The following is a 72,089-nucleotide window of genomic DNA, read 5'->3' on the forward strand; positions in this document are numbered from 1 at the left end:
GCCTAGCTGGTCCCGGCTTGACCACCTCCCGCGGCAGGAGACGCACTCGCACGCGACGTAGTGCTGGAGGCGCGGTCAGGCTGGCCGGCTATTCCACCAGCCGGCTCGGCGTCTTCACCCTCCTCCTCCTCCTCTTCGCCCTCGTCGCTGGAGTCGATCTCCTCCGCCGAGTCCTTGCCGTGCGCCGGGTCCAGCCCGAACCAATCTTCCGGCTGGGCGACTCCATTGTCATCCACCTCGGGGGAGAAGACGTTGGTGTCGGTGTAGTCGGCGATCGCTGAAGCCCGCCGAATGATGGCCGGCCGCGCCGGCTCCAGCTCCGTGTCGGCTTGCTGCCGCCAGGTCGCCAGCTGGTCCAGGCTCAGGCCGGGATACCAGGCCTTGACGAACTCCAGCGCCCGCCTGGCGTCGGAGCAAGCCGCTGACGCCTTCCAATCCTCGAAGCGGCCGACTGCCACCTCCAGCCAGTCGGTGGTCCGACTGGGGGTGCGAGGGACCACTTGGCCGGGCCAGAGGGCGGCCAAGACCTGCGATCCCGCGCGCTGAAGCTGGCGGAGCAGCCTGTGAGCCGGCTGGATGCGAGCCTGGATCGCCAGGAGCTGTTCCTCCAGCGAGCGGCCGGCGGTTGGCGAGGTCTCGAAGCCGGCTTGCCTCTTCGCCTGGCGACGGGCTTCGATGGCCTGGTTGGCGGCAGTGGAATAGCCGGGGAAGTACTCTGCGCGAAGAAGAAAAGGAAAGAAAAACACCAAAGTCAGAAAAACAAGTCAAAATGGCAGATAGCAAGAAAGGACAAAGGGGTAGACGACTTACCGTCAACCAGATCCTCGATCTGGCCATAGCCGGAGACCAGAGTCTGCCTGGCCTCTGCCCAGCCGGCCGCCTCCGTCTCGAACTCGGCCTGGAGGGTGGCTTCGCGATCCTGCGCAGCCTTCAGCGCCGCCTGGTGACCTTCCTCCTGGTCGGCCAACTTCTTGACCAGGCGGTCGCGCTCCTGCACCAAGGCGGCGAGCTCCGCGTCCTTGGCACGAAGAGCAGTCTGGGACTCCCCCAGCTGTGCCCTCAGACTGGCGTTGGCCGCTGCAGAGATAGAAGAAGAAGAAGAACAATAAGGAATGATCAAAGAAGATCCGAGCCGACTGCTCAGCAGTCGGCCCGAATCTCGGGGACTACACCCAGTGGGTGCGCTGATGCGCCCCCACATGAGATAAAGTTCAAGTCACATACCTCGGCTCTCAGTAAGATCGGCGGTCTTCTGAGTTAGCTCCCGAGCCTGGGAGTTGAAGGCGGCTGCTCGGTCGTTGTGGTAGTCCTGCAAGACGGACAGAAGACCGAAGTGAGAACAAAAGCAGCAAAGACAAAATCTCTAAGAAGTTCCAAGCCGCCTGCTCAGCAGCCGACTCGGAATTCGGGGACTACACCCAGTGGGTGCGCTGACGCGCCCCCACGAGAGAAATCAAGATCAAGAAAGAACAAGACGATAATACTAACCCGGATGGCTGCCCGCATGGCGAGGAATTCGTCGGTGAGCCGGGTCCGGACGTCTTGTGCAGCGACGTTCACCACGGCTGTCCCTTCGCCCGGCGTCCACCCCGAGGTAGCCTTGGCCGCCTCCACGTCTCGGGCCGACGAGCTAGAGCCCACGGCCGGCTGTGGCTCCGACGCAGCCTTCTGCGGTTCAGACGCGGCCTTCCCTGCACGTCGGCTTGGCGGAACCCGGACCGCCACCTCAGGCCCCGCGGCCGGCTCGCCCTCCGCCGACTGTGCGGGCGCAGGTTCAGGCTGGCGGCCTTGGGTCGCCCTAGTCGGAGGAGTCGGCCCCGGCGCCTCCCCCAAGATGACGACGTCGTCGCCGCTTCCTCCCAGCCCCGGCTGGGAACCGCTGGCTCCCCCTGGCGAGGGATCCACGTCCCCGGGCGCCATGGTGCGCAGGGGGGTGACCATCAAAGCCTCCCCTGCCGCCGCTTCGGCCTCGGCCTCTGCCTGGGCCTTGGCTGCGGCCTCGGCGAGCGCCTTCACCGCCTCCTCCTCCCGAGCTGCCTGGGAGGCGGCTGCCCTCCGTGCCTCCGCCTCCAGCGCTTCCTGCTCCTCCCGCACCTCCCGCGCGTTCCTTTCCGTCGCCTCCAGGAGGGCGGCGCGGGGATCTACGCGGCGGGTGGTGCTCCCAGAGCCCCCTGGCGACTCGACGACGGAGCCGGCAGCCGCCCGCTCAAGTGACAGCGGAGCTCTGACCATTGAAAAAGAAGACGAAGATTCAAGAACCACCAAAGGAAAGAAAGAAGGACAGTACATAGAAAGAGAGAACTTACACCGACACAGTCTGCGGCTGCTTCACCACTTTGCGGAAGCGAGCCGCCTTCGCGGCCGCCTCTTCCCGCCTGGTGGCCGCCGCCCCACCCCTGGGCTTCTTCGTCCGGCTACCGAACATGCCCTGGGTGGCGCGACGTTTCTGGCCTCTACCCCGAGCAGGCTGCGCGCCGGAGGAGCTCGCGCCGCGTCCGGATTCCGGCTGGCGATGCGGGACGGCTTCGGCTTCGTCCTCGTCCGGCCAGTCGTCGAAGGTGGCGGTGAACCCGGAGCCGCCTGCTTCGCCGCCGGCTTGGCCGCCGGACGGCTCGGCGGCATCCTCCATATGAACCGCACCCAGGTCGGGGTCCTCCTGGTCGTGTTCGGTCTGGTCGGGGACGAAGCGGCGCTCCACGTCTGCCCCGCCGGCCGGCCGGAGCAGAGGAGTCTGTCAAAGGAGCAAGCCGACTGAGTTAGTGTCGGCCCAGAGGAACTCGGCGACAAAGCTGAGAGAGAGAGAGAGAGAGAGAAAAAGAGACGAGGGGAGCGTATCGTAGGCGGAGGATTGGCACGGCTGTATGGCTCCTTGCCGAATTGCCAGTCTTCGGAAAGTTGGCAGTTGGCGAGGTAATTCACCATGTCGGCGGCGTCGGGCTGCGGCATCTCCTTGGTGCACATCCGGCTCGGATCGAGCTGGCCGCTCATCTGACAGATCAGATGAGGCCGGCTCTGGAGCGGAAGGACCCGGCGCGTGACGAACGCGGCCAGGAGGTCGGCCCCCGTCAGGCCCTCCGACTGGACTATCACCCGCAGGCGGGCGATGGCGGCGTTTCCTCCCTGCGATAGCGTCACCGCCTGGAAGGACCACTGGGGCAGCCTCCCCGCCGGTGGGCCGGCTACGTAAGCCGGCAGGTTGATGTAGTCGCCCCGTGGAGCGATGTTCCGCACGTAGAAGTACGACTTCTGCCACTTCTTCACCGATTGGATCAGCGTGATGACGGGGAAGGGGTTGTCGGCGCCCGATCTCCGCGACGCGATGAAGGCGCCAGTATGAGCCGGCACGCCTTTACTGCGCGTGCCCAGCTTCGACTGGAAGAACTTCCCCCAGAGCTCAAGGGTGGGGAGGACGCCGAGATAGCCCTCGCACAGGGTGACGAAGGCCGACAGCAGCACCACCGCGTTGGGGGTGAGGTGGTGCGGCTGGAGCTGATAGAATTCCAGCCAGGAGCGGAAGAAGGCGCTCACTGGCAGGCCAAAGCCGCGTAGGAAGTGCGAGCGGAAGACCACCCGCTCGCCCTCCCGCGGCGCCGGCCTGACTTCCTTCTCCGGCGCGAGGCGGACCTCCACTTTGTCCGTGCTGGGTAGACGCCGGGTGTCGCGGAGGAAGTCGATGTGGTCGTTATGGACGATGGAGCCATCCCAATCCCCGCCAAGCTACTCTACGTGGGGAGGCATAGCGGGAGCTAGCACGGCGGCGGAGGAGCGTGCGGAGGAAGAGCGCGGCGGCGAGGCGCTGTCGCAAGAACGAGCAAGGCAAGAAGACGGTGGAAGTAGGAGGAGCGTGCGAGGGCCTGCCGCCCTCCACCTCCCCCTACTTATAGCCTCACGCGGCCGAAGAGGCCGGACGTGGGGGGAGACGTGGGATTAACTGCGCCCACTCCCCCCACGTCTCGCGTTTATTACGCATAAGTGCGAGCCGAAACGGCCGCACGGAACGTGCGGGCGGTTTCGGGATACAAAGGATTCGCGCCTGGGCCGGGGCGCGGACGTGGCGGGCCCCCTCCCTGCGGCGACGTCCCATCATGCGTGTTGGCTGGCAGGCTTTCCGGCCACGTGGCACGCCAACGGCCCGAGGCCGGCCCACGGCCCGGTGCATGTACCTGCGGGTTCCCGCTCCCCGACTCCAGAAGAATTCGACTAAGGTGGCGCGCCTGACCAAGGCCGGCTCCCAGCTGCCGGCTTGTCACGATAGGAAGCTGATCGAGCTTCTCGAACCCCACTCCACCTCGAACCCCAATCAGCTTCGGGGACTACTGTCGGAGTAAATGGCCACGGGTAGCCTAACCGACTACCCCTGGCTCTTCAGAAAATTTATCAGGCCTTTGGGCCTTCAAGCACTCCAAGCATATTGGCCGCCTTCCCCGGCCGGCTACCACCTAAAGCCGACTCCCGGGAGGCAACCCAGCCTCACCAACTCCTCCCCAGGACGACTACGGGGTGGCCGACTCCAAGACGCCGACCAGGAAGGATGCCGACTCCTAGGGGCCGGCCAAGATCACAACCACTCCTACATAACGGCGACCTGACGGGGTATGGCCACAGTGCGGCCCACGACCCCCGAAGCCCGAGGCGGGCATGGCTACAGGAGGCCGTACGGGAGGGACGTCTCCCGTGCGGCTCGGCACTGTAGCCATGCTAGCCTCGACGTCGTCCACGACCCACTCCTGTACGGCCCAAGGACTGCGGGCCCCTTCAGTCAGAGAGAGGCGTGAAGGCGTCCCGGCATTTCCTAGTCGGCCAAGAGTATAGCCGGCATCCAGAAGCCGGCTACTCCCTTCCTCGAAGCAGGAGCCCCATTAAGGAGACAAGACGAGGTGAGGCTACAGTGATAGCCCCCGAGGCGGCCCACTGTAGCCACGCTCACCTCGACAAAGCCCTCATCATCAGAGGCGCGGCTACAGTAAGCAGCCACCGACAAAACCCTAGGCGGTGGGACCGGCCTGTCGACCAAGTAGCCGGCAGCCGGCGGGACCCACCAGCCGGCGGAGGAGCCGGCGAGCGTAGACACTGACGGCTGGGACCAGATCCCAGTTGGATTACCATTGTACCCCCGGGGGGTAGGCCTATATAAACCCCCCGGAGCACCCATGCAAAGGGTTCGCTTCTGGGTTGGCCTCTGAGCATAGTGGACTCCTAGGTTAACACCCACGCATAGCACACACACACACCATAGAGAGTGTTATCTCCTCAGAGAGCCCCGAACCTGGGTAAGATTCGCCGGCGTGCATGTCTTCACCTCATCCCGTTTCCAGGCACCGGCGACGTTTTATTGGCTCCCACAATGATAAGCCATCCCTTGGCATATGTCGCACCAACCACCCGACACTTGTGATCTCCATCTCCGAAGCACCGTCATGATCACCATCGTCACCGGTGCGACACCTTGATCTCCATCGTAGCATCGTTGTCGTCTCGCCAACTTATTGCTTTTACGACTATCGCTACCGCTTAGTGATAAAGTAAAACTATTACATGGCGATTGCATCTCATACAATAAAACAACAACCATATGGCTCCTGCCAGTTGCCGATAACTCGGTTACAAAACATGATCATCTCATACAACACATTGTATCACATCATGTCTTGACCATATCACATCACAACATGCCCTGCAAAAACAAGTTAGACGTCCTCTACTTTGTTGTTGCATATTTTACGTGGCTGCTACGGGCTTAGCAAGAACCGTTCTTACCTACGCATCAAAACCACAACGATAGTTTGTCAAGTTCGTGCTGTTTTAACCTTCGCAAGGACCGGACGTAGCCACACTCGGTTCAACTAAAGTGAGAGAGACAGACACCGGCCGGTCACCTTTAAGCAACGAGTGCTCGCAACGGTGAAACCAGTCTCGCGTAAGCGTACGCGTAATGTTGGTCCGGACCGCTTCATCTCACAATACCGCCGAACCAAAGTATGACATGCTGGTAAGCAGTATGACTTATATCGCCCACAATTCACTTGTGTTCTACTCGTGCATAGTATCAACGCATAAAACCAGGCTCTGATACCACTGTTGGGGAACGTAGTAATTTCAAAAAATTTCCTACGCACATGCAAGATCATGGTGATGCATAGCAACGAGAGGGGAGAGTGTTGTCCACGTACCCTCGTAGACCGACAGCGGAAGCGTTATCACAACGCGGTTGATGTAGTCGTACGTCTTCACGATCCGACCGATCAAGTACCGAACGTACGGCACCTCCGAGTTCTACACACATTCAGCTCGATGACGTCCCTCGAACTCCGATCCAGCCGAGTGTTGAGGGAGAGTTTTGTCAGCACGACGGCGTGGTGACGATGATGATGTTCCACCGACGCAGGGCTTCGCCTAAGCTCCGCAACGGTATTATCGAGGTGTAATATGGTGGAGGGGGGCACCGCACATGGCTAAGAGATCTCAAGGATCAATTGTTGTGTCTCTGGGGTGCCCCCCTGCCCCCGTATATAAAGGAGCAAGGGGGAGGCAGCCGGCCAAGGGGAGAGGCGCTCCATAGGGGGGAGTCCTACTCCCACCGGGAGTAGGACTCCTCCTTTCCTTGTGGGAGTAGGAGAAGGGAACGGGTAAGGAGAAAGAACGAAGGGTGCGCCCCCCTTCCCTAGTCCAATTCGGACCAGACCATGGGGAGGGGTGCGGCCACCTTTTGAGGCCTTTCTCTCCTTTCCCGTATGGCCCATTAAGGCCCAATACGAATTCCCGTAACTCTCCGGTACTCCGAAAAATACCCGAATCACTCGGAACCTTTTCGATGTCCGAATATAGTCGTCCAATATATCGATCTTTACGTCTCGACCATTTCGAGACTCCTCATCATATCCCTGATCTCATCTGGGAGTCCGAACTCCTTCGGTACATCAAAACTCAATAAAACTGTCATCGTAATGTTAAGCGTGCGGACCCTACGGGTTCGAGAACTATGTAGACATGACCGAGACACGTCTCCGGTCAATAACCAATAGCGGGACCTGGATGCCCATATTGGCTCCCACATATTCTACGAAGATCTTTATTGGTCAGACCGCATAACAACATACGTTGTTCCCTTTGTCACCGGTATGTTACTTGCCCGAGATTTGATCGTCGGTATCTCGATACCTAGTTCAATCTCGTTACCGGCAAGTCTCTTTACTCGTTCCGTAACACATCATCCCGCAACTAACTCATTAGTCACAATGCTTGCAAGGCTTATAGTGATGTGCATTACCGAGTGGGCCCAGAGATACCTCTCCGACAATTGGAGTGACAAATCCTAATCTCGAAATACGCCAACCCAACAAGTACATTTGGAGACACCTGTAGAGCACCTTTATAATCACCCATTTACGTTGTGACGTTTGGTAGCACACAAAGTGTTCCTCCGGTAAACGGGAGTTGCATAATCTCATAGTCATAGGAACATGTATAAGTCATGAAGAAAGCAATAGCAACATACTAAACGATCGAGTGCTAAGCTAACGGAATGGGTCAAGTCAATCACGTCATTCTCCTAATGAGGTGATCTCGTTAATCAAATGACAACTTATGTCTATGGCTAGGAAACATAACCATCTTTGATTAACGAGCTAGTCAAGTAGAGGCATACTAGTGACACTCTGTTTGTCTATATATTCACACATGTATTATGTTTCCAGTTAATACAATTCTAGCATGAATAATAAACATTTATCATGATACAAGGAAATAAATAATACTTTATTATTGCCTCTAGGGCATATTTCCTTCACTGGATCGGAGTTCGTGGGACGTCATCGAGCTGAACGTGTGCTGAACTGGGATGTGCCGTGCGTTCGGTACTTGGATCGGTCGAATCGTAAAGACGTACGACTACATCAACCGCGTTGTCATAACGCTTCCGCTTACGGTCTACGAGGGTACTGATGACCCACAAGTATAGGGATCTATCGTAGTCCTTTCGATAAGTAAGAGTGTCGAACCCAACAAGGAGCAGAAGGAAATGATAAGCGGTTTTCAGTAAGATACTCTCCGCAAGGACTGAAATTATCGGTAACAGATAGTTTTGTGATCAGATAATTTGTAACGGGTAATAAGTAACAAAAGTAAATAAAGTGCAGCAATATGGCCCAATCCTTTTTTAGCAAAGGACAAGCCTGGATGAACTCTTATATAGATAAAAGCGCTCCCGAGGACACATGGGAATTATCGTCAAGCTAGTTTTCATCACGTTCATATGATTCGCGTTCGGTACTTTGAAAATTTGATATGTGGGTGGACCGGTGCTTGGGTGTTGTCCTTACTTGGACAAGCATCCCACTTAGATTAACTCCTATTGCAAGCATCCGCAACTACAAAAGAAGTATTAAGGTAAACCTAACCATAGCATGAAACATATGGATCCAAATCAGCCCCTTACGAAGCAACCCATAAACTAGGGTTTAAGCTTCTGTCACTCTAGCAACCCATCATCTACTTATTACTTCCCAATGCCTTCCTCTAGGCCCAAACAATGGTGAAGTGTCATCTAGACGACGTTCACATAACACCACTAGAGGACAGACAACATACATCTCATCAAAATATCGAACGAATACCAAATTCACATGACTACTAATAGCAAGACTTCTCCCATGTCCTCAGGAACAAACGCAGCTACTTACAAAGCATATTCATGTTCATAATCAGAGGAGTATTAATATGCATATAGGATCTGAACATATGATCTTCCACCAAATAAACCAACTAGCATCAACTACAAGGAGTAATCAACACTACTAGCAACCTACAGGTACCAATCCCAGGCTATGAGACAAAGATTGGATACAAGAGATGAACTAGGGTTTTAGAGGAGATGGTGCTGGTGAAGATGTTGATGGAGATTGGCCCCCTCCCGATGAGAGGAGCGTTGATGATGACGATGGCGATGATTTCCCCCTCCCGGAGGGAAGTGTCCCCGGCAGAACAGCTCCGCCAGAGCCCTAGATTGGTTCCGCCAAGGTTCCGCCTCGTGGTGGCGGAGTCTCGTCCCGAAAGCTTGCTTATGCTTTTTTCTCGGACGAAATACTTCATATAGCAGATGATGGGCACCGGAGGGCCACCACGGGGCGCGCCCAGGGGGTAGGGCGTGCCCCCCACCCTCGTGGCCAGGGTGTGGGCCCCCTCTGGTATTTTCTTCGCTTGGTATTTTTTTATTATTTCCAAAAATAACTTCCGTGGAGTTTCAGGACTTTTGGAGTTGTGCAGAATAGGTCTCTAATATTTGCTCCTTTTCCAGCCCAAAATTCCAGCTGCCGGCATTCTCCCTCTTTATGTAAACCTTGTAAAATAAGAGAGAATAGGCATAAGTATTGTGACATAAAGTGTAATAACAGCCCATAATAAAATAAATATCGATATAAAAGCATGATGCAAAATGGACGTATCAACTCCCCCAAGCTTAGACCTCGCTTGTCCTCAAGCGGAAGCTGATAACGATAAATATGTCCACATGTTTAGAGATAGAGGTGTCGATAAAATAAAATACGGACATGAGGGCATCATGATCATTCTTATAACAGCAACATATATGGATATTGTCATATGATTTCTTATGATAAAGTAACAATCTATTCACAATGTCAAGTATGAATCAGAAACTTCATTGAGAACTAACAAACTATAATCTCAGTCATTGAAGCAATTGCAATTTATCATAACATCAGGAAGAGTCAATATAAGAGCTTTTCAGCAAGTCCACATACTCAACTATCATTTAGTCTTTCACAATATCTAACACTCACGCAATACTTGTGGTTACGGAGTTTTAATCGGACACAGTGAAAGATAGGGGCTTATAGTTTCGCCTCCCAACCTTTTACCTCAAGGATAATGTCAATAATAATAGTTCATGCTAACTTACATCCAATTGGATATATATATATATATATATATATATATATATATATATATATATATATATATATATATATATATATCAGTATCTTTCAAACACACTGTGCTTGCCAAAGGATAAAATGTAAAAAGGAAAGGTGAAGATCACCATGACTCTTGCATAAGGTAGAATATAAAAGTAAAAGATAGGCCCTTCGCAGGGGGAAGCAGAGGTTGTCATGCGCTTTCAAGGTTGGATGCACAAAATCTTAATGCGGAAGAACGTCACTTTATATTGCCACTTGTGATATGGACCTTTATTATGCAGTCCGTCGCTTTTATTTCGTCCATATCATAAGATCGTATAAAGCTTATTTCCTCCACACTAATCAATCATACATATTTAGAGAGCAATTTTTATTGCTTGCACCAATGACAACTTACTTGAAGGATCTTACTCAATCCATAGGTAGATATGGTGGACTCTCATGGCAAAACTGGGTTTAAGGATACTTGGAAGCACACGTAGTATTTCTACTTGGTGCAAAGAATTTGGCTAGCATGAGGGAGAAAGGCAAACTCAACATGTTGGATGATCCATGACAATATACTTTATTTTAGATGTAAGAAAACATAACCCATTACGTTGTCTTCCTTGTCCAACATCAACTCTTTACCATGTCATATTTTAATGAATGCTCACAATCATAAAAGATGTCCAAGATAGTATATTTATATGTGAAACCTCTCTTTCTTTATTACTCCCTATTAATTGCAACGATGACCAAAGCTATGTTTGTCAACTCTCAACAACTTTTAATCATCATACTCTTTATATGTGAAGTCATTACTCTCCATAAGATCAATATGATCTCTTTTTATTTCTTTTTATTCTTTCTTTTTCTTTTATTCACTCAAGATCATAGCAAGATAATCAAGCCCTTGACTCAACACTAATCTTTATTATATAGCTCACGGACTCGGTTACATAGAGGGATCGTAAAGCAAAACTCAGAACTCAAAGCTAAATCATACTAAAACTTTATTCTACTAGATCAAGATATTACTAAAAAGGATCGAACTAAGAAAAAAGGTAAAGATAGGATGTGATGGTGATACGATACCGGGGCACCTCCCCCAAGCTTGGCAGTTGCCAAGGGGAGTGCCCATACCCATGTGATTATATCTCCTTTGCTGGTGAAGAGGGTGGTGCAGTTGTTGATGATGACAGTTGTGCCTTTAGCTTCTTCATACTGTAGTTGAGAAGAGCAATTTCCTCCTTTAAATCATCGACCTCCGATTCCAGCTTCAAGATCTTGTCACCTAAATCTCCTTTGCTTTTCTGCCGAAAACGAGAAGGAATAGATCGGTTGTTAGATAGTTTAGCCCTCTTAGGGAGACTAGATTTCTTGAACTTCACGTGCATATCCCCAGGTTGAGGTAGAGGGACATCCTCCTCCGCTGAACTTGAATCATTGATCCTCATCAAATGGGCATCCTCCTCCTCATCCGTAGTTCGACCACAAGGAGATAGATCCCCATAGGTCTTTGGGTCAGCAATGAGGTGTGAGACATAGCTCTCTCCGTCGGAATCCTGAGATGACATCTTGCTCCAAATCTGCAGCAGCAACAGCTTGAAACAAAAACAAAGGATATTTACGTGATACGAGAGTCAAAACCTTCGGGAGATTATATAATGAATTTTTACCAACCAAAATACGTATCATGCAAGAAAATGAAGTCCGAAGAGCACACGAGGTGCCCACGAGGCAGGGGGCGTGCCCAGGGGGTAGGGCGCGCCCTCCACCTTGGAGGCCTCGTATCCTTCCCGGACTGCTTCTTATTTTCCTATTTTTCTAAATATTTTAAAACGGAGAAAAATTGCCATTAGAACTGTTTTGGAGTCGGTTTACTTACCGTACCACGTACCTATTCCTTTTCGGAGTCTGAAACGTTCTGGAAAGTGTCTCTTATGTATTCCCCCGGGGTTACGGTTTGAATAACATTAGTTTCAATATTTATAGGGTTACCTGAGATATAATGTTTGATTCTTTGACCGTTCACCACCTTCGGATTTTTGCCCTCGAAGTTGTTGATTTTTATGGCACCGGAACGATAGACCTCCTCAATAATGTAAGGACCTTCCCATCTAGAGAGAAGTTTTTCTGCAAAAAATCTTAAACGAGAGTTTTATAGCAACACATAATCACCTACACAAAACTCATGCTTTTGTATCCTTTTGTCATGCCATCTTTTAACTTTTTCTTTAAACAGTTTAGCATTCTCATAAGCCTGGCTTCTCCATTCATCAAGTGAGCTTATGTCAAATAACCTCTTCTCACCGGCAAGTTTGAAATCATAGTTGAGCTCTTTAATAGCCCAATATGCCTTATGTTCTAGTTCGAGAGGTAAGTGACATGCTTTTCCATAAACCATTTTATACGGAGACATACCCATAGGATTTTTATATGCAGTTCTATAGGCCCATAATGCATCATCGAGTTTCTTGGACCAATTCTTTCTAGATCTATTAACAGTCTTTTGCAAAATTAATTTGAGCTCTCTATTACTCAATTCTACTTGACCACTAGACTGTGGGTGATAAGGAGATGCAATTCTATGATTAACATCATACTTAGCAAGCATTTTACGAAAAGCACCATGAATAAAATGGGAACCGCCATCAGTCATTAAATATCTAGGGAATCCAAACCTCGGAAAAATAACTTCTTTAAGCATCTTAATAGAAGTGTTTTGATCAGCACTACCAGTTGGAATAGCTTCTACCCACTTAGTAACGTAATCAACACCAACTAAAATATGAGTATACCCATTAGAGGCAGGAAACGGTCCCATATAATCAAAGCCCCAAACATCAAATGGTTCAATAACAAGTGAATAATTCATAGGCATTTCTTGACGTCTACTAATATTACCAATTCTTTGACATTCATCACAAGATAAGACAAACTTACGAGCATCCTTGAAGAGAGTAGGCCAATAAAAACCGGATTGCAATACCTTATGTGCAGTTCTATCTCCAGCGTGGTGTCCTCCGTAAGCCTCGGAGTGACACTTGCGTAGGATCTGTTCCTGTTCATGCTCAGGTACACAACGCCTAATAACACCATCTACTCCTTCTTTATAAAGATGTGGGTCATCCTAGAAGTGATGTCTTAAATCATAGAAAAACTTTTTCTTTTGCTGGTATGTGAAACTAGGTGGTATAAATTTAGCAACAATGTAATTAGCAAAATCAGCATACCATGGAGCAGTACGAGAAGCATTTATGACATTTAATTGTTCATCAGGAAAGCTATGATCAATAGGTAGTGGGTCATCAAGAACACTCTCTACCCTAGACAAGTTGCCTGCAATGGGGTTCTCAGCTCCCTTTCTATCAATAATATGCAAATCAAATTCTTGTAGCAAGAGAACCCATCTAATAAGTCTAGGTTTAGCATATTTCTTTTCCATAAGATATTTAATAGCAGCATGATCAGTGTGAATAGTTACTTTAGAATCAACAATATAAGGTGTAAACTTATCACAAGCAAATACAACTGCTAAGAATTCTTTTTCAGTAGTGGCATAATTTCTCTCATCATTGTCTAGAGTTTTACTAGCATATTGAATAACATTTAATTTCTTATCAACTCTTTGCCCTAAAACCCCACCTACTGCATAATCACTAGCATCACACATAATTTCAAAGGGTAAATTCCAATCAGGTGGCTGAACAAAAGGTGCAGAGATTAATGCTTTCTTAAGTATTTCAAATGCTTCTACACAATCATCATCAAAGACAAAAGGAATATATTTTTGTAATAGATTAGTCAGAGGCCGAGAAATTTTTGATAAGTCCTTAATGAACCTCCTATAAAAACCGGCATGACCAAGGAAACTTCTTATACCTTTGATGTCCTTGGGACACGGCATCTTTTTAATAGAATCAACTTCAGCTTTGTCAACTTCAATACCTCTTTCAGAAATTTTATGCCCCAAGACAAGAACTTCATTAACCATAAAGTGGCACTTCTCCCAATTCAAGACAAGGTTAGTTTCTTCACATCTCTGCAAAACTCGATCAAGGTTGCTCAAGAAATCATCAAAAGAGGATCCATAAATGGAGAAATCGTCCATGAAAACCTCACATATCTTTTCACATAAGTCAGAAAATATAGCCATCATGCATCTTTGAAAGGTAGCAGGTGCATTACATAAACCAAAAGGCATACGTCTATAAGAAAAAGTACCGAAAGGGCAAGTAAAAGTGGTCTTTGCTTGATCATCAGCTGACACAGGTATTTGAGAGAAACCAGAGTAACCATCTAGAAAGCAAAAATGTGTATGTTTGGATGATCTTTCTAGCATTTGATCAATAAAAGGTAAGGGGTAATGATCCTTTTTAGTAGCCTTATTTAATTTGCGGAAATCAGTTACCATCCTATAACCTCTAATAATTCTTTACGGGATCAATTCATCTTTGTCATTAGGAACGACAGTAATACCTCCCTTCTTAGGGACACAATGGACAGGACTTACCCACTGACTATCAGCAACGGGATAAACTATACCTTCCTCAAGGAGCTTCAGTATTTCCTTTCTTACCACTTCTTTCATCTTAGGATTCAGCCGTCGTTGATGATCAATAACTGGTTTGGCATCTTTGTCCAAATTTATTTTGTGTTGACATAGAATGGGACTAATGCCCTTAAGATCATCAAGACTATATCCAATAGCAGCACGGTGCTTCTTCAGAGTTTTCAATAATTTTTCTTCTTCCTTCTCTGAAAGGTTAGCACTAATAATAACAGGATATATCTTCTTTTCATCAAGATAAGCATACTTAAGAGTATCAGGCAACGGTTTAAGCTCAAACACAGGATCACCCTTGGGTGGAGGAGGATCCCCTAGGATTTCAACAGGCAAGTTGTGTTTCAGAATAGGTCCCTGTTTAAAGAATACTTCATCTATTTCCCTTCTTTCATTCATAAACATATCATTTTCATGGTCTAGCAAATATTGTTCCAAAGGATCACTAGGAGGCACGGAAATAGAAGCAAGACCAATAATTTCATCCTTGCTAGGCAATTCCTCTTCACAGTGTTGTCTACAAAATTTAGAAAAATTAAAATCATGAGACATATCACCCAAACCAATAGTAACAACATCCTTTTCGCAGTCTATCTTAGCATTAACAGTATTCAAGAAGGGCCTACCAAATATAATAGGACAAAAGCTATCTTGAGGGGAACCAAGAACAAGAAAATCAGCAGGATATTTAGTTTTCCCACACAAGACTTCGACATCTCTAACAATCCCAATCGGTGAAATAGTATCTCTATTGGCAAGTTTAATGGTGACATCAATATCTTCTAACTCAGTGAGTGCAATATCATGCACAATTTCTTTATACAAAGAGATAGGTATTGCACTAGCACTAGCACCCATATCACACAAGCCATGATAACAATGATCTCCAATTTTAACAGGAATAACAGGCATGCCTACCACATGTCTATGTTTATCTTTAGCACCAGGTTTAGCAATTCTAGCAGTTTCATCACAGAAGTAAATAACATGCCCATCGATATTATCAGCCAAGAGATCTTTAACAATAGCAATATTAGGTTCAACTTTAACTTGCTCAGGAGGTGTATAAGTTCTAATATTACTTTTACGAACCACAGTTGAAGCTTTAGCATGATCCTTTATCCTAACAGGAAAGGGTGGTTTCTCAACATAAACAGTAGGAACAATAGGATCATTATAAGTAATAGTCTTTTCATCAACTTTAATAGGTGCAACTACTTTTAGTTCAACGGGAGGATTATATTTAAACCACTTCTCCTTAGGGAGATCAACATGAGCAGCAAAAGATTCATAGAAAGAAGCTACTATCTCGGAATCAAGTCCATGTTTAGTGCTAAATTTACGGAAAACAACGGTATCCATAAAAGATTTAACACAATCAAACTTAGGTGTTATACCTGACTCCTTACCTTCGTCGAGATCCCAATCTTCAGAGTTGCATTTAATTCTTTCCAATAAATCCCATATGAATTCAATAGTCTTCGTCATAAAAGAACCACTACAAGAAGTATCGAGCATGGTGCGATTGTTGTCAGAAAGCCGAGCATAAAATTTTTGAATAATCATTTCTCTTGAGAGCTCATGATTGGGGCATGAATATAACATTGACTTAAGCCTCCCCCAAGCTTGAGCGATGCTTTCTCCTTCGCGAGGCCAAAAATTATATATATAATTACGACCACGATGAACAAAATGCATAGGATAAAATTTCTGATGGAATTCCAATTTCAACCGTTTGTAGTCCCATGATCCCATATCATCACATAGCCTATACCATGTCAATGCATCTCCCTTCAAGGATAAAGGTAATACCTTCTTCTTGATAACATCACCGGGCATACCTGCTGAAAGTGCAACTATCCCTGGGTGGTTTTGGTAATTCCTAACAACATATAGCTCATTGAGCTAATGCTATTCCAAGATAAATATTTCGGGAAATCTCAATGATTGGCATGGCATGGATTAGAAAGTGGACCCTTCAAAATGCTAAGTACAAATGATTGGCTCAAGCTTAAAGCTTAGGACTCTACATTTTCTATTTTAGTGATCCAAGATCACATTGAGTCTATAGGAAAAGCCAATACTATTAAGAAGGGATGAGGTGTTGCTTAATGAGGTTCTTGCTCAAAATGCTTAGTGATATGTTCCAAAACCCTCCACTACTTTCTCACATCCACATATGTCCCAAACCAAAAAGTCCAACTCGGCCCCACCGAAATTTCATATCCGGAGCCACCGAGTTCAATTGACATAGCCACTGCCAAAAACCCTAGTCTTTTCGGTCTCACCGATAGGGATCTCGGTCTCACCGAGATGGGATTGTATTCTCTCTGTTTCCCTTCGTAACGTTTCGGTCAAACCGAGATGAGCGATCGGTCCCACCGAGATTGCAATGCAAACACTCTGTTTCCTTTTCGTAGCGTTTCGGTCCAACCGAGATGAGCGAATCGGTCCCACCGAGTTTGCCTGACCTACTCTCTGTTTGTCTATTACCAAAATCGGTCTCACCGAGTTTGTGTAATCGGTCTCACTGAGATTACATTATCCCCTAACTATAATGAAATCGGTCTCACCGAGTTGACGTGTCGGTCCCACCGAGTTTGCCTGACCAATTCTCTGTTTGTCTATTACCAAAATCGGTCTCACCAAGTTTGTGTAATCGGTCTCACCGAGATTACGTTATCCCCTAACCATAATGAAATCGGTCTCACCTAGTTGACGTGTCGGTCCCACCGAAATGCCTAACGGTCACATTATGAACCAAATCGGTCTGACCGAGTTCTCTGATTCGGTCCCACCGAGTTTGGTGATTTGTGTGTAACGGTTAGATTTTGTGTGGAGGCTATATATACCCCTCCACCCACTCTTCATTTGGGGAGAGAGCCATCAGAACATGCCTACACTTCCAACACATAATTTCTGAGAGAGAACCACCTACACTTGTGTTGAGGTCAAGATATTTCATTCCAACCACATAAATCTTGATCTCTAGCCTTCCCCAAGTTGCTTTCCACTCAAATCTTCTTTCCACCAAATCCAAATCATGTGAGAGAGAGTTGAGTGTTGGGGAGACTATCATTTGAAGCACAAGAGCAAGGAGTTCATCATCAACACACCATTTGTTACTTCTTGGAGAGTGGTGTCTCCTAGATTGGCTAGGTGTCACTTGGGAGCCTCCGTCAAGATTGTGGAGTTGAACCAAGGAGCTTGTAAGGGCAAGGAGATCGCCTACTTCGTGAAGATCTACCCTGGTGACGCAAGTCCTTCATGGGCGACGGCCATGGTGAGATAGACAAGGTTGCTTCTTTGTGGACCCTTCATTGGTGGAGCCCTCTCTGGACTCGCGCAACCATTACCCTTCGTGGGTTGAAGTCTCCAGCAACGTGGATGTACGATAGCACCACCTACCGGAACCACGGATAAAAAATCTCCGTGTCAACATTGCGTTTGCTCACTCAAACTCCTCCCTTTACCTTTATATGCAATTGTTTTACATTCCGCTGCTATACTCTTAGAATTGCATGTCTAGGTTGATTGCTTGACTTGTGCTAAGTTGCTAAAATCTGCCAAGAACTAAAATTGGGAAAAGGCTAGATTTTTATTTGGTCAAGTAGTCTAATCACACCCCTCTAGACATACTTTCGATCCTACAAGTGGTATCAAAGCTTTGGTCTCCATTTGCTTTGATTTCCATAGCTTTTGGTGGTCATAGCCTTGGTTTCACAACCTAGGAGAGTATGGCGTCTAGCGAGGGAAATTACCACCGTAGAGGTCCTTACTTTGATGGTACAAATTTTGCTAGTTGGAAGCATAAGATGAAAATGCATATTCTTGGACATAACCCCGCCGTTTGGGCTATTGTGTGTATTGGCTTGCAAGGTGAATTCTTTGATGGGAGAGGACCAAACCGTGAAGCTACCGACTCCGTCAAGGAATCCAAATTGGACGTGCTTCAAAGTCAACTTGACAAGTTCAAAATGAAGGATGGTGAAGGTGTCGCTGAAATGTACTCTAGGCTTGCTCTCATCACAAATGAGATTGCCGGCTTAGGAAGTGAAGAGATGACCGATAGATTCATCATCAAGAAGATCCTAAGAGCCTTGGATGGAAAATATTATACCGTGTGCACATTGATCCAAATGATGCCCAACTACAAAGATCTCAAGCCAACGGAAGTCATTGGAAGAATTGTTGCTCATGAGATGTCACTCAAGGATAAGGAAGAGCTTCACAACAAGTCAAGTGGTGCTTACAAAGCCTCGTGTGATGCTCCCACATCATCAAGTGAGAAGCAAACCTTCAATGAAGAATTGAGTCTAATGGTGAAGAACTTCAACAAGTTCTACAAGAGTAGAAGCAAGGAAAGAAGTTCCAAGTCAAGGTACTACAATGACAAAAGATCTTCTAGTCGTGAGCGTAATTGCTACAATTGTGGAAGACCCAGACACTACTCCAATGAGTGTACGCCCCCCTACAAAAGAAGAGAAGATTCTCCCAAAAGAAGAAGTAGAAGAGAAGAATCACCACCAAGAGAAAGGAGGAGTAGAAATGATCGTTATGAACGAAGACCCTCTCGGAGAAGCAAGGACTCGGAAAGGAAGAATAAGTCATCAAGGAGCTACACAAAAAAGAAGACATCAAGCTCATATTGGTGAATGGGTATCCGGCTCCGACTCCGACAATCACTCCGAAAGAAGTTATCACGCCGACTCCGAATATACTCAAGATGAAGGTGTTGCCGGTCTAGAACTTGTGTCAACCAACTCCTACGACACATTTGACTCACCAAATGAAGGAATTGGAAGATGCTTCATGGCCAAAGGTCCAAAGGTAACACATCCCGAGTATGTTGATTTCAATAGTGATGAAGATGATTTGCTAGGTGATGATGATTTACTTGTTGACAACTCTAGTGATGAAAACTATGATGAAACATCAACTAATCATGCTAATCAAGATAAAACGAATGACGATGATAAGAAGGAGATTGAGCGTCTAACTAAAGAACTAAACACTCTTAAGTTAGCTCATGAAACTACCTTGGAAGATCATCGAGAACTTTAAAAGACTCATGATAAGCTACGCTTTGAAAAGCTCAACCTTGAGCAAGAACATGAGTTTTTAAAGGCAATCAATGATGATCTTTGCAAGAAAAGTTCTTCTTACATTGCCAAGCGTTTACTCTTGTCTACTTACATGCCACAAGTTAAATCTAGCAACAAGAGCAAGAAAGATTCTTCATCTAGTAGTAACAACGATCATGCTAAATTCAATGTGGTTGCTTCTAGTAATTCTCTTGATTCCACTAATGATTCTCTTAGCCAAGTTACACTTGAGCAAGAAAATAGCTTATTGAAGGGAATTATAGAGAAAGGTGTTTACAAGAGCCTTGCCGGAAGTAAGCAATTTGAGGAAATTCTACGCAAGCAAGGAAGACACCGGAAGTATCAAGGTGTTGGTTTTGAACGAAAGTTCAATGCCAATGGAGTTGAGTGGGAAGAAGATCAATACCCCAAGACAAAGTTTGTTCCTCAACAAGAGAAGTATGATCCTACTTCTTTCAAAGGGACACAAGCTCAAGATGATCTTCCACCACAAGACCACAAGCAAAAAGGCAAAGACAAGCTTCAAGAGGAAATTGATGCATTTGAAGAAGCACCTAAGGCCTTGGTCAAGTGGGTTCCCAAGACTACATCAAGTTCTACCTCATCAAGTACAACTACGACTCCAAGGATTCCCATCAAGATGGTGTGGATCCCGAAGAAGAAGAACTAGAGAGTTCTTGAGGGTGACTCCGCCAACATACTTCACTCTTATCATTTTGGCAAGGACAAGTGCAAACAACTTCCATATCTTGCACTAGTTCGAGGAGTCACAAACCCTCTTGTTGGTAAGACAAGGGAGAAGGTAACCTAATGCCTTCATGGACAACATCTTGTGTATGCATCACTCTATGTCTATGGATATCCTTGTTTGTTCCTTGTTTGTTCCATGTTTGTTCCTTGTTTGTTCTTTGACAGGACTAGCTATCCCCCTCTTATTCTGGCATTCTGCAGTTCAGTCCACTGATGTGGCCCTTTACACATATACCCATGCATATGTAGTGTAGCTCCTTGCTTGCGAGTACTTTGGATGAGTACTCACGGTTGCCTCTCTCCCTCTTTTCCCCCTTTTCCTTTCTACCTGGTTGTCGCAACCAGATGCTGGAGTCCAGGAGCCAGACGCCACCGTCGATGATGACTCCTACGACACTGGAGGTGCCTACTACTACGTGCAGCCCGCTGACGACAACCAGGAGTAGTTAGGAGGATCCCAGGCAGGAGGCCTGCGCCTCGTTCGATCTGTATCCCAGTTTGTGCTAGCCTTCTTAAGGCAAACTTGTTTAACTTATGTCTGTACTCAGATATTGTTGCTTCCGCTGACTCGTCTATGATCGAGCACTTGTATTCGAGCCCTCGAGGCCCCTGGCTTGTATTATGATGCTTGTATGACTTATTTATGTTGTAGAGTTGTGTTGTGATATCTTCCCGTGAGTCCCTGATCTTGATCGTACACATTTGCGTGCATGATTAGTGTACGGTCAAATCGGGGGCGTCACAAGTTGGTATCAGAGCCAGGTTTCGATCCTGGGACCTGTGGGTTATGGGCCCTTATGTAAACACCTCGGTGTACAATTCTGTCAGTAAGACCCTGTTACTATTGTCGATGACATTCCGATAACCACCGATGGATGAGAACTTTGCCTATTGGTCCGCCTCGTTCAACGAGCAGGAAAATGGTTCTCTTCGTCCCTCGCCCTTGGTATCGACGTTGCTGCCGACATAATCGACATGCTACCCTCTGACATGCCTTGCTATCATGATCGTGCAAGATGTCACTGCCCTTCCTACTTTAACCACATGGTGGGCCCATAACCCACAGTTCCACAGGATCAAAACCTGACTCTCTTGTACACCCTGTTGTCAAAGTTATTCCTCGCGTTTGACTTCGTATGTGATTCACGGGCCACCTGCAGACCTGCCTAGTGATCTATTCTGGTATCAGACGCAATACTTATTCTCGTTGCTCTGGACCCCTTTCACATTTGGTTTCAGGCATCGAACGATTTCCTGCCCGCTCGAAACTTCCCATGATACCTCCTTACTTTGCTCTCGATATTTTCGTAAGTTTCAATTCGAGAGTTACTTTCGCCACCTTCCTCGATGTTATCGACCAGAGAGTTGACCTTGCAGAGGTCTGTTCTCCCTGTATGCCCACCCTTTATTCTTTCGTAAGTACGATGGAGTTCCGGAAGAAAGGACGCCGATTTCATCATGATGACCTGAAGCAGAGAAATGAAGGCATCAATGTATTGGACCGGCCTCTTCGAGAAGAGCAAGCCCTGATAAGAAGACCCACTAGATTCGTTACCAAACCTTTCCCCCTTTCACTACCTCTTAAATCTCGGGACGAGATTTCTTGTAGTGGAGGAGAATTGTGACGCCCGGGTAATTAAGCTACACTGAACCTCTATTAATGATGCCACGTGACCTTGGTTATTGTGGCTAATCTCACGTTAGTTCGAAACCGATTTAAATTCAAAGTCAAAATCAAGCAAACAATAAAAGTTTTCAAATATTAAAACTAAAATGTTCTTCATGTGCCAAATAATCCATACCTAATATTGGTAGTGAACCAACATTTTTACAAATGTCTAAGTGCCCTAAACCACTTTAAAACAGTGGCTAAAACTATAGTTTAAATGCCTTTTTAAATTATGAAGGTTGCAAACTATTTCAAAAGCCTCACAATCTTTTTGTGGCAGTGCCCAATAATTCTTTGAAATTGTTTTGGCCAGTGGCATAATTTGGCAAGTCATTATTGGCTAAACAGAAAATGCAAAAGCTGCTGAAAATAAAAAGAAAAACAAAGAAAAGGAAAAAAGGAAAAGCAGAGAGAGAAAGCCCCTGCCCCACTTGGGCTTCGGCCCACCCGAGCCAGCTGGCCCAGCAGGCCGGCCCACTCCCCCCTCACCGGTCGCTCCCTCCCCTTCCTGTTCCTTTGCTCCGTGTCGCTACAGGGGCGAGGTCGACCCCGACCTCCTCACCGGCCTCGCCGGAAGAGGATAAGGGCAAAGCCACGGGCTCCCCTCGTCTCCCACCCCCACATGCCCCCTCGCCCTCCCCCGAAACCCTAGCGCGCCCACAATCCCCCTCTCGTCCCCTTCCTCGCCTCTGTTCGAGATGCCCGAGCGCCCCCGTCACTGTCGATCGCCGTAGCCGTGGCCACCGTCGTCCGTTCGTTGCGCCGGCAAGTCCTACAGCTCCGCCGTGGTCCTCTACTTCCACTAGACCGCTGGATCGAGCCCCGGAGCCCCTCGCGTTGCCGCACTCTTCTTCTTCTCCGGCTCGACCACCGCATCGTCCTCGTCCTTGATCTACGCCACCGGTCCTCCTCGAGCCCTCTGCCCGGTCCCCACGCTCCCCCGGTGAGCTCCTGCGCCGAACGCACCGTCCCCTGCCCTCTCTAGCCGCCCGTAGCCACTACCCCGATGAAGCCCGAACCACCGCCGCCTCGTTTGGTCGCCGGCGCGTCTCCGGTGACCTTTTGGTCACGGGCTAGTGCCCAACGTGCTCGCCGCGCTGCTTAGAGAACGCCCAGCCCTTCCATTCAAGCTGCTACATGTCTTAGCGCCGTCTCCGTCGAGCACTCATACGCGCCGCCGCCTCTGCTCGTCGCCGGCGCCGATTCCGGCCAAGTCCGGCTGCGCTACCGCCACCACTCAATGCGCGACACCGTCAGCGTTCGAACGCAAGCAAAACCGCGCAAAATGGTGCCCCGTAGCGAATTTCCGAGCGTCTCCGGCGAACTCGCCGCCGCGGAGAGCTCGCCGGCGCAACTCCGGCGCCGGCCGCCGACGTGGCTGGCCTGGGGCCACCCCAGAGCCACTGCCAGTGGGCCCCGTGGGTCCCAGTTGACTGGGTTGACCCAGTCAACTGCTGACCAGGCAGCCCAGTGCCACTGTCACGTGGGCCCCACCATCTATATTAATTAATTAAAATGTTTTAATAATTAAAACCTAATTAGTTACTAATTAGAGACTCACATGTGGGGCCCAGTAACTATTTAACCTCAGATTAGTTTAATTTAAACTCTGTTAATTAACAGTGGCTGACATGTGGGCGCCACCTGTCTGGTTTGACTGGTCAGCCGACCTGTTGACCTGCTGACGTCAGCATTGCACCATGCTGATGTCATAATTCCCTTTTCTGTTAATTTAAATAATTCCAGAAAATGGTTTAATCTTTGAAAATTCATATAAAATAAACCGTAGCTCGGATGAAAATACTTTGTACATGAAAGTTGCTCAGAACGACGAGACGAATCCAGATACGCAGCCCGTTCGTCCGCCACGCGTCCCTAGCATAGTGAACCTGTAACATTTCACCTCCGGTTCATCTGTCCGAAAACGCGAAACACCGGGAATACCTTCCCGGATGTTTCCCCCTTCGTCGATATCACCTACTACCGCGTTAGGGCACACCTAGCACCGCGTATTGTCATGGTACGCTTTGTGTTGCTTTGATTGCTCTGTTATTTATTGTGTTCCCCCTTCGTTACTTCTTTCCGGTAGACCCCGAGACTACCGGTGACCCCCAGTTCGACTACGGAGTTGACGACCCCTCCTACTTGCCAGAGCAACCAGGCAAGCCCCCCCTTGATCACCAGATATCGCCTATTCTTCTCTATACTGCTTGCATTAGAGTAGTGTAGCATGTTACCGATTTTGGTTAATCCTATTCTGTTGCATAGCCTGTCCTTGTTGCTACAGTTGTTACCCTTACCTGCCATCCTACTGCTTAGTATAGGATGCTAGTTTTCCATCAGTGGCCCTACACTCTTATCCGTCTTCCATGCTATACTACTGGGCCGTGATCACTTCGGGAAGTGATCACGGGTATATACTATATACATTATATACATGACACATGTGGTGACTAAAGTCGGGTCGGCTCGTTGAGTACCCGCAAGTGATTCTGATGAGGGGGCTGAAAGGACAGGTGGCTCCATCCCGGTAGAGGTGGGCCTGGGTTCCTGACGGCCCCCGACTGTTACTTTATGGCGGAGCGACAGGGCAGGTTGAGACCACCTAGGAGAGAGGTGGGCCTGGCCCTGGTCGGCGTCCGTGGTTACTTCAACATAACACACTTAACGAGTTCTTGGTATTTGATCTAAGTCTGGCCATTTGGTCTATACGCACTAACCAGCTACACGGGAACAGTTATGGGAACTCGACGTCGTGGTATCAGCCGAAGCTCTTCTTGACGTCAGCGACGGAGCGGCGCGCGCCGGATTGGACTGGAACGCCTGCTAGGCTAGGTCTGCTTCCGGCCGCCCTCGCAACGTGCAGGTGTGCAATGGGTGATGGACGCAGACCCCTGCGCGCATAGGATTTAGACCGGCGTGCTGACCTCTCGGTTGAGCCAAGGTGGGGCTGCGACTTGTTGATCTTCCGAGGCCGGGCATGACCCAGAAAAGTGTGTCCGGCCAAATGGGATCGAGTGTGTTGGGTTATGTGGTGCACCCCTGCAGGGAAGTTTATCTATTCGAATAGCCGTGTCCCTCGATAAAAGGACGACCCGGAGTTGTACCTTGACCTTATGATAACTAGAACCGGATACTTAATAAAATACACCCTTCCAAGTGCCAGATACAACCCGGTGATCGCTCTCTAACAGGGCGACGAGGAGGGGATCGCCGGGTAGGATTAAGCTATGCGATGCTACTTGGAGGACTTCAATCTACTCTCTTCTACATGCTGCAAGATGGAGATGGCCAGAAGCATAGTCTTCGACAGGACTAGCTATCCCCCTCTTATTCTGGCATTCTGCAGTTCAGTCCACTTATATGGCCCTTTACACATATACCCATGCATATGTAGTGTAGCTCCTTGCTTGCGAGTACTTTGGATGAGTACTCACGGTTGCCTCTCTCCCTCTTTTCCCCCTTTTCCTTTCTACCTGGTTCTCACAACCAGATGCTGGAGTCCAGGATCCAGACGCCACCGTCGACGACGACTCCTACGACACTAGAGGTGCCTACTACTACGTGCAGCCTGCTGACAACGACCAGGAGTAGTTAGGAGGATCCCAGGCAGGAGGCCTGCGCCTCGTTCGATCTGTATCCCAGTTTGTGCTAGCCTTCTTAAGGCAAACTTTTTTAACTTATGTCTGTACTCAGATATTGTTGCTTCCGCTGACTCATCTATGATCGAGCACTTGTATTCGAGCCCTCGAGGCCCCTAGCTTGTATTATGATGCTTGTATGACTTATTTATGTTATAGAGTTGTGTTGTGATATCTTCCCGTGAGTCCCTGATCTTGATCGTACACATTTGCGTGCATGATTAGTGTACGGTCAAATCAGGGGCCTCACACTCATCAACTCAAAGATGGGCACATGCAAATATATTTTGGATAAGGAGCACCTGCCCATCTACCCTGAATTTGAAGACAACACAGTGGTGATGAATGAGAATGAACCATCTTCAGCTCAAGCACATGAGAAGAGAGAGAGAGAGAGAGAGAGAAGGCTAAAGCAGAGAAAGCTGCAAAGATGCCAACTGTAGAGGAGGCATCTCAGATATTCTTGAAGAGCAAGCAAGACCAGCTTGGATACCTGATCCAATCCACCCTGAGTATTGAGAAGGGCTTGGCCACCCTGACCAAGAACCAGGAGAGTTTGGAGAGGATCATTGAGCAGAAATTCTATGACCTGGATGTCAAAGTTACAGAGATCCAAACTGCAGTTGAGCAACTTCAGGAGGAACAAGAGGAGAAGAAGGGCAAGTCTACCACAGATGCTTTTGCTAGAGTGCCTAGAGGATAGAGGTCTACTGCAATGCCCGTGACAGACACTAGAGCTACAGCATCAGCACCAGCAGCCACAGCTCCAGTTCCACCTCCAGCAGCTACTCCACCAGCTCCAGCTACTTCATCTGAAGCCTTCGTCCTTGGAGTTCTCTCAACACCTCCTACCGAAGACCAAGCCTGAGAGTCGTTTAGCACTATGCATTTTTGAACTTTTTGGTAACTTGTTGCCAATGGGGGAGAAAAATGTATAGATCATAGGCTTCGAGAGAGAGTGTTGCTTTTTTATCTCTCTTGCTATTTTGGTTGAAAACCTTTTATTGTGTGCTTGTGTGAGATACTACTTTATGTCCTTGTGAGATACTTGTTGATAATGTGTTTGATCATATGCTACCCTTAATGCTTGTTGGATGATATTATCTATCATATCCTCTTATGATCATTCACTTTGCCTGGTGAGTGCATGTTTTTAATTTCTATCATTTTGAGCGCTCCACCAAGATGTATGTGACATGGAAGAGTAACCCATGATCCTAATCGATTGTGCATTTGCATTCAAAAGCAAATTTTAAATAATGCACAAATTTAGGGGGAGCTCTTTCTTATCACATACTTCTCAAAGCGACGATGTTTTTTTCTCAATATTATTTATCATTTGTCGAAGCTTTGATCTATATGTTGTCATCAATTACCAAAAAGGGGGAGATTGAAAGTGCAACTATCCCTGGGAGGTTTTGGTAATTCCTAACAACATATAGCTCATTGAGCTAATGTTATTCCAAGATAAATATTTCAGGAAAGCTCAATGATTGGCATGGCATGGATTAGAAAGTGGACCCTTCAAAATTCTAAGGACAAAGATTGGCTCAAGCTCAAAGCTCAGGACTCTACATTTTCTATATTAGTGATCCAAGATCACATTGAGTCTATAGGAAAAGCCAATACTATTAAGAAGGGATGATGTGTTGCTTAATGAGGTTCTTGCTCAAAATGCTTAGTGATATGCTCCAAAACCCTCCACTAATTTCTCACATCCACATATGTCCCAAACCAAAAAGTCCAACTCGGCCCCACCGAAATTTCATATCCGGAGCCACCGAGTTCAATTGACATAGCCACTACCAAAAACCCTAGTCTTTTCGGTCTCACCGATAGGGATCTCGGTCTCACCGAGATGGGATTGTAATCTCTCTGTTTCCCTTCGTAACGTTTCGGTCAAACCGAGATGAGCGATCGGCCCCACTGAGATTGCAATGCAAACACTCTGTTTCCTTTTCGTAACGTTTCAGTCCAACCGAGATGAGCGAATCGGTCCCACCGAGTTTGCCTGAGCAACTCTCTGTTTGTCTATTACCAAAATCGGTCTCACCGAGTTTGTGTAATCGGTCTCATCGAGATTATGTTATGCCCTAACCCTAATGAAATCGGTCTCACCGAGTTGACGTGTCGGTCCCACCGAAATGCCTAACGGTCACATTATGAACCAAATCGGTCTGACCGAGTTCTCTGATTCGGTCCCACCGAGTTTGGTGATTTGTGTGTAATGGTTAGATTTTGTGTGGAGGATATATATATCCCTCCACCCACTCTTCATTCGGGGAGAGAGCCATCAGAACATGCCTACACTTCCAACACATATTTTCTGAGAGAGAACCACCTACACTTGTGCTGAGGTCAAGATATTCCATTCCAACCACATAAATCTTGATCTCTAGCCTTTCCCAAGTTGCTTTCCACTCAAATCTTCTTTCCACCAAATCCAAATCTTGTGAGAGAGAGAGTTCAGTGTTGGGGAGTGTAACGCCCCGAGACCGACGCTCCAGACGCCTGCCATGTTTTGCGTGACCGTCGTGTGTTTATTTTTATTTGTTGCATTCATCATTGCATCATCCACATTGCATCCGCATGTTTTCTTAAACTCGTGGTCCGTTCATAGTTCCCGCTTCTCCCTGTTGCCTTGTTGTCCCTTCGAGACCAACCGTTCTTTTGTTGTCCGACCGTCTGAGCCTCTCTGCACAATGCACAAACCCCTTCTTGCGCGCATCCGAAACCTGTCCCGAACCCGACCCGCTCAGTCATCACCGTTGGGTCCGGATCATCCCCAAACATCTATAAAACATCTCTGTTTTCTTTATTGGACTCCATAGCCTATTTTTCTCGACCGTTCAATTTTGATCGGAGGGTCCGTTTTGCCTTAAGCTAGTCCACCTAGCTATTTAAACAGTCCAAACCCTATTTTCTAGGGATCCATTCCATCCATCCCATCCACCGCCACTAGCTCCACCTGGTCTCCCCCTTTCCTCGGGATCTTGCCCGATCCACCCAATCGATCCTGCCTTCTCCTCTTTTTCCCCATCCCACCAACCAGCAAGCCACCACCTTCTCCTTCTCGTCTCTGCAGCGAACCCAACCAGCATCCCCCTCGATCGACCTCCGCCGCGGCCTCCCCTGCCACCATGGACGCGTCCAGCACCTGCAGAGCAGCACGTCCCCTCCAAGCGCTGCCTGTTTCGCGCCCGAGGAGATGCTCGCCGAGCTCCACCGGCGACCACTTCCAGCAAGACCCTCGCGTCCCTCTCCTCTGCTTCCTCCCGTTTCATGCTCTCTCTCTCCCAGGTACGCCCGTGCAGGAGCCGCAAGGAGGAAGCCGCCATCGCCAAGCTCCTGCCGTGTGTGCCTGGATCCGCCATCCCCGGCTCCTCCGCGCTCGATTCCCGTCGCTGCGCCAAGTCCCTCGCCCCGCCTCTGCGTCTCTGCTCCTTCCTCGACGCCGAGCTCGCCAAGCTCCGCCGCCTCGACCTTCTTCTCGCCGGAGTCCCGCACAAACCGCCGCTGCGAGTCGTCCTCAACGCCTTGCCCGCCTCCGGTCGCTCAGCCGGCGAGCCCAGTCGCCGGTGAAGCCCCGCAGGTCGCCGTGTGCCCCTGCTCCTCCTTCGCTTTTCCCCTCTTCCTCCCTGACCCCTTTCTCGCGCCCGTGTCCTGTAGGAGCGTGTCGCAGCCGCCGCCTGAATGCACCGCCTCCTGCCGCCCTTCACCTCCTGCCGTCGCCCGGATCCAGCGCCCCTTCGCCAGTCCCTCCCCGGCGCCGTCTTCTGCGTCGCCGTGTTCTGCTGCTGCTTCTGTTGGAAACGAGCAGAGAACGAGCGCACGCTGCCGCCCCCGCGTTGACCCGTCGCAGAGCCAAGCCTCGCGGCTTGCTTCCTCACGGGCCACAAGCCACAGCCGGCCCAGCTCCCTTGCCGCGGCCTGCCTGGCGTCCTCCTCTCCAGCCGGGCCTTGGCCCAGGGTGAGCAGCCCCCAGCCTCTCCAGTGCACGATCAGGCTAGCCAGTTTCGGCCCGTGTAGTTTTTTCCCAGAGCTGCGATTTACTCCATTATCCAGAGTAGTTGTTGTTTTACAAAAAAATCCAAAACTTCATGCATTTAATAACTCCACAACCGTGCATCGGATTAAAATAATTTATATTTGTAAAATGCTTAGAATTTTGTGTAGATTAATAATTTGCCACTTTCATCCCATGTTAAAATGTTTAAAATGTTGTTTGTTTAATTTCCTCAAATGCCATGTTAAAATGATTTATTCCATAACTAAATAACCGTAGCTCGGATTTAAATAAACTTTATATGTAAATGGGGTAGAAAAATGCCTAGTTTAACATGGTGCACTTCATTTTGCTGTTTAACAACATTAAAATTCTGTTTAGGGCAGAACAGTACCAAATTCAAAATATGCATATGAGGATTTTCCGGAATTGTTGTTTGTTGTTCCGGCCTCATTTAAATTGCCTAAAATGTGTAGTTTACTTATGTCTCACCTCTTGCCATGTTAATCAACATTTAATATTGTTGGGTACATAAATGAGAGAGAACTAAATAATTGATGTGGTGTTTCGTCAATATGCAACTCGTTGCATATTGAGCTCCACTTAATTTGTAGTGTTGTTTGTTGCACTTTGCCATGCCATGCCTCATTAAACCGGACATGCATCATATTTGTTTTTGCATCATGCCATGTGTATGTGGTGGTTGTTTACTATGTTGTTTGTTTCTTTCCGGGTTGCTTCTCTCGTTACCTTCGGTTTCGTTCCGGAGTTGTGAGGATTCGTTCGACTACGTTCGCTTGTCTTCTTCGTGGACTCATTCTTCTTCCTTGCGGGATTTCAGGCAAGATGACCATACCCTTGAAATCACTTCTATCTTTGCTTGCTAGTTGTTTCACTCTATTGCTATGTCGCGCTACCTACCACTTGCTTATCAAGCCTCCCAAATTGCCATGAACCTCTAACCTTTGTCACCCTTCCTAACAAACTGTTGTTTGGCTATGTTACCGCTTTTGCTCAGCCCCTCTTATAGCGTTGCTAGGTGCAAGTGAAGATGAAGATTGCTCCATGTTGGATTATGTTTATGTTGGGATATCACAATATCTCTTATTTAATTAATGCATCTATATACTTGGTAAAGGGTGGAAGGCTCGGCCTTATGCCTGGTGTTTTGTTCCACTCTTGCCGCCCTAGTTTCCGTCATACCGGTGTTATGTTCCTTGATTTTTGCATTCCTTACGCGGTTGGCTGATTTATGGGACCCCCTTGAGAATTCGCTTTGAATGAAACTCCTCCAGCAAGGCCCAACCTTGGTTTTACCATTTGCTACCACCTATCCCTTTTTCCCTTGGGTTCTGCAGACTCAAGGGTCATCTTTATTTTAGACCTCCCCCCCCCCCCGGGGCCAGTGCTCCTTCGAGTGTTGGTCCGAACCGAGCAGACTGCGGGCCACCTTGGGGAAACTTGAGGGCTGGTTTTACTCGTAGGATGTCTCATCCGGTGTTGCCCTGAGAACGAGATATGTGCAGCTCCTATCGGGATTTGTCGGCACATCGGGCGGCTTTGCTGGTCTTGTTTTACCATTGTCGAAATATCTTGTAAACCGGGATTCCGAGACTGATCGGGTCTTCCCGGGAGAAGGTTTATCCTTCGTTGACCGTGAGAGCTTATAATGGGCTAAGTTGGGACACCCCTGCAGGGTATTAACTTTCAAGAGCCGTGCCAGCGGTTATGTGGCAGATGGGAATTTGTTAATGTCCGGTTGTAGAGAACTTGTCACTTGACTTAATTAAAACGCATCAACTGCGTGTTTAGCCGTGATGGTCTCTTTTCGGCGGAGTCCGGGAAGTGAACATGGCTTTTGTGTTATGGTTGACGTAAGTAGAAGTTCAGGATCACTTCTTGATCATTACTAGTTGACGACCGTTCCGTTGCTTCTCTTCTCGCTCTCACTTGCGTATGTTAGCCACCATATATGCTTAGTGCTTGCTGCAGCTCCACCTCATTACCCCATCTTTTCCTTTAAGCTTAAATAGTCTTGATCTCGCGGGTGTGAGATTGTTGAGTCCTCGTGACTCACAGATACTTCCAAAACAGTTGCAGGTGCCGACGATGCCAGTGCAGGTGACGCAACCGAGCTCAAGTGGAGCTCGAGGAAGATCTTGTTCGTTGTGTTGTTTCTTTCCATATTGATCAGTAGTGGTGCCCAGTTGGGACGATCAGGGATCTAGCAGTTGGGTTGTCTTCTTTTCTTTTGGTTCCGTAGTCGGACCTATGTGTGTACTCTGAATGATGTATGATTTATTTATGTATTGTGTGAAGTGGCGATTGTAAGCCAACTGTTTATCCCATTCTTGTTCATTACATGGGATTGTGTGAAGATGACCCTTCTTGCGACAAAACCACAATGCGGTTATGCCTCTAAGTCGTGCCTCGACACGTGGGAGATATAGCCGCATCGTGGGTGTTACAGGGAGACTATCATTTGAAGCACAAGAGCAAGGAGTTCATCATCAACACACCATTTGTTACTTCTTGGAGAGTGGTGTCTCCTAGATTGGCTAGGTGTCACTTGGGAGCCTCCGTCAAGATTGTGGAGTTGAACCAAGGAGTTTGTAAGGGCAAGGAGATCGCCTACTTCGTGAAGATCTACCCTAGTGAGGCAAGTCCTTCGTGGGTGATGGCCATGGTGGGATAGACAAGGATGCTTCTTCGTGGACCCTTCGTGGGTGGAGCCCTCCGTGGACTCGCGCAACCGTTACCCTTCGTGGGTTGAAGTCTCCATCAACGTGGATGTACGATAGCACCACCTATCGGAACCACGGATAAAAATCTCCGTGTCAACATTGCGTTTGCTCCCTCAAACTCCTCCTTTACCTTCATATGCAATTGTTTTACATTCCACTGCTATACTCTTAGAATTTCATGTGTAGGTTGATTGCTTGACTTGTGCTAAGTTGCTAAAATCTGCCAAGAACTAAAATTGGGAAAAGGCTAGATTTTTATTTGGTCAAGTAGTCTAATCACCCCCCCCCTCTAGACATACTTTCGATCCTACACATGCAAGCTTAAATAATCCACAAACTTCATCCACATAGATTAGGTGTAAATCGGGATGCAATGTTCCATCTCCTGCAAAAGGATTAGCTAGCAGTTTCTCTATCATACCCGAAGGAATTTCAAAGTAGACATTTTCATTTTCAGTAGGTTCAGTAGGTTGAGGAGCAACTCTTTGCTCTACTGGTCGAGGTGAAGATACCTCGAACAAGCCCCTCAAAGGATTACTTTCCATAGTAACAAGTGACAGTAAATTTCAGCACACTATATAAATTTTTCCTTACCAAATTCCACCTACCAAAGGCGCTTCACTCCCCGGCAACGGCGCCAGAAAAGAGTCTTGATGACCCACAAGTATAGGGGATCTATCGTAGTCCTTTCGATAAGTAAGAGTGTCGAACCCAACGAGGAGCAGAAGGAAATGATAAGCGGTTTTTAGTAAGGTACTCTCTGCAAGCACTGAAATTATCGGTAACAGATAGTTTTATGATAAGATAATTTGTAACGGGTAACAAGTAACAAAAGTAAATAAAGTGCAGTAAGATGGCCCAATCCTTTTTGTAGCAAAGGACAAGCCTGGACAAACTCTTATATAGAGAAAAGCGCTCCCGAGGACACATGTGAATTATCGTCAAGCTAGTTTTCATCACGTTCATATGATTCGCGTTCGGTACTTTGATAATTTGATATGTGGGTGGATCGGTGCTTGGGTGCTGTCCTTACTTGGACAAGCATCCCACTTATGATTGACTCCTATTGCAAGCATCCGCAACTACAAAAGAAGTATTAAGGTAAACCTAACCATAGCATGAAACATATGGATCCAAATCAGCCCCTTACGAAGCAACGCATAAACTAGGGTTTAAGCTTCTGTCACTCTAGCAACCCATCATCTACGTATTACTTCCCAATGCCTTCCTCTAGGCCCAAACAATGGTGAAGTGTCATGTAGTCGACGTTCACATAACACCACTAGAGGAGAGACAACATACATCTCATCAAAATATCGAACGAATACCAAATTCACATGACTACTAATAGCAAGACTTCTCCCATGTCCACAGGAACAAACGTAACTACTCACAAAGCATATTCATGTTCATAATCAGAGGAGTATTAATATGCATATAGGATCTGAACATATGATCTTCCACCAAATAAACCAACTAGCATCAACTACAAGGAGTAATCAACACTACTAGCAACCTACAGGTACCAATCCCAGGCTATGAGACAAAGATTGGATACAAGAGATGAACTAGGGTTTTAGAGGAGATGGTGCTGATGAAGATGTTGATGGAGGTTGGCCCCCTCCCGATGAGAGGAGCGTTGGTGATGACGATGGCGATGATTTTCCCCTCCCGGAGGGAAGTGTCCCTGGCAGAACAGCTCCGCCAGAGCCCTAGATTGGTTCCGCCAAGGTTCCGCCTCGTGGCGGCGGAGTCTCGTCCCGAAAGCTTGCTTATGATTTTTTTTCTCAGACGAAAGACTTCATATAGAAGAAGATGGGCACCGGAGGGCCATCAGGGGGCCCACGTGGAAGGGGGGCGCGCCCAGGGGGTAGGGCGCGCCCCCAACCCTCGTGGCCAGGGTGTGGGCCCCCTCTGGTATTTTCTTCGCTCAGTATTTTTTTATTATTTCCAAAAATAACTTCTGTGGAGTTTCAGGACTTTTGGAGTTGTGCAGAATAGGTCTCTAATATTTGCTCCTTTTCCAGCCCAGAATTCCAGCTGCCGGCATTCTCCCTCTTTATGTAAACCTTGTAAAATAAGAGAGAATAGGCATAAGTATGTGACATAATGTGTAATAACAGCCCATAATGCAATAAATATCGATATAAAAGCATGATGCAAAATGGACGTATCAGGTACGTGGACGACACTCTCCCCTCTCGTTGCTATGCATCACCATGATCTTGCGTGTGCGTAGGAATTTTTTTTGAAATTACTACGTTCCCCAACATACCTAATAACATAGACACTTTATATGGGACTTGGAAAAACGGGGTAGACCCTAAATTAGTGGCGCATATTCGAGTCGGTGTGTGCGCATTACTTTGGGCTATATGGACCGTCAGAATGGCGTGATTTTTAACAGACATAAGATTACAATTTTTTTGCAGATCATCTATAGACTAACTGCATGGACCAATATGCCATTGTTACTTAGCCGTGTGGAAGTCAAGGAGCATATGACTTATGGTTGCAATCGTTGGGAGATGGTAGCATGGGATACCTACAACCGGTTTGGGTGACGGTCGAACAACAGGATATGTGTATAGGCATCTAAACTTATTTTTGCCAGTTGTGGCTTTGATCATCTTTTTCGACTTATTTTGAGTGCTTATATCGTACTACATACTTGTTGGATACTTGGTTTAATAATATGATCGCATGCATCATTGTGATGCAGAGGCCGGGGGCAATCCTCCTTTTCGAAAAAGAAGATGATAGTCGGGGCTCGAGCAAGTGAGCAGCGATGCGCAGGAGCGACTGCAAGCATGCAGGGCGGCGCAGGGATCCATGGGTCGCGCGTGGTGGGCTGGAAAGGCGAGCTGGCGGAGATGAGCGGAGGGAACTAATTAGGCCCTAATTAACTACCAAACAAATTAGAGGATTAATTGTATGGATGGAAATACCATTTACAGGATTTTATGGGGGTGTTGAGCCAGTATCACAAGACAGGCTGGGATCTCGGTTACTTTAGAAATCCTGCTGAAAAATCATTCATCCATTGGTGACATCCCCACGGCTGAACTAATCCGGATTGCTGTGTGGTTCATATGGTGGCAGTGGCGCCAAGTAGGCAAAGGAGAGATGATATAGGAGCCAGTTCGCTCAGCTCTTTCAATCAAAGTTTTGGCAACAAACTTAGTCAAAGCCGCAACACCAAAACATCCCAGTTCGAAGGGAGATTCATACATGGAAGAAATCGATCAAAGGTACTGTCAAGATTAATGTGGAATCATCATGTCATGAGGAAACACTCTCAGGCTCTAGTGAAGCGGTGGCGAGAGACCATAAAGGAAATTTTATTTCGGCAACAACTTGGGTTCTACCCCATGTTCGCGTTACAGAATCAGCAGAGCTGAGAGCTATTCAAAATGACCTATACCTAGCAAGGAGAATTGGATGCAAGGTATACACTAAATCAGATAGCATACTTGAGGTGGAGGCTGTTACACGAGCACATGATTATGTGGGTCCTGATGTGGCAGTAAAAGTATAATTTATTTCAGCTTGCTTTGGATTTCGCAAGTATTGACTACGGTTATTTTTGCAGAGAAGCTAATGTGGTTGCTGATAGCTTTATTCTTTCCCACATTGTAAATGATATGTCAATTATTTGAAGAATAAAGTTTATGATGTTCAATTTTTTTTGTTCTCTTTATTTTGATGTTCACGAGGTTTTGTTCTAACCTTCCAAAGATGCCTATAGGACTCAGAATAGAGTGAAAGTCTCTTCCAAATGCAGCATTTCAAAATAAAAAAATTACCATTGAATTGCAATGGCTCTAGGTCAAAAACTCGTTTGAAAATTCTTCAACCTCGGGACGCAGAACCAAGGTAGTAGTTGCTTGTTCGCCTACTTCACCTTATGCTGTAGATGAGTATGTTTCGTTCAAAAACAAACAGTGGCCCGTCCATGTGAGCTGTAGTTGCCTTTGTACATTTACTAGTAGCACAAGCAGTGTAGAAGGCGTGTTGGCATGACTGAAGGAAGCAAGGGCAGGAGAAGAATTCCATCCCGAGCAGAGCACATTAACCGGCTCGTAGTAGGATCATGCTCTTAGCTAGATTCCTTGTGGATCCCGTAAATCACTGACTGAAGCATGGATGTTTTCTTCATCGAAAAGGATCAATCGAGTCCAACTTTGGCGAAACACATGGAATTCGTAGGTGTGGTGTGTTGGATCCGAAATGTCGAGTCAAGATCTTGTTTATCGATCCAACCGTTTTTGCGCATAAGAACACCATTATCTTCTCGACCTACTCTCTGGCCGGTGCCAAGCCCCAAAATGTTTAGACAGACATCGCCGAGCTACTTCACTCAGATACAGACAGCACAAGACCACCAAACGGACCAATCTAGCTCGGTTCAGTGTCTCGTCTTCAGTAGCCTACTTACCAATCTATCATTCTCATCATGTTGAACGGTGCCGGCCGGCCGGATTGACGCAGAACCACTCCTGCCATTCCTAAGTGCCATGTCCTCCCATGGGGTTGACCCCTTTCGAAGAATTATCACACTATCATTCTGATCGTCATATTACAGTCTGGTGATGGACTGATGGGATACATTGACAAATGGACCATGTTCAAGGTAAAGATCGCATGGTGTATGTGTACATGCGCTAATTTTATTTATTTTTGCTTTCAACCGATTTAGTTTGGCCTTTGGATTGAAATCCAACGACTGTGGCTTTTTCTTCCTTCTCCCGACATTCCCCGTACCACCGGCCAAAACCGTCATCCACCGCAACCTGTGGTGGGCTGCGGTGTCCTCGGCTCCGGCTCATTCCGGACGAGCCCTCGCCGATAACGCCATGACCGTGCCAAAAAAGTTCAGACACTTGCTTAACAACAAACTTGGTGTGGTAAAGGTAAAGATCGAGCGGTGTATGTGGGTATACCAGGGAACATGTTCGTATGAGCTTAGGCCGCCGGATGATTATTTTGTTCTTGGGTTAGAGTTAACATGGATATACGTGTCGTGTTTGCCGCAGGAGCATGAGAAGAGAATTGATGTACTAAAAATTTGATGACAGTGTGAATTGTATGATGGTTAAGTATCACGAGCGACTCGGCTTGTGTGCCAGCGAGTAGCTTGCATGAGTAAACTTTTCTCCCAAATCAATTGCCTTTCTAATGCGATTTCGGAGTCCTTGTCACCCTAATATTTTTCTTCAGTGTGTTTGTTGTGAGAACACGATATGTAACAAGGCCACAAGCTGCTTTTTGATAGCTGCACTACAACAGTGATGTCCCCCCATTGAATGAATCTGGGTGCTTTTAGCTAACACATCATGGAAACCACTCAGCACGATGAGGGAAAAGAGACGTCCGATTTCGTTGACAGCACATAAGCCAGGTTCTAGGACATGGGCACGTAAGAATTAATATGCGATACCAACCATTCCATTCATGTGCCCCTGTGTGAAGAAAAACTATAATGGTTGTTGCAGACTTAATTGTATAGGTACGTAGTTCCTAAATGATAGAATAGAGACTTCTTGCATATATATCCAGAGCACCATGTATGGGTGATATACACTGCAAGTTTTGTGCCTGTTCTGGTCATGACGAATTCCTGGGACAGAATCAAAGGTCATACTTAGTGCAATATGATGGCTTTTTTATCTGCAGTGATATTAGGTTGCATAGGCTTGGGATTCATTAGGAAGTTTGACCTATCAACATTATCCATAGTAGCAAAGTAGATTCTTTGTGGAACCAACTATATAGTAGTTCAAAGCTAGAATCAACTACTTCTATCTGTTCATCAACAAATTATTTCTCCCATGATCCGTAGTTGGTCATTCATCTCAGCCACCTTTGTAGTTCAAGCGGTTTAGCAGGGAGAGGATGCACGCTTCCATGCCCTCTGTTTTGGTGCCTTTCTCCTCCTATCCTAGCGATGCTCTACTATTGTTGTTGATGCGCCGGTGCAAGTCTGATTCTGACCTTAGCCGTCAATCTCGTCCGATGGCTGTCGATGACCTCTTCAACCTCCAATTTGGAGGCCTGCCTGCCGATTTCTTGCATGGCGGTTACAAGACGAGGTAAATGCCGAGGTTTGATCTGATGTTTGGTGGTCCTTTCCACTCTGAGGACTCTGCATGTTGCCAAGTGCATGCATCCTCGGCAAAGGAAACTCCTTCAAGCACCGCGTTCATTCCATGGATCAAAAGGAGGCCTTTGTTGCAACCGCGCTTGCATGTTGTTGGTGGCAACCAGAGCCGTACTTGCTCGACTATTCTTCTAACTACGGTTAACAAATATGTACTACTGAAATGCCAAGGAATGGCTTGCAAATCATAACAAATGAATATTTTCATGAAACATAAGTCCAAAATCACCTTGCAATTTTCCGAAGGTCCTATCGTGTTGAGCTACTTTAAAGAAATTTCAACATATTCATACAATCACATCCCTACGATCATAAGACCCTTTACTTTTCAAAAGAGGAAAATGGTAAAAATGTTATAAAACTTGTTTGAAAATTCTTCAATCTCAAGAAACATAACCATGCAGTGGTTGCATGTTTGCAAACTTCAACTTATTACATAGAATACTTTGTTCAAACTAGTGGTCCAAGCGTGATAGAGTTGCCTTTCGATAAAATAAAATAGAAGGCATGAGGACTTTGAAATATGGAAATCATGGCAAATGAATATTTGCATGAAGCGTAACTCCAATCTCACCTTCATTCTTCCGAAAAGTTCCTACGTGAACTATTTCATAGAAATTTCAACGAATCCCTATCTCATTCCTACGATCATCATCATCCAGAAGAAAACTCTTCAATCAATCTCAATACATGGACCTTGTAGTGGTTGCTTGTTTGCCAACTATTACATGGCATCCATACTTTGTTAAAACTAATGAACTTATCGGTTGATATTTTTTACTACCACTACTATACTATTGGTGCATAGACTAACTAGCACAATTGAATGAAGTGCAGGAGAGCAATTCCAGCTCAAGCAGAGCACACAAGCCGGGTCATGCATGCTCTTACCTAGATCCCACTCCCTTTGTTCCCGCATGCCATTTGAGTTCCATTCCCATGCACGTAGCACGACGTGTAATTATCACGTCTGTTCATTCGAGCAAGGACCCAGTCCAGTAAAAATGGCACCTTTGGTGAAACGCATGGAAGCTGTACATACGTGTTGGATCCAAAATGTCCAGTCGAGGTCTACCTTGTTCACCTAGCCTAGCTGTTTTTCACTGTTTTTCTGGGTGGCTTGCGTGCCTGTTTACCTGAACTTGTTCGGTCTGTACTTGGCCAGAATGCCCACTTATCGTGTTGCTACTCTAACTGTCATTTGTTGGATGACTTGCCGAAGAAGAAGAAGATACTTTTTTTCCAAACAAGTGGCCTATGCGTGCTATAGTTGCCTTTGGATATGATAAAATGAATAGAACGAACACTTAGAATTTTACCATCATGACAAATGAATATTTCCATGAAGCTGTAAGTCCAAGAGCTCACCTTAGATTATTTACATTTCCAAAGTTCCTACGTGCTGAGCTATTTCATAGAAATTCCAACTAGTTATGTAATCACATCCCACGATCAACCTTGAAGAAGAAGAAGAAGAAAATGATTAAAACCTTATAAAAACTCGTTTGAAAATTCTTCAATCTTGAGATACCGAACCAAAGTAGTGGTTGCTTGTTCGCCAAATTCAACTTATAGATGGCACATTTTGTTGAAAAGGCCAAGAGTGGTTCGTGTCCGTGCATGCGAGCTGTAGTTTTCCTTTGGATATTTATTTACTATAGTAGCACAACCAGTGTAGAAGACGTGGTGGCACCATTGAAGGAAGGAAAGGCAGGAGAAGAATTCCATCTCAAGCAGAGCACGTATAAAATCACGGCTTGGGTGAAACACACGGAAATCCGGACGTACGTGTTGGATCCAAAATGGTCGTGGCAGGATTTTGCACAAAATATTGGTATTGTGCTCCATCCCAGTTTTGTTGTCCCCTTTCAGTTGATGGTGGTGTGGTGTAGGGATACATGCGAGTACGTTGAAGAGTTATCTTTCTGTTGCAGACATACATGCTGCGTTTACCGTGGTAATCTGAGAAGAAATTAAACCCTTTAACAGTCGCGGAAGGGGCGTCCTCTGGGCTATGCCACGTGAAAGATTTTACTATCGCAGGTAGAGTACTCTCGCAGGCAACACCTTCCCACGATACGTAGGAAAAAATTCAGGATAAAGTATATAGCGATCGAAATAACCGTGACCTAACCAGGGTCTCCTCGTGAGTCGGGACCCTCCTCTCGCCGCCGCCACCTCCTCCCCTTCCTCGTCTCCTGCCGCCGCCACCTCCTCTCCTTCCTCGTCTCCTTCCACGCCCCTCCTCTGGCTTTCGATCTCCGCCACCGGGCCTCCTCCTCTCTCCCACGGGCCTTGGGTGTGGCTCCGCGCGAGGCGCTACAGATGAGAGGCGCGGCGGGCAGCCTTCGGGGAGCACCTGCCGTCGAGCATGCGTAGACGCTTATCATCGTCGGCGGGCCACGAGCTTCTCCGGCACCGCCGCCGCGGTCGCGCTACCTCCATCGTCTAAGCGTAAGTCGGTCATCTCTTGGCCCTTTGCCTCCCTTCTCTTCCCTTCTTTTCGTGAGGAATTCTTCCGAATAAGGCTGCTTCCCTTCTTTGGTTAGGAGTATTGGAGGGAGGGCATGGGCGTGATTCCGGCGAGATGTGGCTCGGATAGATGTCTGCGATGCGGCAATCAGAAATCCTTTGGTTTGTCTTCCTCCTGATTTGGCTTAAACCATCCAGTAACAGGCCCACAAGTTCTGAGGCGTGAAGTTAATGATGCTGAATTAGCTAACAAGAGATGAGTTTGTGCACATGTATCTTCAGAAGTTTGAGTCAGTAGTAACTTAGTGTGGTGTATTGCGACCTCAGACGCGACTCTTGTGGATGTGGATATCACCTGAAGACTTGACTCGTAGAAATCATCTAATATGCCAACTATGGCTTGGTGTTTCATCTATCTAATATGTAAATTGTCAGCATGAACTCTGAAATACTTGGGTTAATTCGGCAGTTTAAACTTTCTCAATTGATTAGAATCCACCTCCCATTTGACTTGGTGTGGACGTCAAATTTCAGTTTGAGCCTTAATCAGTATCTGTTGTGGCAGTGGTGTGGTGTTCCCGATTTCTGGGCCAGTGTAATGATTATTGAAATTATATTCCTGCAGTTACCTTCTCAGGAACTAGGCTTTGTCGCCTGTCATGCTTCAAAGGCGTCAAGTGACAGTTAACATATGACAATGTTAGTGCAATATGTCTAAAATAAGTTATAATATGATATTTACTTATCTCTTCACCCTGCTATGTTCCTTTCTTTCTTTCCTTTGTGTAAAGGTTTATTACATTATGTATTTTTTAATTGTGTTGCCTCTCTCTCTCCAACAATGAGCTCTTACCGCCAAAACCAGCTGAGTTCATCAATTTGCATTCTTCGTCTGTAGGCCTTGTACAAATTAATGTCTACTTGAAAGGCTTTGTACAAATCAATGTCTACTTGAAGTCTCTCTCGCTGGTGCATCTCTGTTTGGAGCACAATCGATTGGAATGAGGAGCCATATATGACAATTTCAAGTTGTATATGGAGAACAATCAATTAGAAACCATATATGAAGCCGTATACTCCATCAACTGTATACCGCAATGAGAAGCTGCTTAGATGGGCTTATACTTAATTTGTATGCAGCATTTCACTTGCCACTGTAGTCGCTCTCTTGTTACTAGCAACCTTGGTCGCATTGTATTTCTTTTGTCCATGTGCATTTAACCAGTTGTCTTGGTCTACTGTGAAACCAACCTTTTATTTAGTTTGTGCTTATGGATTGTGGAAGACTGTTATGTTTGATGTTTTTCTATTGAATTTCTTCATCTTAGTACACCCATGAGGTCCCCTGATAACAATTTTGTCCAAGAGTCTTTCGTTATTGCAATTTCTGATGAGCATATAAGACATTGTGCTGTTGTTGGTAGCGCAAGAAGGTGGTATGACATCGATGGTTTATGCAATTGACAGATGATTTTGGTAGAGTTAGTGCCATTTTTGTTTCATGCTCGTGCATTGGATGCTTGTAGCTTTCCTTTTGTTGTCAAGATATGTCATTGTATATTTTTCCTGATTGTCGAAAATGGCTTCCTGTGCAGTTTAGTGGTGCGTGGATTAAGATTTCAGCCATGGGTGACTTTGACTTCATAGCTAGGGCATATGTGAAAGGTACTCTACACATGCTTTCGAAATCTTTGTCCATCGATGATTTAGCTGTGAAATCTGTTTGATGGATGCCTGTAAAATTAGTCACAGGAAAGTGGGATCGCTTGGACATCACAAGCAATTTGTGATGCTGAGGATCTTGTAGAGAATTTCAGCTGGCTGCGTCGCTGTGATTGTGGATAACTTTTTCCGGATGGAAAGGAAAGTGAATTCCAATATTATCAAAGCAAAATTGGTGAAGTTGGATGAGGATTGGAGTTGGCGTGTAACCTACTTACTCACATATGGCATGCTCATGATTTTTCAGGGTACAAATATAGTGAAGTTCTATTACATATATGCATGTGATATTCACTATACTTTTTCTCATTGCCCATTACTTCACATGCAATATAACCTATGTAAGTCATTTCTACTGATTCTATTATTTGAAGCTTTCCTTCTTGCTGTACTTATTATAGCATGTACTTTTTGTCATGATTCCAGTATGCAGCAACCAAGGTGATATGCAGGGCCAAGGTGATAAAAGAACTTCTCAGTTCACAAATGAAAGTGAGTTTTGACTTCTGATGACATTACACTGATCATATTCTGGTGAGATGTTGATGACAGGAAGAATTATTATTGTTGTTCAAGGTAGCTGCAACTATGCACATGATGCAAGAATTATATTTCTGTAGAGGTAGCTGCAACTATGCACGTCAGTTTGATCCTCCTAACTAAAAATAAAATTTAATCTTCTTGGCAGATTCACTTTTCTATAAACTAATTTCCGGTGTAGTTTGAAAAAAAAAGCAAAAGACTCGGATACGATCATAGGACTACAACATGAAGTTTGAGGAGTGTCCCATATCCCATCATCATTCTCTCAGTTTTTACGACATGATTCTCCATGATGATCTTAGATATACCTAGGAAGATCAAATTACAGAAAAAAAAACCTTGGAATGGTTCTTTTGATTTACCTTCGGTTCTTATTAACGATATAGTTATCTATATTATCATTTCGAAGTGGTGTTCCTGGAACATTAAATTGATTATAAATACACTAGATATTAATTTTGTGCATATCCATGTCCCACCCACAACGCAAAGCAAGACTGCACATATACGTTAACGATTGTGCCAGCAAGATTAGTACGCACAATCACGCACACAGAGGAGGCGCACACAATAAGAGTCGGGAAGGGGTGGCCACTTGCCTATGCCACTCGCCAATGATATATTTTGGATCTTGCTGCTTGATTTTGGCATCTATATGTTGCAGACCACGTATTACAGGTACTATTTCAATCTCTTGGTTATTTCAGATTGCACATATAAACCGGGTGATGGAAGATGTACTGTACTAAGCGGTTGAATTGTGGTTGTCGAAGCCTTTATTAGAATGCTAAAAGCTTCAGACCTTTGCTTTTCTTCCGGAGTTTCGCGGAACTGAACTTCTGTAAAGTTCATCAACCAGATCCTACTCTTAGATATTTTGTTTAAGTAAAATTTGCTTGAAGTGATTAAGGATATCGGGCCTCTAAAAGAAAAGTAAGAATCTAAATTCCTAAGTAATTATAACAACTCAAGTGTGATCTTCTTGTTGCTTAATTTTCCAGTTAAGATATCTTTTTGATATAGATTGCAAGGTTTCGTTCTCGCATAAAACTCCCAATCCTATGATCATCATATGTTTCCTGTATGATGTTTTTGCTGGAAGGTCTGATGTATATCTCTTTTCTAAAAATGTCACTGATAGTTTGTTTTGCCGAACATATTAGGTTAACTGGATTCCATCTCAATTCCTGTAAATCTCTCTAAAAAGGTCACTGCCAAGGTGGTGTGGAGTGAGGAGATGTAGAGATAGATGAGGACGACGGAAGGAAGCAGTAGCAGCTCGATCCAGGAACCAACAGCTGGCTCGCTCCTAGGTCTTCAACCCGCTCCCCCCTCCTTTCAGTCTACCGCGTGCAGCAGGTGGGTATACTCAGCTTCGTTGCTCCCACTCATCTTCCTCCCTCCCTCTCTATCTTATACAGGTTCCATCTAATGGCAGCACTCTCTCCCTTTTCCATCTCTATTTAGTAGATGGTGGAGCAACCAAGCATACGTACACATTGAAATTGATTCTATTGAGCTTATTCACAGTTATCCATCAAGGAATGGTTGTAATAAATATTTTATATCTCTACATCCAAGAGATCAAGAGATCCTAATGTTATAGCATACGTCCATATTGATGTACATGAGCGGGACTAAGAATTAAACATGGTAGAGGAATGTGCCAAGACAAGATGAGTGCACACAAGCCCGCCTCAGGAGGCGCCCCAGCCTCTAGTTATGTATGATGACGTGCTATAAACTTGACACTGTGAATTGTGATGGGTTAGTAAATCATGAGCCACTCAGTTTGTCTGTGCCAGCGGAGTGTTTGACAAAAACCTACCAGTTTAAGGGTTCGCGTCCCACAGAACTACCACTTTTGTAAAAGTGGCAGAAAACTACCAAAAACTACCTAGTTGACTGAACGGTCATTTTGACCGATTTAACCGTGATTCTGACAGCAGTGGCCCACGTGCCAGGCTGGCGGGCGGCCTAACGGCTAACGGCGCGCGTGTGCTGCCGTTAGAGCCGCCGCTCGGTCGCACCTGGTCGGACCAGGAGTAACCTGGCCGACTGGGCCGCTCGTCCCTACCAGCTCTCTCACTCTCCTCCGAGCTCACTCCACTCCTCTCTGCTCTCCTCTGCTTCTGTTTCTGCTTCTCGCGCTCCGGCAACGCCGCGACCATGCCGTCGTGACCGAAAAGCAACGAGACGTCGGACGACGATGATGAATACATGAGCGAGTTAAGCAGCATGCAGATGGAGTACTTTGTAAGTCAGCTCAGTTTATCCTGTCCCTCTCATGTCTGTTCTAGCGTTAGGGTTAGGGTATGAAGATATTTGAGATTTTTTCCATTTAAGTTGATATATGTGAGTTGTAGTTGATATAGATATGTTTTTGCTTGTTGCAGCTAACTCATGACACTGTGATAGACCCTAGTTTCTGTCGGCTTGTGACTGAATCTGATAGAAGGTGCATCTTGCACAGGCAGAGGCAAGGCAAGTTTGTGGCATTTGAAGGCACTCACACTGGCGGGAGATTCATAGGATGTGCTACTGAGGTGATGGACCAAGTAGTTGTGGATTTGATTAGCTTGATTATGTGCTATTTAGTGGAAACAGAGTAGTTGTTTTTATGAATTTTCCGTAAGTGTTAAAACATTTGTAGGTCTGAATACTGTACTACTAGCATAGAGCACTGCAAACATATTGATGTATTGTATTTTTAGTATATAGACCTAGCTAGTGTAGCTATGTATATCATTAGTGTATATGATTTGTTATTTTGAATTGAATTTGCTTGTTAACTGTGGTGTTCACTGTAATTTTAAATTGATTTTGAGGATGGTGTGAACTGTGGTGTTCTGGAGTGGGTAGATGCCCCTGGCCTGTAATTCTGCAAAGGTGCTTAAGCAAGCTCTGGAATATGTTGTTGGGGAATGTAGTATTTCCAAAAAATTCCTATGGTCACACAAGATCTATCTAGGAGAAGCATAGCAACGAGCGGGAAGAGTGTGTCCACATACCCTCGTAGACCCAAAGCGGAAGCGTTTAGTAACGCGGTTGATGTAGTCGAACGTCTTCGCGATCCAACCGATCCAAGCACCGAACGTACGGCACATCCGTGTTCAGCACACGTTCAGCTCGATGACATCCCTCGAGCTCTTGATCCAGTTGAGGCCGAGGGAGAGTTCCGTCAGCACGACGGTGTGGCGACGGTGATGATGAATTTACCGGCACAGGGCTTCGCCTAAGCACTACGACGATATGACTGAGTTCTGTAACTGTGGAGGGGGGCACCGCACACGGCTAAGAGAAGACTTGGTGTGCCTTTGGGGTGCCCCTGCCCACGTATATAAAGGAGGGAGGGAGAAAGGCCGACCCTCCCAGGGGCGCGCCAAGTGTAGGGAGTCCTACTAGGACTCCCAAGTCCTAGTAGGATTCCTTTCCTTTTCGGAGTGGGAAAGAAGGAAAGGAGGGAGAGGGAGAAGGAAAGGGGGGCCGCGCCCCCACCCCTTGTCCAATTCGGTTTGGGCAGGGGGAGGCGCGCGCCACCTCGTGGCCCTTCTTCCCTCTCTCCACTAAAGCCCAATAAGGCCCATTAACTTCCCCCGGCGAATTCTCGTAACTCTCCCGTACTCCGAAAAATACTCGAATCACTCGGAATCATTCCGATGTCCGAATATAGCCTTCCAATATATGAATCTTTACCTCTCGACCATTTCGAGACTCCTCGTCATGTCCGTGATCTCATCCGGGACCCCGAACAAACTTCGGTCATCAAATCACATAACTCATAATACAAATCGTCATCGAACGTTAAGCGTGCGGACGCTACGGGTTCGAGAACTATGTAGAAATGACCAAGACACATCTCCGGTCAATAACCAATAGCTGAACCTTGATGCTCATATTGGCTCCTACATATTCTGCGAAGATCTTTATTGATCAAACCGCAAAACAACATACGTTGTTCCCTTTGTCATCGGTTTGTTACTTGCCCGAGATTCTATCGTCGGTATCATCATACCTAGTTCAATCTCGTTACTGGCAAGTCTCTTTACTCGTTCTGTAATGCATCATCCCGTAACTAACTCATTAGTCACATTGCTTGCAAGGCTTATAGTGATGTGCATTACCGAGAGGGCCCAGAGATACCTCTCCGATACACGGAGTGACAAATCCTAATCTCGATCTATGCCAACCCAACAAACACCTTCGGAGACACCTGTAGAGCATGTTTATAATCACCCAGTTACGTTGTGACGTTTGATAGCACACAAGGTGTTCCTCCGGTATTCGGGAGTTGCATAATCTCATAGTCAGAGGAACATGTATAAGTCATGAAGAAAGCAATAGTAATAAAACTTAACGATCATAATGCTAAGCTAACGGATGGGTCTTGTCCATCACATCATTCTCTAATGATGTGACCCCGTTCATCAAATGACAACACATGTCTATGGTCAGGAAACTTAACCATCTTTGATTAACGAGCTAGTCTAGTAGAGGCATACTAGGGATACTTTGTTTTGTCTATGTATTCACACATGTATCAAGTTTCCGGTTAATACAATTCTAGCATGAATAATAAACATTTGTCATGATATAAGGAAATAAAATAATAACTTTATTATTGCCTCTAGGGCATATTTCCTTCAGTCTCCCACTTGCACTAGAGTCAATAATCTAGTTCACATCGCCATGTGATTTAGCACCAATAGTTCACATCTTTACCCATAGTTCACATCGCCATGTGACCAATACTCAAAGGGTTTTTACTAGAGCCAATAATCTAGTTCACATCTCTATGTGATTAACACCCAACAGTAATAAGGTGTGATCATGTTTTGCTTGCGAGAGAAGTTTTAGTCTACGGGTCTGCCACAATCAGATCCGTATGTATCTATTATATAATTAAGACAAGAGGCAAACAAGCCATCATGTTCATCCACGTAGATTAAATTATATTGGCCGTTAAATATAGATATTAACGGTTGAGATTAAAAGATACAACATTACATACATATATTGTTGTATGATGTACAAATTCCTTTTAACATGTCACGTCTCTTTAAACAGAGATGGATTTTTCCTCTTATTATATCTGTCTGAGACCTATGCTTGCATTGCAATTTACGGAAGCCAACCAGTACAAGAGTTTGCTGTCCAAAGAAAAAGGTCCAAGCATGCTGTGAAAAAATATGAGTCCAAGCAAAATACATGTACCGCAGTGGGACTTCCACCTGAAATAGAAGTAACTAGATCGGGATCGCGCCTTGGCGCGAGGGTGCCGGTCACAACATTTTGATCAAGCGGGTAATGCGAAGTCAGTAGTAATCCAGGTACAACATATACATTCATACATGATAACAATACAGTGAAGAAGAAACATTCAATTGTGATAGATGCGAGACATAGTGATACTCATTATCGGCATCACACTATAAGGCATGATCAATTTTAGTGCGTTCATAAGACCACAAAACATAGCCACTCGACAGGAAGTTTGAAACCAAAACCACATCCACTTAACATGAACTTCGGTACCAAAAGCGCTATAATAGGAGACGGGGTAATAAGAGCCGGATAGGAGAGACAACTACCGAGTCATAGCTACTAAGCATACTAATAAGTGTCTTCATTCAACTGCCTTTAGTGACATGTTTCAAGCCATCAAAAGGAAAGCATTGTACAAACTAAATGTGATCAAAGTAATACAGCCTTATGGTGCCATCAACAAAAGGAAATTTTGGTTTCGATGCGGCAATTTCCTTCAAAAAAGTTGAGCAAAACATGGCTAACAAAGAGCCCAACACATCTGTTGATACATCAAGTCATCGACTAAACCAAGTCGATTTAGAGCAAAAGTGCATCTGCAGCATAGCTTCGATGTAAAATGTATCAAACCAAGTGATGCACCTGCCTAAAAAGGGCAAGATTTGTAGTGACCATCAAAAGCAGTAAATAACGATCATAGTAATCAAAACAGGGCAATTGCTATGGAACAATTCACATTGACTAAATACAAAATTCAAGACGCACAAAAAATGAAAACATGGAAGGGCATAAGACTCACCTCAGGTACCCTACCTTTCTCTCCGGACTTTAGGTACACAAAAAAACCTCACCGTAAGAGTTTACCCCCATTGCCGCAGCATGGTAAATTTCCATACCGCAACAAAAAACATGCAGTTTCATAGCCTACAAGGTTGACACTGCTGCTATGCATTATTGCTTTTGCTAATTTTGAATGTACTATACTCATGATCAAAGCATGAATTGAATATTCAGATAGACTGCACCTCCCCTCCATGAATCACACACTCGAGTGTAAACATGACCATTATCTAAAATAGAGAAATAGGAAAGAGATGCATAAACCGCATGAAACATGGAATAAGTTATTTTTTTAATTCTCGGCAGAAAAGCACCACCAGCGACCCATCATCAATGAAGGAGCTAGTAAACTTAACAAACCCTAACCACACTACGAATCACAGCTGCCAAGGTATCATGCGTCATGAACTCAGCAACGAGAAGCCGCTCGCCACCCTCATAGCATCATCCGATGAGGTTGGACAAGCGAACGCAGCAGCCCAACTGCCCTAGCCTCCTCCTGTGCATCCAAAAAAAATGACAGCCAAATTCAGTTCAGACTCCGCGGCAGAGGCCAGTCAGAACACTGGTGCATACGAGGTGACGATCCACCCCCGCGAAGCAAAACAAACCAAAGCAAGGGGCACGAACCATGAACTGGCGTGCGTCAGGCCAGGCGGAGCGGTCGAAGAGCTTGATGGCGACGGTGGTGCCAGAGCTGAAGAGGGTCCGTGGTAGATGGCGTTAGGCTCCTTCTCGCAGTGCTCGAAGACGATGTGGTCCGTTGCGAAGCCGTCGGTGGAGGCGCGGAGCTCGTCGAGGTTGTACTCCGCGAACACGGGCACGCCGCTGCCGTCCTCCCCGGTGATGCCATTCTCTGCAGGGGCACGGAGACAAACAGGTGAGCGTGTGTGCGCGTCAGGATCAGCAGCGGATCGAGCCCCCGACCAATCAGCAAAATGAGCACAATGCAAGGTAAGCAAGGCATAGTCAATCCACAGGATAATTGATTTCCATGGTCACGACAAAAGCAAGAAGGGGATCGGTATTGAACTGGACACTAAAAGTGAACATTTTTATGATATTCTAAAAGCTTTCATACACATAAATGATGCATTTCACAAGGACTGAAACATACCAGCACATGGGTGTTACATGAATGAACTGAAAAAACCTCGAAAGGACCACTTAAATCTAGAGTTAATCCAGCCAATTATCTGAGTGCACCTTCTCTGAACATTTTTCTACCACATAAATTTAGAATTATCTAAATAGTATGTACAATATCAAGTTTGAGACAACCGAACACAAAAATAGAGAAGGGGGGAGGAGGAGCGAGGTGTGGCGGGCTAGCTGTACCTACTTGAGCTGGCCCTCCTCCTCTTAGAGAGGACAACGATCTGGTAGTTAAGCGTCTTCCAGGCGCCATCCTTGAAGGAGAGCTCGACGATGTCCTTCCTAGTGCTGGCCACATCGCCAGCCAGGCAACACTGCTTCTCCGCATTCAGGAGTGACTCGATTGCCATGTCGACGTTGTTGCCCTCCTGCCTCACCACAAACGACCATCGTCACACGTGCGGTAATAGCACATCAATCGGAAACCCTAGGCACGGGGACGATAACATGTGAAGCAAAGCAGATCCGCATGTTACCTCGTGTAAAGGTTCTGTCACACATGGATTTCTTTATACAATTGAAACTCTTGTTTTTTAGGTGCCGTGGAAATTCTCTGAAAAGATCCATTATACAAAAAGTTAGATATTTCAATGTGAGGTTACAAAAAGAAAAGGAATACAGTGCGTCCCTGTACGCCTAAGTATCTATATACATCTAAATAAATTCATATACCCGGTGAAGTGTGTAAGGCTGAACCAAAATGTAGAACAAAGGAGCTGCTCGATCGAGTATTTTCCAAGCCCAATTCATACCAACAATGTTTAATGGGGTTTTGCAATTCTAAAATTGGTCACGACCATCTTCAATCAGGAGAAGCACCAAAACTAATTAAAGAAAACTTGCACATGTATTAGTACTATGAGTAACTCTACTGATTGCTAGCAACCTCTGAGATTATCCTAACAAAATCTCACCCAAGCAATCCGTTTAACTCGCATGGAGAAGAACCGCCATTTCAGTGACGCTACTGGCTGGGAAACTAATACAGAATCCAGTTTGCATGCATTTACTAATCAACGTCTCTACGTATCTACACGAAATGCGCCATGGAGAAAAGCAGCTAGCTACACATGTATAGATCAACCAAAGGTTCCAAAGAGTAAGCCAGTAGTATTACCAGCTCCCAGTAAACAGCAGGCTCTTTGATTAGTAATATAGTTAATTAATCAGTGTCTGAGATTATAGAGCTAATGTATTGTCCGTCTACAGTCTGTACAGGTAGGGAATGCAAGATGAAACATGTGCTTCACCGAATAATCTAATGTGTTAGCATAAAGTTAAATAAAGGATAATTAAGCATTAATTTCTCACCCAGCTGTTAGAAGTGTTGGCACTCCAATTATGATCCAGAGATATACTACCTTCACTAATTATCAGGTGGTAAATAATTCCAAGTGCATGAGCCCAGCTGTAGGATAATAGACAACAGATAAAGATGATTAATTACAGTTTACAACCCTAGAAATCACAAGCAAAGACCTGGCGAACATTTAAATTCAGATTGAATAAGCATCTAAATTCAATTAAAGATGACATACACATCCCAGTCATTTAGCCATTACTTAATAATTTATACTGACATACATATTCAGACCATGGCAAGTCAAAACTACATGGATCATCAGCCAACTCATCAAGGTCCTGAACCTTGGTACGAGTAACAAAAACAACATGCCATGTTTCAGTAAAAATACAGCTGAGCAGAGTATCGATTCTCAGTATAACCCACTGAATTTAGTTTGTCAATTAGGATGGCTTCAATTACTTCAAAGAAGATCCCAGTACCTAAGCTACAAAATTGAAAACAAAGAACCTGTCATACACCCATTTCACTATATACACAAAGAATTATAGACTTATGCATGCATTAAGTAGGCGAAAGTATGAGCAGCAGAGGTCACTTGTGAGAGATTAAGTAGGAAAGGCGAAGCAAATGAGGCATACAACGAGTATGTGTATAGCATTTGTTCAAGAATACTATCCTGTTTATTCCATTAGACAGGAATATCAAGATGTTTAACAGACCATAGGCATCAGTGCAACACATGAATGCTCCCTAGAAGTCAAAGCGCCTGATGGATTTCAATCTGCATCTTAAAGTCAAATTTTGTTTCCCCCCGGCAATTTTTTGTACAGCTTGTTGAATAGGATAGTGCGAAACTATTGAGCAATAAGTTTTTTTTAATTTCTGCACAATTAATAAGGGCCCAACTCTTTATCCTGAGACTGGTATAATCCTATCAGGGAATATCTATAATTCTGCTCAATAACACTCCTCTCCAAACTGCGGCGGATCAAGATGGCGTGCCACGTGGGCGCACCGGCACACCCCAAAATTGTGAAGCTCGGTCTGATTTAACAAATCGCTAGGTGAAACAACCCCATATCTCGAAACCCAATCGCCTGGGATGGGGGTGGAGACAACGGGAACGCGATGTCCCGGCGAGGGAGGACGGGGAAGGCGATGGCGGTGGCGCATGCGAGAGGCGAGAGGTGGGGTGGGGGCGGGGTTGAGGCGGCTGGGGAGGAAGAAGAGCGCATTGGTTGCTCAGTTAAGCTATTAGAATTATGGCCAGATAAAAAAGAAAGAATCACTGATTATTTCCATACATCAGAATTATGGCTGAAAAATGTAATTAGAGCTATGACTCTTGAACAAAGCTAATACCCATGAAACACACACTTTGAAACCACGAGTGCTACTAATTTATCTATGCAAACCTACAACAAAATTATGGCTGAAATGACATGCCATGAAACAGGAGGGGTAGTGCATGTTTCGGAAAAATGATCGAGGTTCCCTAATCCTAGTAATGTGAGCATGAGCCCCTGTGTGACAACCTACCTTCAGTGGCAGAGCTATAAACTACCGAATGGACCAAAATGAAGCTATAGATAAAATCAGTCATTTACCTAGGTGGAGAAACCAAACAGGAAGTAAAATCACAGGAGGAGGCTTTCATATCTACAAATAATCAATATCTGTCAACAGAGCCAACAGAGCGTAGGTAGAGAGAAACCTCACCCGCTGACATCACCAAGAGTAGCTCAAGTGGGCCTTGGAACTGCACACACCACCATGGAAGTTTTGTGCACTGGGGATCAGTCCCAGAGGTGTTGTCACTTCAGCCTTTTACCTCGCTAACACACTCGTACCCCTCATTCAGGAGCCGCTGGAGGAAGAAGGCGAGCGTCAATGACCAAAAATTGTTTGCTATAAAATGTAGAAATTTCCAATGAACACTAAATAAGAAATATTAGACTAACATGTGTTTTATTGTAAAATGTAAAATAGAGCAGAAACACCTTAAAACTATTTGATCCCGGTCATCACATTCTTCCAAACAAATGCTTAGAATAGAATGTCAAAATATAACAGGCGAAGTCTAATACTTACGTGTGCAACATAAATTGATTCACACTAACTATGACAAGTGAGGATTTGATCCAATTTTTGCTATTTCATAGCTCAATTTGTATATAGCTTCAGCAAACATGATAACACGAAATTAAGCACGTGCAAATGGAATTTTCTTTAGGTAGAATTAAGGAAGCAATAATGGCAACTCCGTGAACAATAACTATAGCAAAATAGGAACAAAGCAAAATAAGAAAAAGAGGCATGCAAGAGCAGCACCTAGCATTCGGGGTGACATGGAAGTGCTCGCTCAGTTCCTTTATTTGAAAAACAACCTAGAATGTAAACATATGTGAAGTTTCCTCTAAATGTTAATATATCTAAAATTTTCAAAAAAATGAGTATTATAGCACACAAGCTCTCCAAAAATTCCAGCGTGATATTTGTAACACCCCAAAAATTTTATTTGGTTTTTTTATCAAATTCTTTATTTGATTTGAAGGAGGTTATTTAAATTTTTTTTAAGGACTCTCCTTCTCAAATTTTGTTTCTTTTTATGACAAGTATTTTCTTTGGGTTCATCCAAAACTTGATCTTTGGTCTTGAAGGTTTTTCATCTTGTGTTGACTCAACACAAATGTTTTTCTTTGGGAAAGTTTTTGAAATCTTTTCTTCTAAAGATAACCATATGGCTTATGGAGTGATCCTTCCCCCTTTCAAAAATTATCTCTTGCCATGACCTAAGTTGAAATCCCCTCCCAAAAGCCATCTTCCCACTTTGTGTCAAGTCAAGCTTCAAATCCAGCAAGTTTAACTCCCCCTTGAATTTATCTCCAATTATCTTTAATCAAAAATCTTTTCTGTCTCCTATTTTGGCCCTTAGAGATTTACAAAGGAACCACTAGAATTCCTTTGAGTTTGGATTCCAAACAAGTTTCCCTGGCTAGTCCTTAGAACCCTCAACCAAGATCCATGAAGATCCACTGGTCCACAGTTCAAAATTTTCAAAATGTGCTTGCTGCAAGTTTGGACCAGATTTTTCATTTTTGATGAAATTCATTTGTTTTCTTCTCCTAAAAATCTGAGAAAATTCAGGTAGCCTCTAGATGCATCAAGAGGTCACCTCACCAAGTCCCAGCTCCAGAAAAATTTTCCTCGTGCCCAAAACATATCGTCGAACACCTGGCATGCACTGTTCCTGTCAAAGTTCAGAGTTTCAGAGAACAGTTTCAGGTGTCAGTGTCGTTTTCTTCAGAACCTCACGTCGATCTCGCCAGTAACTGCAGTGGCGCCTTGCTCCCTGTTCCTCCTTCTTATCCACCGCGCTGCACGGTCGCCTGGACGCTTGCGGGCGTCGGCGGCGAGCTGGCAGAGGTGCATCGCCCCGTGAGCGGCGGCAGCAGCACCCGCTGCGGCTGCCAGAGAGGCGCAGCGAGGGACGGCACCGTCCAGCACCGCCCAAGCCACCAGAGGCCACCGCGTGGCCGTCCCCTTCCCTGTGCGCGCTGCAGAGCCATCGTCGTGAACTGGAAGGCACGGAGCGCGCTCCCTGCCGCCGACGTGCCCGTACGGCCGTTCCATCGAGGGCCGGAGTGTCACCCAAGTCCGACCGAGATTTTAAATAAGAAACGGAACCAGTGGACCGTCACGTTGATGCCCAATCACCTAAACCCCCAGCCCGACCACTGCCTCGCCGTAATCGCTCGCCGGAGTTATCCGTTCATGGCAACCGCCTCGGGTCGACTATAAAAGGAGGCCCCGAGCTCGATCTCGACCAAGCGCCATCACTCCACCCCACCAGAACCACGCCCAGCCACTGGAGAGACCTCGGGGAGGCCCTCTTCCCCGACTCCGGCCGCCCCGACCCGCTTCGGGATCCGGCAAGATTCTCTCAAGTGCGTGCACCCCCGCCTCTCAACCCATGCCAGTAGCCTCCTAGTGCATCCACTTCTCTAACCCGCGCCCTAATTTGAAGGTTGCAGCTCCTGTCGGAGAGAATCATCCTCGCCCGAACCACCGTCCGCCGGAGTTAAGGCCGCCGTCGACGTGGTGCTCACCGACGGCCAAGTCCACCACCCACCGACGCGGAAGGACAGAGTGAACCCGTAGGTACCCTCCGATCCCCCTACCTCTCCGTGGATCAACGCCGGTGACCACCGCAGCCCTCGGGCGCCGGCGAGCTCTGTTCGAAGTTTGAACCTGACGGGTGGGACCCCCCATCAGTCTCTCTCTCTTATTCGAACCGTTTTCTGAAGGCGCCTTCGGGCAAAGTGCATTTTCCTTCTGGGCTCGCGCATTTCCTACCGAAACGTTTTCTGCTTTTTCAAACTAGCCTCTGGGTCTTCTCTGTTTCATCACAGATTAGTCCTTGGACTAAAACCCTTATATCTTTTAAACAAAAGATGCTTTTTGGTTGATTCTTTTTCTGTCAATCTTATATTTTTGTCTAGTTTTTTATAGTATTTATTTGAAATTTTTTTGAAATAATTTTTATACACACACGTTATTTACGTTAGAATGCGGTTTCTTTATACCGTAGATACCGGAGGAGGTGAGGGAACCGCAAACTTCGCCGAGCTAGACTCCGACTACTCCGAACCAGGCAAGCATGTTTGAACCTTTGATATGACGAGTGTTTTGCATGTTTGCCTTAACAGTAGTGCATGGCATGTTTACATGAGCATCAGTGAGTGTTATATTGCATTCAAGGCAAATACCAGTATGCTTCGAATCTTGATGTGATCTTTTGATGGGAGCTAACCTGATCATGTGGTGACATGAAAGGTGGTAAGATGGTATTGTTGAAGCATGCCAGTCTTATGTCAACCGTTAAACTCCGGCGTTAACGTGGACCGAGCCACGTTACCGTCCGTCCCCTTTTTCGTGCTGCCACATGTTTTCTGCAAAGAATACGGTTTAGTAAGTTGCAAACCTCTTTCCTTGTACACACCAAATAGAGGGGCCGGGATGAGGGTTCCATGGCCCATGATTAAAGCCAGTCATCAGGTCAGGGGGCATGGGTGTTTCCGGTTGGGACCGAGAGGGGGGCACCCCTTAGAGCGCGCGATATAAATTTGATCCCATGCTACGCGAGGTTGTAGCCTCCCCGTCTCAAGGTTTTTCTTGAACGTTGCCTAGGGTGATTCCTGGCAACGGAATGTGGAATGGGTGTGTACTGGTTAGATGTATTTCTCCTAAAATACCGTAAACGGAACTAGTCCTTTGTGACTACTGAAATCCGTTGGCTGTGGTTAAGAATACAAACTCTGCAGAGTCAAAACCTTCCGAGTAATCGTGTCCATGGTCAAGGACCTTGGTCAACATATCCATATCAGTCTCAGCGTCAGTCCCTATGTCAGTCTCAGTGAAAATCCCCGGTGAACAAGCTTGAGTGGTAAACCAGGTTGAATGTTATTCCTGTGGATGGACTAACCATTTTATTATTACGTACCTGAGTATTTCCTTGAGATGATTTAAATTCATGAGCTACTTGAATTTCGAGAAATGAAATATAAGCCCTTTACGTGATGTCGCTCAGACGTCCGACTGTGGCACTCTTGTTATTTACTTTTGATATAAGCCCTTTATGTGATGTCGCTCAGACGTCCGACTGTGGCACCCTTGTTATTTACTTTTGATACAAGCCCTTTACGTGATGTCGCTCAGACGTCCGACTGTGGCACTCTTGTTATTTACTTTTGATATAAGCCCTTTATGTGATGTCGCTCAGACGTCCGACTGTGGCATGCACTGTTGTTTATATTCCAATATAAGCCCTTTATGTGGTGTCGCCCTGACGCCCGACTGCGGCATTGTTAATTTATTTTTACCCTTTTGAGGCGTCATTTCAGACACTCGATTGGCCTTCAGTATTTCATTGGGATTTCGGGAGGACTACCGCCTGACTTCCTTTTACTTGTCCTGCAGTGCAAATTTTATTATCGGAGTGCGCATTACTAATCTGCTCATGTGCATCATGTCTGCATTTGTTATATCTTATGTCCAAACTGTCTTGCGAGTACTTTCATAGTACTCACCTGGCTTGTTGATTTGGCTAGATGTTGACGAAGGCGATCTTATGGATGAAGAGTTCTATAGCGAGTCCGACGCCTAGAGGAGTCCCAGTCAGTCCCGTGCGATCCTGGAATTTGTCACTTGTATTATATACGCTTCCGCTACCCAGAATAAAAGTCCTCGAGCCTCACTTCGACGCTCGATGAGCTGTAAGATTTAGGAGTCATGTCACCCACCTCACTGTGACATATCCACCACCACTTTTATTACGAGTCAGTAGTTATGCCACCATACCCCTTGTGTCATATCCGCCTTTATGTATGACATCGGCGTGCTTGTAATAAATTGTTGAGCAGCCTCCGCTCAACCTTGTATTATTTTTAATACTTCTGGATTTCTGTATAAGGGATTTGTCCACTAGTAAGAATGATTCTTCTATACTGGCCTGTTAAAAAGGTCGGTTTCTCAATAAATGTTTTATTGGAAAACCGGTTGTGACAAACTTGGTATCAGAGCCAGGCTGACTGTAGGAAGCCACTAGGTGCGATCGCTAATCGGTTATTAGCGTTTTTAGTGCTTTTCAACTTTTTACAAATGTAGCTATTTTCTGTTGGTCATCATAAATTTATGATTTGACTATTTGGAATTTTTGCCTACTTTTGTAGATGGCTGGCAACGACTGTGAGTCACAGGTGTTCGCCAATGTGCCTGAGGGGTTTATCAAGCTTCTCGTCTCCATCACCAAGCTCACAATCGGGCCATCGACTCGTCCAGAGTTCACACTCTACCAACACAAGATCAGCGACAACGTGTCTATGCACCAGGCCATGGTGCAATTCAAGGGAGGGCGTTCTGCGTCTCGCCACTTCCGTTTTGTGGGAAGGGCCATGCCTACGGAGAGGCATGCCATGCAGATGGCTGCCCGTGAGGCGATAGCTCGCCTTCGGGATGTTCTTCCTACAATGAAGACTCGTTGCTACCGCTACCTCCCATGCCATGTGCCATATACTTGTCACTATGCATTCGCTTGCCCTAGGGGAGAGAGGGATGAGGCTATTAGGATGCTTGTTGAATATCTCAAAGCTCTTGAGGCAGCTTTTGACAACCTCGTGGACGACCTTGTGGCTGCCCGTATGGACTCGGTTCAGGGCTGTTCCGCCAACAGGAGGGAGCTTCTCCACATGGCACCACCGCTGACTTTCGTCTCATCCTCAGCATCCTATGCACCTGCCATTTTAGCCACCGCCCGCCGCCTGCCTACCACTGAGGAGTTTGACCAAGTCATTGCTCCTACGTCAATCAGAGCTGCACCGCCTGCCGCACCTGCACCAACTCCTCAACGCAGTACTTCGCGCCTGGAGCCTATTAGTAAGGAGGAGGTTGAGTCTCCTGCACCACTGGGTCTTACCCTCGGCAGGCCAAGGGAAATTTTCACCCTCTCCGACTGAGTGTGCCTAGCAGCCGTGTGATGTGCCAGCTTGTATGATATGTTTATATGTACATAGGTTTGGTGAGAAGTAGTTTGTGTGCGCATCATGTAGGAACTCGGAGAAGTGCACTAGCCTAAATAACATGTCAGGAATGTGTACGCACATCCTGAGTGATGTATTGTATAATTACGACTCGCATGTAAGATATGTACTGAGCAGTCCTTCTCCATGCGCAATCAAGTATTTTTCTTGGAAAATCTTGGAGTCTCTTAAATTTCGCCTTTGAAAAATTATTCTTGTGCCACGCGGTTTTTCTCATGAATTTTTGCAAAAATACCCCAGAGTGGAAAATGCCTCGTCCCTGGACCCGTTCCATGCCAAGTCCGCCATAAGAAATTTATGGTACCCAGACAAGCAACAATTTCACACAGGGGCAGTCAAGTCAGCAAGGCAGTGAAGCAGCATTTTCTCAAGTATGCCGCCTATATGAGCAAAGCCAGCAGCAGCATAAAGAAATGATGAATCATGTTATCAATATGGGAAATCACCGTGAACCATACCAGCCGCATTCCAAGTTGTCTGAACTACAGAAGACACGTCCCCCAACGTTCGCTCACACTGATAGGCCGCTTGAGGCCGATGATTGGCTTCGAGACATCAAAAGGAAATTAATTATTGCACAATGTTCAGACCGTGAGAAGGTACTTTATGCACCTCACTACCTCACTGGAGCAGCTGCATCATGGTGGGAAAATTTTCTACACATGCACCCCAATGAAAATAACATCACCTGGGAAGAGTTTAAGGAAGGTTTTCGTGGGGCGCACATTCCCAGGAGCATTATGAAGATCAAGAAAAGGGAGTTTGATGACCTCAAGTAGAGGAGCATGACAGTAACTGAGTACAATAGTTAGTTTACACAATTATCTCGTTATGCCAACGAAGAGCATATGACTGAAAATAAAAGGATGGAAAAAATTTTGGACGGTCTGGCGCCAGCACTTAAATGCCAGCTGGTCATACACACCTTTCCAGATTTCAAAACACTGGTTGACAAGGCTATTACATTGGAGAATGAGTGCCGCAGCCTGGAGGATATTCGCAAGCGCAAAAGGGACAAGACGACTCATGCTCGCAACAACCGGAGCAAGACTGATTTTCAGAGAAATGGAGCAAACAAATCCACGACCAATGTTCCAAGCCCAATCAAACATTTTCATGCAAGGGACAAGGACTTTACGTATCGCCCAGGTGTTACTTGCTATGCTTGTGGAGAGGAAGGACACTATGCCAAACAGTGCCCAAAGCCAAGGAACTCGGCCCCCAAGCCGAACCATGGTGGGAATAATCCAACCCCCAAGCGTAACAACTTCAACCCCAATAACAATCACAAGAAGGGTCACCTGAACCATGTGACCAAGGAGGAAGCACAGAATGCCCCAGATATCGTGCTCGGTACGTTCCCTGTCAACACAATACCTGCCACGGTTTTGTTTGATTCTGGAGCTTCTCACTCGTTCATTTCGAAGAGTTTTGTTTTGCAACATGGTTTTCCGATAATTCCTTTGGAAAAGTCCATGATCATCAAGTCCCCCGGGAATAAGCAAATCAGTCAGAGTTACTGCCAAGGTGTGATTATTGAGTTTGAAAGACTTAAGTTTCAGGCGAATCTCATCGTGTTGGAAAATAAAGGACTGGATGTTATCCTAGGAATGGACTGGTTAACCACCAACAAGGGATTTATCGACTGCTTCAATCGGACTGTGATTCTCACTCATCATCACGGCAAGACAATAAAAGTTGCATCTCAAGAAAGACCAAGGTCACGGCAACCAAAATTGAACAAGGTGGACATTTCAGAATTAAGAAAAGTTCCAGTGGTGTGTGAGTTTCCTGACGTATTTCCTGAAGAACTACCAGGCATGCCACCAGACTGGGAAATAGAGTTCAGCATTGAACTAGCACCTGGCACCACCCCCATTTACAAGAAACCTTATAGAATGGCACCCTCCGAGTTGGTAGAATTAAAGAAGCAAATAAAAGAATTACTGGACAAAGGATTTATACGAGCCAGCTCCTCACCTTGGGGTTCACCAGTATTATTTGCCAAGAAAAAGGATGGGACACTGAGATTATGTATAGACTATCGAGCACTCAACATGGTCACCATCAAAAACAAATATCCGATGCCACGGATAAATGATTTATTTGACCAGCTCGCACAAGCCAAGGTTTTCTCAAAAATTGATTTCAGATCGGGGTATCATCAATTAAAGGTGCGAACAGAAGATATCCCTAAGACGGCATTCACCTCTAGATATGGATTGTATGAATTTACAGTAATGCCGTTTGGACTGACAAACGCCCCCGCATATTTTGTCCACCTCATGAACAAAGTGTTTATGAAATTTATGGACAAATTTGTTGTGGTGTTCATTGATGATATTCTGGTATACTCAAAGACACCGGAAGAACATGCTGAACATCTCAGAATTTTACTGGGAGAATTAAGGAAACATCAACTATACGCCAAATTCAGCAAATGTGAATTTTGGTTAAGACAGGTTGCTTTCCTAGTCCATGTATTAACCCAAGAAGGCGTTGCCGTAGACCCAGAAAAAGTCAAGGCCGTGCTTGGCTGGAAACCACCAGCCAACGTAACAGATGTACGAAGATTCCTAGGAATGGCTGGATATTACCGAAGGTTTATTGAGGGATTCTCCACCGTAGCAAAACCAATGACACAATTACTCAAGAAGGATAAGAAATTTGTATGGACTGAAGCGTGCGAGAAAAGCTTCCAAGAACTCAAAAGGAAATTAACAATAGCACCGGTTTTGGTTGTGCCAGACATACACAAAAGTTTTGAAGTGTATTGTGACGCATCCCGAAAGGGCCTCGGGTGCGTATTGATGCAAGGCGGCAAAGTTGTCGCATATGCTTCCAGGCAACTATGAAAGCATGAAGAAAATTATCCTACTCATGACTTGGAGTTGGCAGCAGTCATCCATGCACTCAAGGAGTGGAGGCACTTTTTGCTGGGGAATCGTTGTGAAATATATACGGATCATAAAAGCCTTAAATATATTTTCACGCAATCAGAACTCAATTTACGGCAACGACGCTGGTTGGAATTAGTCAAGGATTATGATGTCGGCATTCACTACCATCCAGGAAAAGCGAATGTAGCGGCAGACGCTCTTAGTGGGAACCCCAGCTCGGGCAACGACAGTCTACAAAATTTGAGACCTGAATTTCAGCAGGAGTTCACCAAACTCAACTTGGTGATGGTCACTGAGGGTAACGTGTCAAATCTGGAGATACAACCCACCCTAATGGAACAGATTAAGAAGGCTCAACATGGACATCCCAGCATCGAAGGTATAAAGAGAAAAGTGAGTCTTGGCAAGGCTTCAGAGTTCGTCGTAGACAATGAAGGAGTATTATGGTACGGGGACAGACTTTGCGTACCAAACATTGAGGACCTCAAACAACAAATTTTAACCGAAGGCCACACCGCCCCATATTCAATCCACCCTGGAGGAACCAAAATGTATAAGGACATTCAGGAAAGATTTTGGTGGCACGCTATAAAAAGGGATATAGCCACATTCATTGCATGTTGTGATTCGTGTCAGCGCATTAAAGCCGAGCACCAAAAACCAGCCGGGCTGCTACAGCCAAACAGGATACCTGAGTGGAAATGGGACGAAATTGGGATGGATTTTATCGTCGGACTACCGCGGTCGCAACACGGAAATGATGCCATATGGGTCATCATAGATAGATTAACCAAGGTAGCCCACTTCATTCCCGTAAAGACAACCTACACCACTCAGAAGCTTGCTAAGCTTTATCTCTCCCGTATAGTTTGTCTGCATGGAGTCCCAAAGACTATAATATCCGACCGGGGCACTCAATTCGTCTCTAGATTTTGGGATCATTTACAACAAGCTCTGGGAACTCAACTAGCATTCAGTACAGCGTACCACCCCCAGACTGATGGACAAACTGAACGCGTGAACCAAATCCTAGAGGACATGCTGAGAGCCTCTATTCTCACCTATGGAACCAGTTGGGAGGAAAGCTTGCCATATGCCGAGTTCGCATACAACAGTTAGCAGGCCAGCCTACAAATGGCACCTTTTGAAGCATTGTACGGACGGAGATGTCGTACCCCATTAAATTAGTCAGAAACAGGTGACAGTCGTATCTTCGGCCCAGGCATGCTCAAGGAAGCCGAGGAGAAAGTCAGACAAATCAGGGACCGACTCAAGACAGCTCAAAGCCGACAAAAGAGCTATTACGATCGAAAACATCGTAAAGTCAGCTTTGAACCCGGTGAATATGTGTACCTACGAGTGTCTCCTATGAGGGGCCTGCAACGGTTCAAAATTAAAGGAAAGCTAGCCCCAAGATTTATTGGACCCTTCTGTGTGGTTGCACGAAGAGGCATAGTAGCCTACCAGCTAGACCTACCCAAAGAGCTGTCAGACGTCCACGACGTGTTCCACGTCTCACAGTTGAGGAAATGTGTGAGCAACCCGGAAAAGCATGTATCTCATGAGAGCATTGACATGCAACCAGACCTCACCTACAGAGAGCGGCCAATAAAAATATTGGAGGAGTCCGAGAGGAGGACCCGTCAGAAAACAATTAGATTTTTCAAGGTTCAGTGGAGCAATCACACCGAGGATGAAGCAACATGGGAAAGAGAGGATTTTCTTCACGCAGAGTACCCACATCTATTTGAGGATCAGCTGAAATCTCGGGGACGAGATTTTTCCTAAGGGGGTAGGTGTTGTAACACCCCAAAAATTTTATTTGGTTTTTTATCAAATTCTTTATTTGATTTGAAGGAGGTTATTTAAACTTTTTTTAAGGACTCTCCTTCTCAATTTTTTTTCTTTTTATGACAATATTTTCTTTGGGTTCATCCAAAACTTGATCTTTGGTCTTGAAGGTTTTTCATCTTGTGTTGACTCAACACAAATGTTTTTCTTTGGGAAAGTTTTTGAAATCTTTTCTTCTAAAGATAACCATATGGCTTATGGAGTGATCCTTCCCCCTTTCAAAAATTATCTCTTGCCATGACCTAAGTTGAAATCCCCTCCCAAAAGCCATCTTCCCACTGTGTGTCAAGTCAAGCTTCAAATCCAGCAAGTTTAACTCCCCCTTGAATTTATATCCAATTATCTTTAATAAAAAAATCTTTTCTGTCTCCTATTTTGGCCCTTCGAGATTTACAAAGGAACCACTAGAATTCCTTTGAGTTTGGATTCCAAACAAGTTTCCCTGGCTAGTCCTTAGAACCCTCAACCAAGATCCATGAAGATCCACTGGTCCACAGTTCAAAATTTTCAAAATGTGCTTGCTGCAAGTTTGGACCAGATTTTTCATTTTTGATGAAATTCATTTGTTTTCTTCTCCTAAAAATCTGAGAAAACTCAGGCAGCCTCTAGATGCATCAAGAGGTCACCTCACCAAGTCCCAGCTCCAGAAATTTTTTCCTCGTGCCCAAAACATATCGTCGAACACCTGGCATGCACTATTCCTGTCAAAGTTCAGAGTTTCAGAGAACAGTTTCAGGTCTGTCGTTTTCTTCAGAACCTCACGTCGATCTCGCCAGTAACTGCAGTGGCGCCTTGCTCCCTGTTCCTCCTTCTTATCCACCGCGCCGCACAGTCGCCTGGACGCTTGCGGGCGTCGGCGGCGAGCTGGCAGAGGTGCATCGCCCCGTGAGCGGCGGCAGCAGCACCCGCTGCGGCTGCCAGAGAGGCGCAGCGAGGGACGGCGCCGTCCAGCACCGCCCAAGCCACCAGAGGCCACCGCGTGGCCGTCCCCTTCCCTGTGCGCGCTGCAGAGCCATCGTCGTGAACTGGAAGGCACGGAGCGCGCTCCCTGCCGCCGACGTGCCCGTACGGCCGTTCCGTCGAGGGCCGGAGTGTCACCCAAGTCCGACCGAGATTTTAACTAAGAAACGGAACCAGTGGACCGTCACATTGATGCCCAATCACCTAAACCCCCAGCCCGACCACTGCCTCACCGTAATCGCTCGCCGGAGTTATCCGTTCGCGGCAACTGCATCGGGTCGACTATAAAAGGAGGCCCCGAGCTCTATCTCGACCAAGCGCCATCACTCCACCCCACCAGAACCACGCCCAGCAACTGGAGAGACCTCGAGGAGGCCCTCTTCCCCGACTCCGGCCGCCCCGACCCGCTTCGGGATCCGGCAAGATTCGCTCAAGTGCGTGCACCCCCGCCTCTCAACCCATGCCAGTAGCCTCCTAGTGCATCCACTTCTCTAACCCGCACCCTAATTTGAAGGTTGCAGCTCCCGTCGGAGAGAATCATCCTCGCCCGAACCACCGTCCGCCGGAGTTAAGGCCGCCGTCGACGTGGTGCTCACCGACGCCCAAGTCCACCACCCACCGACGCGGAAGGACACAGTGAACCCGTAGGTACCCTCCGATCCCCCTACCTCGCCGTGGATCAACGCCGGTGACCACCGCAGCCCTCGGGCACCGGCGAGCTCTGTTCGAAGTTTGAACCTGACGGGTGGGACCCCCGTCAGTCTCTCTCTCTCTCTTATTCGAACCGTTTTCTGAAGGCGCCTTCGGGCAAAGTGTGTTTTCCTTCTGGGCTGGCGTATTTCCTACCGAAACGTTTTCTGCTTTTTCAAACTAGCCCTGGGTCTTTTCTGTTTCATCACAGATTAGTCCTTGGACTAAAACCCTTATATATTTTAAACAAAAGATGCTTTTTAGTTGATTCCTTTTCATCAGTCTTATATTTTTGTCTAGTTTTTTATAGTATTTATTTGGAATTTTTTTGAAATAATTTTTATACACACACGTTATTTACGTTAGAATGCGGTTTCTTTATACCGTAGATACCGGAGGAGGTGACGTACCGCGAACTTCGCCGAGCTAGACTCCGACTACTCCGAACCAGGCAAGCATGTTTGAACCTTTGATATGACGAGTGTTTTGCATGTTTGCTTGAACAGTAGTGCATGGCATGTTTACATGAGCATTAGTGAGTGTTATATTGCATGCAAGGCAAATACCAGTATGCTTCGAATCTTGATGTGATCTTTTGATGGGAGATAACCTGATCATGTGGTGACATGAAAGGTGGTAAGATGGTATTGTTGAAGCATGCCAGTCTTATGTCAACCGTTAAACTCCGGCGTTAACGTGGACCGAGCCACATTACCGTCCGTCCCCTTTTTCGTGCTGCCACATGTTTTCTGCAAAGAATACGGTTTAGTAAGTTGCAAACCTCTTTCCTTGTACACACCAAATAGAGGGCCAGGATGAGGGTTCCATGGCCCTGGATTAAAGCCAGTCATCCGGTCAGGGGGCATGGGTGTTTCCGGTTGGGACCGAGAGGGGGGCACCCCTTAGAGCGCGCGATATAAATTTGATCCCATGCTACGCGAGGTTGTAGCCTCCCCGTCTCAAGGTTTTTCTTGAACGTTGCCTAGGGTGATTCCTGGCAACGGTATGTGGAATGGGTGTGTACTGGTTAGATGTATTTCTCCTAAAATACCGTAAACGGAACTAGTCCTTTGTGACTACTGAAATCCGTTGGCTGTGGTTAAGAGTACATACTCTGCAGAGTCAAAACCTTCCGAGTAATCGTGTCCATGGTCAAGGACCTTGGTCAACATATCCATATTAGTATCCATATCAGTCTCAGCGTCAGTCCCTGTGTCAGTCTCAGTGAAAATCCCCGGTGAACAAGCTTGAGTGGTAAACCAGGTTGAATGTTATTCCTGTGGATGGACTAACCATTTTATTATTACGTACCTGAGTATTTCCTTGAGATGATTTAAATTCATGAGCTACTTGAATTTCGAGAAATGAAATATAAGCCCTTTACGTGATGTCGCTCAGACGTCCGACTGTGGCACTCTTGTTATTTACTTTTGATATAAGCCCTTTATGTGATGTCGCTCAGACGTCCGACTGTGGCACCCTTGTTATTTACTTTTGATACAAGCCCTTTATGTGATGTCGCTCAGACGTCCGACTGTGGCACTCTTGTTATTTACTTTTGATATAAGCCCTTTATGTGATGTCGCTCAGACGTCCGACTGTGGCACACACTGTCGTTTATATTCCAATATAAGCCCTTTATGTGGTGTCGCCCTGACGTCCGACTGCGGCATTGTTAATTTATTTTTACCCTTTTGAGGCATCATTTCAGACACTCGATTGGCCTTCAGTATTTCATTGGGATTTCGGGAGGACTACCGCCTGACTTCCTTTTACTTGTCCTGCAGTGCAAATTTTATTATCGGAGTGCGCATTACTAATCTGCTCATGTGCATCATGTCTGCATTTGTTATATCTTATGTCCAAACTGTCTTGCGAGTACTTTCATAGTACTCACCTGGCTTGTTGATTTGGCTAGATGTTGACGAAGGCGATCTTATGGATGAAGAGTTCGATAGCGAGTCCGACGCCTAGAGGAGTCCCAGTCAGTCCCGTGCGATCCTGGAATTTGTCACTTGTATTATATACGCTTCCGCTACCCAGAATAAAAGTCCTCGAGCCTCACTCCGACGCTCGATGAGCTGTAAGATTTAGGAGTCATGTCACCCACCTCACTGTGACATATCCACCACCACTTTTATTACGAGTCAGTAGTTATGCCACCATACCCCTTGTGTCATATCCGCCTTTATGTATGATATCGGCGTGCTTGTAATAAATTGTTGAGCATCCTCCGCTCAACCTTGTATTATTTTTAGTACTTCTAGATTTCTGTATCAAGGATTTGTCCACCAGTAAGAAGGATTCTTCTATACTGGCCCGTTAAAAAGGTCGGTTTCTCAATAAATGTTTTATTGGAAAACCGGTCGTGACAATATTGTAAAGAGGTGTTATTCACAAATCAATTTAAAGGGTGGATCTGGTACCTAGAACGGTTAACTCTTCATTCCGATCAAATGCTCCATTACTTTGAGATATTCAATTGCATTTTGTGGCTGGAACAAATACATTGGAATAATTTATCAGGTCATCTGAACAAACGAAGGATAAAATGTGTGATTGTGGCAACAAACAGTGAAAAGAAAGGTACCGATAGAGACTCAGTTACTGCAAGCTCAAGATAAAAATTCTGAGATGCTCCCAAGCCGCAAGCTTTTTATTTGCAAACATGGGTTGGAGAGGGGTTCTCAGAAGTTCCAGTAATTGGTAGTCAGCGAACAAATTATATACATGATCTGGATAGAGATGGAAGCATTACCCTGATTGAAACTAAGATGGATAATAAAGAGAAATTAGAATGAGCAATTAATGGTCACCTGAATCTTCTTTAATCTGTATTATAGAAACCTTGCAGCAAATTTTTTGAACTGGACCAACAAGCACATGTGGACAGGAGAAAAAAATGTTGAAAGTGTCATCCACTTGTCATACTTGCATACCAGCCGATTTACTCCAAGGCCATGCTAATTGATCTTGAGACATCAATTTCTTTCAAATCACAGAGAACTGCATCAAATAAAGATTGATCTGGTTAGAGGATGCACAAACTGCACACAACAAAGTGTATTGATGCAAAATAATGTAATGAAAGCTCTAATTGATGCACATGCAGCCAATTGAGCTATTACCGTTCGACTCCATAGAAGTACTAAACTTGATGATAAACAAAGAGTATACATGGATTAGCCAATTGAGCTATTCCCACAGCCATTGCTAAGCGTCTTATCCGCAGAGAAACTTCTGGATACGTGCTCGTCGCACTAACCTGCCATGAATCAAGTAGATTTTATCAATGGTGCAAATCATTGAACTATCTAACGAGCTAGTCAGCAACTTAATTGAATAGATGGTGAGCAAAAACCGTATTCAAGCTAGGTTATGAATAGCCCATAAGGCACCCTCCTACCAATGCGGCTGCAGGCCATTGGAATATTCAGTGTTTATGTGACTACTCGGCTAATCAATATTGCAGCCACTGAACACTGAATCATTGCAGCTTGTAAGTCAACTACTAATGAACAGTCCTCCCCCCTATGGATCCTGCCACAGACAGCAGAGCCATCCCAGATCAGAAGCCCGCACACCACTAAACGAATCTAATACTCTAAAATTGAACTAGGCACATGATAAACTCGTACTGTGTAGAAGAGAGTAAAAGGAGAGGAGCTACCTTCAAGCAAACTTGACCCAAAATCAAAACCCACGCTCGGGGCCTGGGCTCTCCCTCTGGCGCATGGTGGTGGAGAGGTGGATGGGCGTGGTGCGTGTTTCTGCCAGAGAGTTCATCCCGGCGTGCCCATCATCGGCGGCTCGCTGTGTACCTCCTTGTCCACGCCGGCCGCTGCTCTCCACCAACAGAGCCCAAGGGGGAGGAGCGGCAGCGAGACCATGGGGAGGAGGAGGCACACGCCCGGGCTCGAGCTCGTCCATGGGCGCCACCTCGCCCGGATCCGGATCCGGAGCACCCTTCGACCCCTCGGCGCTCAGCAAAAGGAGCACTGCACGCCGCCGGGCCTCACAGGACTGGTCGCCGCCCTGCCGTCTTCGGATCTTGACCCGCCACTCCCCCTGCGCACACTCCTCCTATGGCGGCGAGAGAGCGAGCAGATGAGACCTCTGCAGTCTCTGCGGCCGACACACCTCCAGCTGGGCCGTGAGGTACGGCGATGGTGCCACAGGCAACTCGACCACCTCGTCATCTCCGTGGCTCGCACTGCTCCTCCTCTGCCTGGTCCCGACGGGGAGGAAAACAGAGGCGCACAGGAGAGGTCGTGGCTTGGGCTGCAGAAAGGGAGGACGAAGGAGGAAAAAGGCAGGATGGAGATGGCGCTCCTCACGTCGACGGCGGCGAAGAGAGATGTGAGGGAGAGAGAGAGAGACGTGAAAGGAGAGAGAGGTGATCTAGGTCTCACCCGATTGGGGACGAAGCAATGAAAGGTGAAATCCCAATAATGCCCTCGGCGGGGCACCGAATTTACTCGCGGTGGTAGCATATATTTACCATGGGAGGTAACTATTCATTGCTACAGGGCTTCGGTTATGATCAGGCGGCCCAGATCGTCCAGAGGCTTGATCCGACGGCTAGAATCGCATTAGGAAAACGGATCGGACGGCCAGAATCCACTAAACTCTGAGAGCGCCCGGGAGTGCCTCGATCTCTTATTTCTTGATGGGGCTCACCATATGAGAGAATAAAAGGATAGATTTGATCATGTCAAAAAAAGAAAAGGAAAAAAGAGACCAACTACCTCACGTCATTGCATGAAAAAGTACATGTCGGCCTATGCAGTAAACTATAGACTGACCGGACAACATGCATGTGCTGACGTCATGATGACACTATGGATGACATTAGGAAAATGATCCTTTGCGTTTTGTCTAGCTTCAATCAGGACGCGAAGTCAAAATGAAACGCAAAAGGGCTTAAGAATTTTTCCGATTTCAGTGTTTGTTCGTCAGATTGGCTCAGTACGCTGCACATTAATGATATACTCCCTCCATTTTTATTTAGTTCGCGTATTAGATTTGACTGAAGTCAAACTTCGTAAAGTTTGACCAAGCTTATAGAAAACAATATAAATATTTACCATATCAAATTTATATGATTTGTCAAAGTCTATAAAATTTGACTTTGACCAAAGCTAATATGCGAACTCAATAAAAACGGAGGGAGTATTTTTTACATTAATAGCTAACTTAACTTTAGATTCCATAAATTCTAACTTGACTCTGGACTGACCACAATGAAAGGCTATCTCGAGCAACCGGTACCCGCGTCATCGGTGATTATGGCACCTAATATACCTTCGCAAAAAGATCTAATATATCACTATGCACAATTTTCTATTTGTCTACCAATTACTAGGCTAAAAATACAAATTTATTTATAAAAAGTCATAATACATGCCCCATATGCTAAGACACGATAGTTTATCCATCTTAACCAGCTCGACCACGAAAATATGACAGTGACTTTCAAACTCGACTTGACAAACATGATAGTGACTTTGAAATTAGAAGTAGCTTTCGAGTGATAATGATAAAGACATAGAAAGTTCTTTTTGGGTGGATATAAACTAGAACTATTTTTTATATATGGATTTGAAAATAAGAAATAAAGGGGGTAGGTAAACATGTCTTATTAGGGACACTACATACTAAATGTTATACTAACTGACATTGATTTAGATATATGGTCACGCCACATACAAAATAAAAAATAGGGAGCAATGTTTTCTTATAGTGAACACTAGGTACAAATTTGCTTTAGATATATGGTCCAACATTATAAAAATCTTATCGTGTAGATGGCGACTACATTTTTCTAAATAAAAGTTCAAAATGAACAGCAAAAAGAGCTCGCATTTTTTATTAAGAAATGTACCTACATTTATTCGCAAAAACAAAAACATACCTACATATGACACATGGAATAAAAAATTGTAATTTGCTTTCCATCTTTCTGTAGCGTATAATATGTGTGATGGATATTTGTTCTTCGTTAGTGGAACGTGCCTAAGATATATGGACACTTATGTGTTGCTTCTGGAGATATAGATCATATATTTAGGATTTCTAAATAATGCAACTCGGCACAAATGTCATGCATGAACATGATCAGAAAATATACAAGTTGCGGCGAGAGTTATGGAGAGAATGATATAGCACATTTCGATGAGCATGCCCCGATATATACATTTTGTTAGGTTGCCACTATAATGTGGCATG

The 72,089-nt window shown here is 45.9% G+C and overlaps 2 long non-coding RNA genes across 3 annotated transcripts; one reads left to right on the top strand and one right to left on the bottom strand.

The window, feature by feature from the left end:
* Positions 1-40,593: 40,593 nt before the first annotated feature.
* On the top strand, positions 40,594-45,089 carry LOC123166857 (uncharacterized). Of its 2 annotated transcripts, XR_006483714.1 has the most exons (5): positions 40,594-41,013; positions 41,109-42,696; positions 42,778-43,094; positions 43,180-44,655; positions 44,735-45,089. It is a non-coding gene; the product is annotated as an uncharacterized lncRNA (long non-coding RNA). The 2 variants fall into 2 exon arrangements; XR_006483713.1 differs by having other exon boundaries at positions 43,180-45,089.
* Positions 45,090-51,016: 5,927 nt separating this feature from the next.
* Positions 51,017-54,222, bottom strand: LOC123163876 (uncharacterized). The gene is made up of 3 exons (XR_006482036.1): positions 54,194-54,222; positions 53,582-53,729; positions 51,017-51,109 (listed from the first exon to the last, which is right to left on the bottom strand). It is a non-coding gene; the product is annotated as an uncharacterized lncRNA (long non-coding RNA).
* Between the last annotated feature and the right edge of the window lie 17,867 nt (positions 54,223-72,089).

The sequence above is a fragment of the Triticum aestivum genome, chromosome 7D, assembly GCF_018294505.1.
Source record: "Triticum aestivum cultivar Chinese Spring chromosome 7D, IWGSC CS RefSeq v2.1, whole genome shotgun sequence".
Classification (NCBI taxonomy): Eukaryota; Viridiplantae; Streptophyta; class Magnoliopsida; order Poales; family Poaceae; genus Triticum; species Triticum aestivum.